At 38.1% G+C, this 55,044-nt stretch overlaps 3 protein-coding genes and 1 pseudogene across 3 annotated transcripts; 2 read left to right on the top strand and 2 right to left on the bottom strand.

The window, feature by feature from the left end:
• The first annotated feature begins 7,528 nt into the window (after nucleotides 1-7,528).
• Nucleotides 7,529-8,488, top strand: LOC100750745 (olfactory receptor 1444). Its single transcript, XM_027406802.1, has one exon. The coding sequence runs from the start codon at nucleotides 7,529-7,531 to the stop codon at nucleotides 8,486-8,488; it is 960 nt and encodes a 319-aa protein (XP_027262603.1).
• An 86-nt stretch (nucleotides 8,489-8,574) lies between these two features.
• On the bottom strand, nucleotides 8,575-14,061 carry LOC100750456 (annotated as a pseudogene).
• A 21,351-nt stretch (nucleotides 14,062-35,412) lies between these two features.
• LOC100755414 (olfactory receptor 5B12-like) lies at nucleotides 35,413-36,357 on the top strand. The gene has a single exon (XM_027406801.1). It carries the CDS (start codon nucleotides 35,413-35,415, stop codon nucleotides 36,355-36,357), a length of 945 nt encoding a protein of 314 aa, XP_027262602.1.
• A 10,393-nt stretch (nucleotides 36,358-46,750) lies between these two features.
• Nucleotides 46,751-47,686, bottom strand: LOC100758609 (olfactory receptor 5B2). Its single transcript, XM_027406830.1, has one exon. It carries the CDS (start codon nucleotides 47,684-47,686, stop codon nucleotides 46,751-46,753), a length of 936 nt encoding a protein of 311 aa, XP_027262631.1.
• Between the last annotated feature and the right edge of the window lie 7,358 nt (nucleotides 47,687-55,044).

Genomic DNA, 55,044 nt, shown 5'->3' with positions numbered 1-55,044 from the left:
AGGAGGACCCTAAGAGAGAGATACATGGTCCCCCTGTGAAGTAGAAAAGATAAGAGCCCATGAACAAATTGGGAGCATGGGGAGGGGGAGGGAGGTAGGAGAAAGAGGAGGGGAGAAGAGGAGGGGTAGAAAACATGAGGGATCAGGAAGATTGAGTGGGGAGAGGAATAGAGGAGAGCAAGAAAAGAGACACAACAATAGAGGGAGCCACTATAGGTTTAATGAGAAATCTGGCACTAGGGAGTTGTACAGAGATCAATAAGTTTGACCCCAACTAGAAACCTAAGCAATAGTGGAGATGCTACCTTAAATACCCTTCCCCTATAATGAGAATGATGATTACCTTAAACTTTTTCTTTTGTGATGAAATGGATCAAAGAAAAAAAAATCACCACAAACAAAAATTTTCCAGAAACTAAATGAAAATACAATAACAAAACCATTGGGACCCATCGGAAGCAGTCCTACATTTCAAAAGGAAAAAAAAAAACACAACAGAAAGAGAACAAGTAAATGACTTAATGATGCGACTTAAAAAGTTTAAAAAGAGAACAATCCAAAAGAAGGCCAGTCTTTGGAAAGAAAGAATAAATATCAAAGCAGAAATCAATAGAAAAGAAACAAAATAATTAGTGAATCTAAGAACTGGTTCTTTAAGAAGCTAAACAAGGTTGACAGACACTTGGCCCAAGTAAACAAAAGAGAGGACCCAATTAACAGAAGCAGAACAGGGGAAATTGCAACTGACACACACAATATAAAACTACAGTCCATTATTCATGATGAATATAGACTCAAAAACACTCAATAAAATATTTACAAACAGAACACAGCCATACATAAAAAACACCACACCCATGTTGCCTTCATCCCTGAAATGCTGGGATGGTTCAACATACACAAGCCAATAAATGTAATAACCCATATAAATGAATTTAAAGACAAAAGTCACATGATCTCTCAATAGATGCAAGACAAGGCTTTGAAAAAATTCAATATGCCTTCATGGTAAAATCCATAGAGAATGTAGACCTAGAAAGAATATGTTTCAACGAAGTAAAAGTTATATGTGAGAATTCCATAGTTAACATCCTTGTAAATGGGAAACAACTTGAAACAACCACACTGAAGTCAGAGTTGAGACAGGATGTCCATTATCTCCACTCCTTTTAGATATTATCTTTTAAATACTAATTGAATCAATAAGGAAAAAGAAGAAAATTAAAGAAATACAAATGGGTAACAAAAAGTCAAATTATCCCCATTTACAGATGATACGATAATGTGCATTAGAATTCCCTCAAATTGTACCAGAAAACTAATACATAAAGTCTGCAATGTGGTGTAATACAGAAGCAACTCACACAATTCAATAGCCCTTCTGTATGCCAACAGAGAAAGAGAACATGAATGCACTCCATTCACAATAGCCTCAAAACTTAAAATAATTAGAAATATACTTAACAAATAAAGTGAAAGACCTCTACAATGAAAGAGAAAGACACTGGAAAATGGAAAGACATTCCATGCAACAGATTGGCAGAATTAACTTGTGAAAATGACTGTTCTACCAAAAAATATCTATGCATTCATTGTAATTCCAATCTAAATACCCATCTCATTCCTCACAGAAAAAATTTATATGGAACCACAAAAGAGCCCAGATACCTAAACAATTCTGAGCAAAAAAGGAGGAATTTTGAAGGAATTCAGACCAAGATATCTTTTAGAGCCATGGCAATAAAAATAACATTGTGATGCCATGATAACAGACACATAGACCAATGGAACATATTGAAGACCCAAACATGAATATATGTAACTTGCTGGCACAGCTGAAATAGTTCCTGAGTGGGGAGTGAGGGTTAGCAAAGACAGAGAGAAAGACACAGACAGAAGATTAATTTGTCAGTGAATACAGCAAGATGTAGGACTCTCAGTTACTTCTCCAGCACCATGGCTGTCTATATGACACCATGTCCCACCATGGTGATAATGGACTGAAATTCTGAATGGTAAGTGAGCCACCCCAATTAAACATTTTTATTTACAAGAGTTGCAGTAGTCATGGTGTTTCTCCACAGAAATAAAACACTAACTAAAAGAGATTGCATACATATATGCTGAATAAAGACAATAAAAATAGACATGCCACACCAAAGTGGATAGAGAATAGCCCACGAGGCCTCAACCCTACACAAAGAACTACAGGCAACTGAAGAATACTAAAAGTGGGAGAAACTGACTTCCTTAGGGAAAAGCACACCAAATTGATTAACCAGTACCAAATGGTCAACACTGAAAGCATAGACTCGTGACAAACAGATTGAATAATTTATATATATTTGTTATTATATAATATATATTCCATTAAATGTATATCATTACAAAACACACACATTCACACACACATATATCTATATCTATATCTATATCTATATCTATCTATCTATCTATCTATCTATCTATCTATCTATCTATCTATCTCTATATATATATATGAGGCCACAGCTTGAAAGCATGAAAGCAGGAGTTTATGGGACTATTTGGAGGGAGGAAGGGAAGACGGAAATATATTAATATTATAATCTCAAAAAGAGAAATATTACAGTTCAAAATCAAAATGCAGATCTTAGACGGAGGTTTTCCTAAGATAACCCAAAACGTTTGAAAGTGAGAAAAAGCAGGAAGGGGTGTTGGTGGTTGTGGTAATAATTGGGTGTAATGGGATATGTAAGAATATGTGACTAGGAAACTTTCAGATATTTCTTTCTTTCTGTTTAAATTAGAAACAAGCTTATTTTACATGTCAATCCCAGTTCCCTCTCCCTTTCCTCCTCCCCTGCCCCCTCTGACTCCCTATCCCATTTCTCCTCCCCAGAGGGGTGAAGCCTTCCATGGAGGATCTTCAAAGTCTGTTATATCCTTTGGATCAGGGCCTACGCCCTTCCCAATGTCTAGACTGAGAGAGTATCCCTCTATGTGGAATGGGCTCCCAAAGTCCATTTGTATGCTAGGGATAAATACTGATCTACTACCAGAAGCCCCATAGATTGCCTAGACCTTCTCACTGACACCCACGTTCAGGGGGTTCCATGCTGGCCTCCCAGCCATCAGTCTAGGGTCCATAAGCTCCGCCTTGTTCAGGTCAGCTGTTTCTGTGGATTTCACCAGCTTTGTCCTGACCCCTTTGCTATTCACTCCTCCCTCTCTGCAATTGGATTGCAGTTCAGTTCAGTGTTTAGCTGTGAGTGTCTGCTTCTACTTCCACCAGCTACTGGATGAAGGTTCCAGGATGGCATGTAATGTAGTCACCAATCTCATTATCAGGGAAGGACATTTAAGGTAACTTCTCCACTATTGCTTAGATTGTTAGTTGGTGTCATCCTTGTAGATCTCTGGAAATTACCCTAGAACCAGATTTCTCTTTAAACTTATGATGGATGGCTCTATTATGGTAACTCTTTTTTTTATGTGTGTGGTTTTTTGAGACAGGGTTTCTCTGTGTAGCTTTGGAGCCTATCCTGGCACTCGATCTGGAGACCAGGCTGGCCTAGAACTCACAGAGATCCGCTTGCCTCTGCCTCCCGAGTGCTGGGATTAAAGGCGTGTGCCACCAACGCCCGGCTCTATTATGGTAACTCTTATCTTGCTCTCCTCTATTCATTCCCGACTCAACCTTCCGGCTTCCCCATGAGCTCCTCTGCCATATTCTTTCCCCCTTCTCTTTCTTCTAGATCCCTATCCACACCTCCTCCCCCCATGCTCCCAATTTGCTCAGGAGATCTTGTACCTTTCCCCTTTACTGGGGTACCATATATGTCTCTCTTAGGGTCCTCCTTCTTTCCAAGCTACTCTGGAAGTATGGATTGTAGGCAAGGAATCCTTTTCTCTATGTCTAAAGTCCATATAAGAGTGAGTACATACTATGTTTGTCTTTTTGTGACTGGGTTACCTCACTCAGGATGGTTTCTACTAGTTCCAGCCATTTGCCTGCAAATTTCAATATTCCATTTTTTTCCTGCTGAGTAGTACTCCATTGTATAAATGTACAACCTTTCTCTATCCATTCTTCCATTGAGAGGAATCTAGATTACTTCCAGATTCTGGCTGTTACAAATGCTGCTGCTATGAACATTGTTGAATAGATGTCCTTGTGGAATGAATGTGCATCCTTTGGATGTATGCCTAAGAGTGGAATTGCTGGATCTTGTGGAAGACTGATTCCCATTTTCCTGAGGAGTCACCACACTGATTTCCAAAGTGGCTGTATGAGCTGACACTCCCACCAGCAGTGAAGGAGTGTTCCCCTTTCTCCACATCCTCTCCAGCATAAACTGTCATTGGTGTTTTTGATTTTAGCCATTCTGACAGGTGTAAGATGGTATCATAGAGTTGTTTTGATTTGTGGTTGCCTGATGGCTAAGGATGCTGAACACTTCCTTATGCATCTTTCAGCCATTTTAGACTCCTTTATTGAGAATTCTCTGTTTAGTTTTGTACCCCACTTTTTAAGTTTGGTGTTTTGGAGACTAGCTACTTGAGTTCTTTGTAAATTTTGGAGATCAGCCCTCTGTCAGATGTGGGGTTGGTGAAGATCTTTTCCCATTCTGTGGGCTGCTGTTTTATCTTTTTGACTGTGTCCTTTGCCTTACAAAAGCTTCTCAGTTTCAGGAGGTCCCATTTATTAATTGTTGATATCAGTGTCTGTGCTACTGTGTTATGTTCAGGAAGCAGTCTCCTGTACCAATTAATTCAAGGGTACTTCCTACTTTCTCTGCTAAGAGGTTCAGTGTGGCTCGATTTATATTAAGGTCTTTGATCCATTTGGACTTAAGTTTTGTGCATGGCGATAGATATGGATCTATCTGCAATCTTCTACATGTCCACATCCAGTTACGCCAGCACCATTTGTTGAAGATGCTTTCTTTTTTTCCATTGCATAATTTTAGCTTCTTTGTCAAAAATCAGATGTCCATAGGTGTGTAGGTTAATATCAGCGTTTTCAATTCAATTCCATTGGTCAACCTATGTATTTTTGTGCCAATATCAAGCTGTTTTCAGGACTATGGCTCTGTAATTGAGCTTGAAGTCAGGGACGGTGATGCCTCCGGAAGTTCCTTTGTTGTGCAGGGTTGTTTTTGGCTATCCTGGTTCTTTTGTTTTTCCATATAAAGTTGGTTATTGTTCTCCCAAGGTCTGTGAAGAATTGTGCTGTTATTTTTGATGGGGATTGCATTGAATTTGTACATTGCTTTTGGCAAGATTGCCATTTTTACTATGTTGATCCTACCTATCCAAGAACATGGGAAATCTTTTCATTTTCTGCTATCTTCTTTGATTTCTTTCTTTAAAGACTCAAAATTCTTACTATTCAGGTGTTTTACTTGTTTAGTTAGCATTACCCCAATATATTTTATGTTGTCTGTGGCTATTGTAAAGGGTGATATTCCTCTGATTTCTTTCTTAGCCTATTTATTGTCTGTGTATAGTAGGGCTACTGATTTTTTTTTTTTTTTTTTTTTTTTAGTTAATCTTGTATCCTGATCAACTGTAGGAGTTCCTTGGTACAGTTTTTCTGGTCACTTATGTAAACTATCATATCATCTGCAAATAATGGAAGTTTGGCCTCTTCCTTTCTAATTTGTATCCCCTTGATCTCCTTTTGTTGTCTTATTGCTCTATCTAGGACTTCAAGTATAATATTGAAGAGCACAGAGAGACTGAACAGCCTTGTCTTGTTCCTGATTTTAGAGGAATACATTTAGTTTGATGTTGGCTGCTTGTTTACTGTTTATTGTCTTTCTTATTTTCTGGTATGTTCCTGTTATCCCTGATCTCTCCAGGACACTTATCATAAAGGGGGGTTGGATTTTGTCAAAGGCTTTTTCTTCATCTAGTGAGACGGTCATGTATAGTAGGAAATTACCAATACGGAGTCAGGTAGAAATATAAGGGTATTTAATAGGGAAAAGCCTTACTTACAGAGCGAACCAGCCAGCCGGTGGTAGTCTGTACAGCAAGAAGCAAAGAGAAACCGAAACCGAAAACGCAGTCCCCCTACTCACTCTGACCACGCCCTCACAAGCCCTCAGGTACTCCTGTAGCCAGCCCCTAAGAAGGCGTGGCTACAGCTTCCCCTACAATTCCCCTTTTAGTCTAAAAGAGGATTAAAACTTAACAGTATAAAGGTAAAATATAAGAAGATAACTATCTATTTTAACTAAACCCTAAAGTCATCTGAAAGAGGTGTCCAAGCCTGAACACCTCCTTCCAAACCGAACCATAAACAATAGGAAGCTATTCCTAGCAAGGTATATACACTATCCTAAGTGACAACAATGGGGAAAGGGGGCGTAGCATTTTCCAAGTTACTTCCTGCTGAAATGGGACGATGATAGTCATGTGGGGTCCTGTAGAAAGAAAATGTTAGTATAGATGGGATTCACTTGATTGAAGATCTCGCTTGAAATCCTCAACTTGATTGAAGTCAGTACCCGAACCTCTGGCCGGAGTGTCAGCTGAAATGGAGCAAGTTGGATCCAGTGCAGTCGAGGAGCTGTGGCCCATTTTCTTTCCAGGGTGTCCAGGGATTGCTGTCAGGCAGGTCTTCATTGGCTGTGTGGGACTCAAACATGAACAGTTAGCAGAGAAATGTTTGCTTGTGTATGTACACATGCTGAGGAATGCAACCATGAGAGCATAACAATTATGAAAGGGTGTACACCTTGAGAGAAAGATCCAAGAAAAGACAAAGACAGTCCCCAAATTCTTCTTTTATTCTGTATTACATCAATTGGCTTCTTGATACAACACAGAAACACTAAAGCTTAGTTAAATAATGTGCTTGGATTTTAGAGGAGGAAAGCCAAATCCACCTCTAAATCCAGCATTGGTTTAATTGAATAGGGACTAGGAAATAAAGAGAAATAGAGTTTTTTTGTTTGTTTGTTTGTTTTTTTGAGAGACAGCTGTAAAGTTTACCGTATGGCACGCTCCTTTGTTTGATGGTTATAGCTACCTTTTCTTCCCAAGTGTCTACCCATGCAGTGTCCTTTGCCTTCTGAAGATGAGTTTTCCTGTGAAGATAAAGGCAAAACACTTCCCTTTCCTTTGGGAGGCTTCTATTTAGTTTATAAGATATACCTTAGTAGAATACCTGTCATTTGTCCTTGTCGAGAGGTTTTTCCTTTTCCAGTCGAATCTTGATCAACTTTGATGGTATCCAAAGTGTTTCTTCTATTATATTATCTCTTATCTTGCTCTCTTCTGTTCTTCCCCCAACTCAGCCTCGCTGTCCCATCATGTCTTCCTCACCCCTGCTCTTCTACCCTTCTCATTTTCCTAGTTCCCTCCGAAAGGGACAAGATCTCCTGAGCAAATTGGGAGCATGGGGGGATGGGAGAGGGACCTATAACTTTCATGGTACATTTTTTCATATATGTTAGTTTTCCATTTTTATATCTTCAAAATATCCTCTTTTATAGCTTCATGGTTCATTCTCTTTAATCATCAGGTGAAATCCAAGATGACTTCAATGGAGAATAGCACAGAAGTGGCAGAATTCCTCTTGATGGGGTTGACAGATGACCCCAAACTTCAGGTTCCTCTACTCTTGATATTTTTGTTCATCTACCTTGTCACTCTAATTGGTAATGGGGGGATGATGGTCCTCATCTTCTCAGATCCCAAACTCCATAATCCCATGTACTTCTTCCTCAGTAACCTGTCCTTTGTAGATCTGGGATACTCATCGGCTGTTGCTCCTAAGATGGTGGCTGCACTGCATTCAGGGAACAAGGTCATCTCCTACAATGGCTGTGCAGCTCAGTCTTTCTTCTTTGTGGGTTTTGCTACTGTTGAGAGCTATCTTCTGGCCTCCATGGCTTATGATCGCCATGCAGCAGTGTGTAGGCCTCTTCATTACACCACCACCATGACAGCGGATGTGTGTGCCATCCTGACCATTGGCTCTTATGCCTGTGGCTTCCTCAATGCCTCCATCCACACAGCAAATACCTTCAGACTCTCCTTCTGTGGTCCTAACAAAATAAATCATTTTTTCTGTGACATGCCCCCACTCCTGGCCCTTGCATGCTCCAGTACACACATCAGTGAGCTTGTTGTCTTTTTTGTTGTGGGATTTAATGTCTTTTTTGCCCTTTTGGTAATTCTCATCTCTTACCTTTTCATATTCATTGCTATTCAAAGAATGCGGTCTTCTGAGGGACGGAAGAAAGCTTTCTCCACCTGTGCTTCCCACCTCACTGCTGTGTCTATCTTCTATGGCACAATCATCTTCATGTACTTGCAGCCCAGTTCTGGCCAGTCCATGGACACAGGCAAAATAGCATCTGTGTTCTACACTATAGTGATTCCCATGCTGAACCCTTTAATCTACAGCCTGAGGAACAAAGAAGTGAAAAGTGCCCTCTGGAAAATAGTCAACAGTCTTTACCCTCAGTCTTTTAGTGTGAGTTGGAAATAGGCAGGCAAGTAAAGGGTACATCTCCGGAGCCACTGATACTTTTGAAATTTGAAGAATTTCAGTTCCACCTTCTCCAGGAACAGTGGTCATTTCAGCTCCCAGGAAAAGGCATAAGAAGCATCATGTGGAAATGTTTCATTCTGGAGGATGATCTTCTGTAGAACAAATATTACCTGGGAAATATACAGTTTTCTTGAGGGGATCTCTTGATGTCCTTTAAAGCAGATCAAAGCACAAAGGTGAATGTGGTAAATTTCCATTGCTCTGTTTCTATCTGCAAGAAAAATTTACTATTAAATTTAGTATAAAGACCATGTCTTCAATTTTATTTGTTTGTGTTTTCTGTGTATATTTTAGCATGTATATGCACATGTGTGTGGGTGCATATGCCTGTGTATATTCATTTAGAGGCCAGATATCAAATGTGGGTACTGTTGTTCTCTGACATTTTAAAAATATTTTGAGGCAGTGTCTCTCACTGAATCCAGAACCCACCAAATTGGCTAGTGAGATCACCAGATCTGCCTATCTCTACTTCCTTAGGTGGGGCTATAGGCATATCCCACCTTTTATGTGGGTCCTGAAGATATGAACACATGTTCTCATGCTTGTATGGAAAACACTTTACCCACCAAGTCATTCCCTGTCCTATCATTTTAATTTACCAGTCAACTAGAATGTACAGTATTTATGTTTTGTAGTTTCTTGGGTTCATGGTTTAGAAAGCTAAAGTTTCTTTTGTTATTAGTGATTCTTTTAATTGTACATATTTATGGATTATGTGACATGATAAATCTATACAACCATCAAATCAGGGAAGTTAGCATTTCTGTCTCCTTATTCAACATTGTTTGATTAGTACTTGCTAATAGCAACAAAGTATCCTTCATTATTTTGAATGATGTATCAGAATGGTAGGGCTTGGGCTAAGGATCAAATCCTTAGGATCAAATCTTAATTCTTGTCTTCTCTCTCCATTCATTTTCCTAGCTTTGATTCACAGTTCTGTTTCTGGATTCTCCATCTGCTTTTATTGAAGTGTTGATATAACCTTGCTGACAAGTAAAAAGCTGCTTGGAACAATACAACAGTTTCAATATTTGAACTCCTTAAACTTTGCCTTGAATATACATTCTTTCTTTAGAGAGGCTGCCCTGCATTCTGTGCTTTTGTTTTCTGCCTGACAAATTTACTAAACATTCAGAAAATGTGGAGAAAGCAGGCAATTATTCCCAGGGTCATGAAAGAAGATATTTATCTTTTGAATCGAATTATAGCATTTCTCAGACCTATCAAGTTTGGAAAATCTAATACAAATACATATAATAGCTCTAGACTTTTGCTTTTTAATTTTTTCAATAACCCCATCACTCTGGCTAACTGTTGCATTCTGGTATTTTTTAATAGATAATGTAAGAATGGCAAAAAATCTTGGATTTATTTTTTAAGATAAGAGTGACTCAAAGATGCAAGTGCAAGCCCACCCTAATATCTTGTTCCATGAGCTAAATAGTGTGAGCAGATGTGTCTCCATGAGAAAATAGTGATTAATTCTTACATAATTAACTTCTTGATGGTATTTATAGATATAACTAATGTAAGTCACTATGTAGTCCAAAATTTCGAAATATAAACAGATTTTGCCTAAACAAGAGCCAGAGGCCCAGAATATTGACTTGTAGATAATGTCCCCTAGACATGACAGGGAAATGTCTCAATTAACTCTCAACAATATGGTTCTATGAAGAAGACCAACATAATGACACTACCAGTTGACATGACATATACATGTAACAATATTAATTAAAAAAGAGACCATAAGTTTGGGAGAAAGGGATATGGGAGGAGTTGAATGGGGTGAGGAAGTGGTGGCAGTGATATAGATAAAGGATTTATGTATAAAGTTCTCAATAAGTAAAATTATAAAAGGGGAAATAAGCAGGGGACATAAGCAAAAAGAAGTAGTTGAAAGTAGACCTAATGTAATCATATTATAAGTATATTATAAGTTAATAATGTATAGTCCAATTAAAATACAATGATGTCATTGCATTTTATTTTTTTGGAAAAGTGAAAAATAATCACAAAAAGAAAACTCTCAAATTAAATATATTAATTTATTTTTGTTTTTTGAGACAGGATTTCTCTGTAGCCTTGGAGGTTATCCTGGAACTTGTTTTGTAGACCAGGCTGGCCTGTAACTCACAGAGATCCGCCTGCCTCTGCCTACCAAATGCTGGGATTAAAGGCATGCACTACCATTGCCCTGGAAAATACATTAATTTTTGCTTCAAATACAAAACTGAGAAATCTTAGCTGTACATAGAGCTTAAAATTTAGTTTTATACTGCACACAGCAAAGCCTCTATGTAGGGATACCTCATAAGTCTTGTCAAGAACAATGCAAAGAGAGAGTTTTGGAATAGAAGGCCAAAATATAAGGAAGCCAACTTTCTTGTCACATGACTACTGCCACGTGGAGACATCGGGAGCTTCTGAATTGGAGACCTAGAGAACCTACATAGAGCTTGTCTATCCTCTTAAATTTTCTGTCCTTCAGCAGGAAGGTGCTTCCACCTTTCACAGGGATGTGTGGTGATACATTATTTATGATTTAGTTAAGCTTGCCTGAGGGTTCAGAATGCAAAGCTAGCCACAAGCCATAGAGCCAGACAGAGGGGGATGGATCTCTGTTAGTTCAAGGCCACACTGAGCTACACGAAATTGATCCAGTCTAAAAGAGAAACAGCTCAACAAAGGTGATTTCAGGACTTGGGATCACACACTTTGAATCCCAAAACTAGAGAGGTATTCAAGGAAGAAGCAAAGTCAGTCTTGGGCAATTAGTTTCCAGCCACTTTGAGGGAAGCATAGTAGTCTAGGATTCTGAGGATGGGTGCTGGGCAGTGCAGCTTGGAGATGTAATCAGAGGATACAATTGGCCCTTCTGTCTGAGCATGGGTAGAGGTGAGCAACCTCTAGAGATTGGCTGCTTTGCTTCTCTGACCTTCTAGCTTGAACGCCAATATATATCTCTGGGTTTTTATTATTTGTGTTACAGAAATAGACAACCATTAAAGCCAAGGATCTACTGCACAATGGATCCCTCCTCAGTGGCATATAGAGCAGAGGAATGCTGGATTGGGAATTGGGTCTGAAAAGCAGTTATTAAAACATTAAATGTATTCTATTCTTGACCTCTCTTCCTTCCTCTGCCCTCCACCAGTTTACACTTTCCTTTCTCTTCCTTCTCCCCATTTTCACTGTCTTCCTAAATTCTTTCTACTCTAAGCAAGAGCTTTTCTTATCTTTATGACATTAAAAGCTCTATGAGAAATTAAGGTTCAAAATTTAAATTCCAAAACTGTTAACAGTACATAGTAAATTGAGTTTCTGAGTATATTTCTTTACAGCTCTATACCACAGCAAAGAGAGAAAATGTGGGTCTTCTCAGACTTAACAGTCTAAAGGCTTCTATAATGCTTTTTTCAGTCAAACTCATATCAAACAAATAGAGTTTGAACCCAAGTGCTACACAAGAATGCTAATTCTACTGTCAATAGCTGGGGGGAAATCCTTATTCTCATCAGCTATGTCATCTCAAGGAAGTCATGTACTCTTTACATTCAACATTCAGGATAAATTGCAAAGATAATATGGAATCAAATGTGTGCATGTTCATCATATTGACAGTGTTTTCAGATACTGATACTGGCTGTTCAGTTAACTGTATTTGCATGTCTAACTTTGGCTTCTCTTCTTACCCTCTCCCTGCCATTTAAGCCCAGCTTTTCATTTTTACTTGCATTTAACTTTCTGGTCCAAATCTCTCAGATCCATGGCAGGCATATTTCAAGATGACATTATATAGATATTCATTTATAGAAGGTACTCAGAAGGCTGAGAGAGTATCCCTCTGTGGGCAATGGGATCCCAAAATCCATTTATACTCCAGGGATAAATACTGTTCCACTACCAGAAGCCCCATGGACTGCCCAGGCCTCCTAACTGACACTTACGTTCAGGGGGCCTAGTTTGGTCCTATATTGGTTTCCCAGATAACAGTCTGGGGTCCATGAGCTCCCCCTTGTTCAGGTCAGCTGTTTCTGTGGGTTTTCCCAGGCTAGTCTTGACCCCTTTGCTCACCACTCTTCCTCTCTACAACTGGATTCTAGGAGTTCGGCCAGAAGGCATCTTATTTCCAGCAAGAGAATGAACAGAGTTTGTATTAGTGTAGGGGAGCTTTGCCCTTGTAAGAAGGAAATCTGTCAAACAGAAGCTAGACGCCCATTTAGTTACTGACATCTAGTTTTTTCCTTAAGGAAGGGTCTAAGGGATGCGAAGCACTGTGGGGGATTCCTGCCACACAAAATTGCCTAAAAGGAGAAAGTGAGACTTCCTACTTGAAACTCCCCAAGCAGAATGTATATTACACAATCTAGGGAAATAATTTATTAGTTATTAACTTAAAGTTCAAAAACCAGTACTAAAACTGTTTTAGCACATAATAAATTCAGTTTCTAAGCATATTTAATTTTTTATTCTATTCCCCAGTAGAGGTAGTAAAGTGTGGGTCTTCCAGGCTGCATTATTCTTTTTTAAAAAATAACTACAGTTGAGTTCTTTAGAAATGAACTTTCCAGGGGTGGGAAATATGGGTTAGCAGTTAAAATCACTTGAGGCTCTTGCAGAAGACTCAGGTTTGGTCCCCAGCACCCACATCAGACAGCTCACAATCACCTGTAACTCCAGTTCCAGAGCCTCTGACATCCTCTTCTTGTCTCTGAAGGGACTTGCTTCCACATGATGCCCTCAGATGCCTGCTTCACCACCTTCTTGATATCTTCCTATGTGGCAGCTTTCTCCAGGTGACATGTCAGATCCATGACGGACACACTGGGGGTAGGAACATGGAAGGCCATGTCCATGAGCTTCCCGTTCAGCTCTGGGATGACTTTGCCCACAGCCTTGGCAGCACCAGTGGGTGCAGGGATGATGTTCTGGGTAGCCCCACGGCCATCATACCACAGTTTCCTGGGCAGTGATGGCATGAACTGTGGTCATGAGTCATTCTACAATGTCAAAGTTGTCATGGATGACCTTGACCAAGGGGGCTAAGCAGTTGGTGGTGCAGGACGAATTGCTGACTATCTTGAGGGAATTGTCATACTTGTCATGGTTCACACCCATCACAAATATGGGGGCATCAGCAGAAAGATCTGAGATGATGACCCTCTTGGCCACACCCTCCAAGTGGGCCCCAGACTTCTCCATAGTGGTGAATGGACACCAGTGGACTCTACAACATACATGGTGCTAGCATCACGCCATTTGATGTTGGTGGGATCTCGCTCCTGGAAGACGGTGATGACCTTCCTGTTGATGATAAGCTTCCCATTCTCAGTCTTGAAATGTGCCTTTGCACTTGCCATGGGTAGAGTCATACTGGAACACGTGACCATGTAGTTGAGGTCAATGAAGGGGTCATTGATGGCAACAATGTCCTCTTTGCCAGAATCAAAGGCAGCCCTAGCAACTAGGCATCCAAATCCATTCACTCCAACCTTCACCATTATTTCTCAGGAACAAGGCTGGCACTGCATGAAAAAATGCGCCTGTCTCTAGAACAGGAAGGAGCAGAGAGCCTAGTTGAATTTGTTTAAACTCATCAACATAAAAGACAGTTTGATTCTGCTCTGTTTTGTACTTGACATAGGTCTTGATGTGTCAAGAGATATCCTTAGATTTTTTTTTTTTTACGTACATTTGTTCATCATATGGTAGAATCTGGGGCTACTGAGGAAAAAAAAGCTTTGAGAAATTAACCAATCTTCTTGCCATTAAAAATAAAAACATAATATATATATGTATATATATATAATATAATATATATAATTGAAAAAAATCCATGATGATCTGTAACAGAACCTCTGCTTAGCATATTGAGGAAAGGACCAACTAGGGTATATTTTAGTAAGTTTCAAGTAGGCCTTAATCAGTCTTTGGTCTTCATGATGAGTCCCTATCAAAGAGAAGGTACTCTGCAGGATGTTAAGATGTTAAGAGGTAATTCTTATGTCAGCAAAGCGAAGACTGCATACATTTGACTGATATAAAATATTTTGAGACTAACAACTCAATGTTCAGTATCCTTGTCAACAGAAATATTTACTGTACTCCATCAAATGTGAACGAACCAGGGCATGTTTATTTTCAGTCTTGGTAGCTGGAGCTGACTGTTTGAACACAGCAGCTCACAGAGAAATCATGCACCAGTCAGTATTTACTGGCATGGACTAGAGGGAAGGCATAATGTGAGGTCTCTGAAGGAATCTGATGATACACAACAGTTTCTGCTTCAGGAACAACTTGCAAACAGTACAATAGGACAAAGCATACATGTCAGGACAGATGACAGCTAAGGGCATCTATGACACTGTCAAATTAGGAGTGTGGGAGAGGATATTAAAGCAAGGAGCTTTAAGGAAGAGAAAGAAACTTGTGTACAGGGAAGGGCCCTAGGAGAAGGTAGAAGTTGAGCCAGACTCTCAATGGATACCATTGACAGAGCCTGAGAGTCCCAGATAAGAGACATAACTTCTCTGTGAAACTAGTACAAACCAACCACTTATCTCTGAGTCAGCTTCCTCCTTGTCAAAGCAGAGATAGTATCACCTCCATGCCATCTTCAAGGTTGCTGTGAGGGTCAAATAGAATAATGAGTATTTTCAGAATTGCTCTCTGCTTTCCAGCGCTGGTACTGCTGTTAGTTTTAATATTAGCAAGAGAGATGAATGAGGAGGTCTGCTCCAGCCATCTAAACTCAGGTGTGGAGGTAGGATTTCTCAGTATCTATCAGGTGGATTTAGAACATTCCAATTAGAGTGAATCAACCATTAATTTCTCAGTTTATCATTTCTACAGGCAAATGAGACTAGTGCCCATCAACTTAGATCAACAACCCAGTAACAACTACATCCCTATGGACGAAGTTTTCTAAATAATCCCACCACTTAGCTGCCAGGTCAAAACCTAAGGATCCTATCTCCTGCCCACAACTGGATTTACAAACTGTTAATTTGTAGAACTTGACAAGGTCTGTGTGTATAGGTGTGTGTGTGTGTGTGTGTGTGTGTGTGTGTGTGTGTGAGAGAGAGAGAGAGAGAGAGAGAGAGAGAGAGACAGACAGACAGACAGACAGAATTTGTAGAATAATTATTAAAATATGTTAACATTATAAACATGCACATAGACAAGTGTGGAATTGAAGAAGATAAGATGAATATATATTATATTCATCTTATCTTAATTACAAATTGTAATTGGATACAAATCTATGTAATCTGTGTAAGTATTAGTTAATTAATTTTTATGTATTATGGAATGAATCTAGGACTTTGCACAAGTAAGTCAAGTAAGTGCTTTATGATAGAGCTACTTCTGCAGTCCATGTATTTTATGTATTTACTATATTTTTTAATTTTTAAAATGTGTTTTATTCGGTGACAAGCTAAAACATATTTCCTGTCAGTAAGTCTATCTGTGTAAACATCTTGGTGAACATATTAGACTGCAAAGTTGTTGAACTTTTCTTTTTTTTGCAGATTTTTTATTTGAATTAGAAACAAGATTGTTTTATATGACAATCCCAGTTACCTCTCCCTCCCCTCCACCCCTACCACCCCCATCCCCCAACTAAAACCCTACATATCATATATCGTTTCTGCTCTCCCTGGATGGTGAGGACTTCCATAGGGTGTTATCAGAGTCTATCATATCCTTTGGGATAGGGCCTAGGCCCACACATGTGTGTCTTGGCTCAGGGAGTATTCCTCTATGTGAAATGGACTCCCAAAGTCCACACCTATGCTAGGGATAAGTACTGAACTACTACAGGAGGTCCTGTAGATTTCTGAGGTTTCCTCACTGAAACCCATGTTCTTGGGGTCTGGATCAGTCCCCTGCTGGTATTCCAGCTATCAGTCTGGGGAGCAAGAGTTCCCTGATGTTCAGGTCAGGTGTTTCTGTAGGTTTCACCAGCCTGGTCCGGACCCTTTTGCTCTTCACTCATCCTTCTTTGGATTCCAGTTCAGTTCAGTGATTAGTTGTGGGTGTCTGCTTCTACTTCCAACAGCTGCTGGATGAGGGCTAACGGGTGGCATACAAGTCAGTCATCAATCTCATTATCAGGGGAGGGCATTTAAGGCAGCCTCTCCTCTGTTGCTTAGATTGTTAGCTTGTGTCATCTTTGTCGATCTCCAGACATTTCCCTAGTGACTGATTTCTCTGTAAACCTAAAATGTCTCCCTCTATTATGGTATCTCCATTTTTGTTATCTTCTATTCTTCCACTGATTCAAACTTTCTGCTCCTTCATGTCCTCATCCCTCCTCTTCTCCACTTCTCATTCTCCTAGCTCCCTCTCCCCTCTTCCTGTGCTACCAATTTGCTCAGTAGATTTTGACCCTTTCCCCTTCTCCAGGAGAACATGAATATCTCTCTTAGGGTCCTCCTTGTTTACTAGCTTCTCTGGCAGTATGGATTGTAGGCTGGTAATCCATTACTCTATGTAAAAAATCTACATATGAATGAGTACATACCATGTTTGTCTTTTTGTGATTGGGTTATCTTGCTCAGAATGGTTTCTTCTAGTTCCAAGCATTTTCCTGCAAATTTCAAGATTCCATTGTTTTTTTTCTGCTGAGTAATACTCCATTGTGTAAATGTACCACATTTTCTCTATCCATTCTTCAGTTGAGGGGCATCTAGGATGTTTCCAGTTTCTGGCTACTACGAATAGTGCTGCTATGAACATCATTGAATAGATGTCCTTGTTGTATGAATGTGCTTTTTTGGGTATATGCCTAATAGTGGGGTTACTTGATCTTGTGGTAGACTGATTCCCATTTTCTTGAGGAGGCGCCATACTGATTTCCAAAGTGGCTGTACGTGTTGGCACACCCACCAGCAGTGGAGGAGTGTTCCCCTTTCTCCACATCCTCTCCAGCATAAACTGTTATTGGTATTTTTGATTTTAGCCATTCTGACAGGAGTAAGATGGTATCTCAGAGTTGTTTTGATTTGCATTTCCCTGATGGCTAAGGATGTTGAACATTTTCTTATGTGTGTTTCAGCCATTTTAGATTCCTCTATTGAGAATTGTCTATTTACTTCTGTATCCCACTTTTTATTTGGATTGTTTGGTGTTTTGGAGGCTAGCTTCTTGAGTTCTTTGTATATGTTGGATATCAGCTCTCAGTCAGATGTGGAGTTGGTGAATATCTTTTCCCAGTGTGTGGGCTGCTCTTTTTTCTTGCTGACTGTGTCCTTTTCCTTACAGAAGCTTCTCAGTTTCAGGAGGTCCCATTTATCAATTGTTGATCTCAGTGTCTGTGCTATTGGTGTAATGTTCAGGAACCACTCTCCTGTACCAAATAATTCAAGGGTATTTCCCACTTTGTCTTCTAATAGGTTCAGTGTGGTTGGATTTATGTTGAGGTCTTTCATCCATTTGGAATTAAGTTTTGTGCATGGCGATAGACTTGGATCTATCTGCAGTCTTCAACATGCCTGCATCCAGTTATGCCAAAACCATTTGTTAAAGAAGTTCTCTTTATTCCATTGTATAAATTTAAATTGTTTGTCAAAAATAAGTTGTTTGTAGGTGTGGGGATTAATAACAGAGTTTTCAACTCTATTCCATTGGTCTACCTGTCTATTTTTATGCCAACACCAAGCTGTTTTCAGGACTATAGCTCTGTAATAGAGCTTAAAGTCAGGGATGGTGATGCCTCCAGAAGTTCCTTTATTGTACAGGGTTGTGTTGTCTATCCTGGGTCTTTTGTTTCTCCATGAAAAGTTGAGAATTGTTCTTTCAAGGCCTGTGAAGGATTGCATTGGATCTGTAGATTGATTTTTGGCAAGATTGCCATTTTTACTATGTTGATCCTACCTATCCAAGATCATGGGAAATCTTTCCATTTTCTGGTATCTTCTTTAATTTCTTTCTTTAGAGACTCAAAATTCTTACGATACATGTTTTTCACTTTTTTTGTGAAAAAAAGTATTTTATGTTGTTTGTGGCAATTGTAAAGGGTGATGGTTCTCTGATTTCTTTCTCCACCAAAGTGTCATTAGTATATAGTAGGGCTACAGATTTTTTTGAGTTAAACTTGTATCCTGCCACTTTGCTGATGGTATTTATCAGCTGTAGGAGTTCCCTGGTAGAAATTTTCGGGTCACTCCTATAGACTATCATATCATCTGCAAATAATGGAAGTTTGACTTCTTCCTTTCCTATTTTATTCCCTTAATCTCCTTTTGTTGTCTTATTGCTCTAGCAAGAACTTCAAGGACAATATTGAATAGGTATGAAGAGAGTGGACAGCCTTGCCTTGTCCCCGATTTTAGAGGAATTGCATTGAGTTTCTCTCCATTTAATTTGATGTTGGCTGTCGGCTTGCTGTATATTGCTTTTATTATGTTAAGGTATGTTCCTGTTATTGCTGATTTCTCCAAGACCTTTGTCATGAAGGGGTACTGGATTTTGTCAAAGGCTTTTTCGGCATCTAGTGAGATGATCATTTTTTTTTTCCTTCAGTCTGTTTATATGGTGGTTTACATTGATGGATTTTCATGTGTTGAACTATCCTTGCATCCCTGGGATGAAGCCTACTTGATCATGGTGGATGATTTCTCTGATGTGTTCTTGGATTTGATTTGCCAGTGTTTTATTGAGTATTTTTGCATCAATATTCGTGAGGGATATTGGCCTGTAGTTCTCTTTCTTAGTTGTGTCTTTGTGTGGCTTGGGTATCAAGGTTATTGAAGCCTCATAAAAAGAGTTTGGCAATTACTATTCTGCTTCTATTGTGTGGAATACTTTGAGGAGAATTGGTATTAGCTGTTCTTTGAATTCCTGGTCGAATTCTGCACAGAAGCCATCTGGCCCTCGGCTTTGTTTTTTTTGGAGAATTTGATGACTGCTTCTATTTCATTAGGGGTTATAGTTCTATTTAAGTTGCTTATCTGTTCTTGATTTTATTTTGGTACGTGAAATTTATCCAGTAAATTGTCCATTTCCTTTAGATTTTCTAATTTTGAAGAATATATGTTTTCGAAGTATGGCCTTTTGATTCTCTGGATTTCCTCTGTGTCTGTTGTTATGTCCCCCATTTCATTCCTGATTTTATTGATTTGCATATTCACTCTCTGCTGTTTGGTAAGTTTGGATAAAGGTTTGTCTATCTTGTTTATTTTCTCAAAGAACCAACTCTTTGTTATATTGATTGTATTGTTCTCCTAGTTTCCATTTTTATTGATTTCAGCCTTCAATTTGATTATTTCTTGGCATCTGCTCCTCTGGGGTGTATTGGCTTCTTTGTGTTCTAAAGCTTTCAGTTGTGTTGTTAATTCTCTAGTGTGAGTATTTCCTGTTTTGTCATGTGGGCACTTAGCACTACGAACTTTCCTCTTAGCACTGCTTTCGAAGTGTCCCATAAGTTTGGGTATGTTGTGTCAACCTTCTCATTGAATTCTAGGAAATCTTTAATTTCTTTTTTTTAAAATTTTTCCTCGACCCAGGAATTGTGCAATTGGGTGTTACTTAAATTCCATGAGTTTGTAGGTTTTCTGCAATTCCTGTGGTTGTTGAATTCTAACTTTAAAGCATAGTGGTTTGATAAGATACAGGGGGGTTTGTCAAATAATTTGTACTTGTTGAGGTTTGCTATGTTGCCAAGTATGTGGTCGATTTTAGAGAAGGTTCCATGTGGCACTAAGAAGAAGGTATACTGTTTTGTATTTGGCTGGAATGTTCTATAGATATCTGTTAAGTCCAATTGCGCCATAACTTCTATTAGTTCCTTTGCTTGTTTGTTAAGTTTCTGTCTGGTGTTCTGTCTAGTGGTAAGAATGGGGTGTTGAAGTCTCCCACTATAAGTGTGTGCAGTTTCATGTGTGATTTGAGTTTTAGTAATTTTTGTTTTACAAAAGTGGATGTCTTTGTATTTGGGGCATAAATGTTCAGAACTGAGACTTCATCCTGATGGATTTCCCCTGTGCTGAGTAGGAAGTGACCTTCTTCATCTCTTTTGATTGATTTTAGTTTAAACTCTAATTTATTAGATATTAGGATTGCTACCCCCACTTGTTTCTTTGGTCCATTTGATTGGAAAAATCCTTTTCCAACCATTTACTCTGAGATATCGCCTGTCTTTGAAGTTGAGGTGTGCTTCTTGTATGCAGCAGAAGGATGGATGCTGTCTTCTTATCAATTCTGCTAACCTGTGTCTTTTTATAGGTGAGTTAAGACCATTAATGTTGAGGGATATTAATGACCATTGATTGTTTATTCTTGTTTGTTTTGGATTTGGTCATGCTGGTGAAATTATGTATGGGATTCTATCCCTTTTTTCCTTTTGGCTGTTGGTAAAGTGGGATTATCTATTGCCTATATTTTTCTGGGTTAACTTCCTTGGGTTGCAGTTTTCCTTTCAGAACTTTCTGTAGGGCTGGATTGGTGGATGTGTATTGTTTGAATCTGGTTTTGTTATGGAATATCTTGTTTTCTCCATCTATGTTGACTGAAAGCCTTGCTGGGTATAGTAGTCTGGGCTGGCATCTGTGGTCTCCTTTTGTAGGTAGAATGTCTATCCAGGACTTTCTGGCTTTCAGAGTTTCCATGGAAAAGTCAGGTGTAATTCTGATAGGTTTGCCTTTAATGTTACTTGACTTTTTTCCTTTGCTGCTCTTAATATTTTCTCGTTATTCTGTATGTTTGTGGTTTTGATTATTATGTGTCAAGGAGACTTTTTTTTTTTGGTTCAGTTTATTTGGTGTTTTGTAGGGTTTTGTACTGTCATTGGCATGTCTTTCTTTAAGTTGGGAAAGTTTCTTCTATGATTTTGCTGAATATGTTTTCTGTGTCTTTGATTTGTATTTCTTCCCCTTCTTCTATACCTATTATTCTTAGGTTTGGTCTTTTCATGGTTTCCCATATTTTCTGGATATTTTGTGTTAGGGATTTGTTGGACATAAGATTTTCTTTGGTTGATGAGTCTATTTCACCTCTTCTATGTCTTGTATTCTGTTGGTTATGCTTGCATCTGTAGTTCCTGATTGTTTACCTAGCTTTCCTATTTTCAGCATTCCCTCAGATTGTGCTTTCTTTATTGTCTCTATTTCAGTTTTTAGGTCTTGAACAGTTTCCTTGAGAGATTTGTTGATATCTTGTATTTTTTGGTTTGTTTTTTCTTCCATTTCTTTAAGGGATTTTCTCATGTCCTCTTTGAGGTCCTCTGTCATTTTCATGATGATGTTTTTAACATCATTCTTTTCTGCTTCATGTGCATTGTGATGTTCAGGTCTTGCTGGTGTATGGTTCCTAGTCTCCGGTGCTGTCATATTGGGTTTTCTGTTGGTGACTGTGCTTTTACATTGCCCTCTTCTAAGCCTTTCTTCTGGTGGGTGTAGCAGGAATCTCTTCCTCTCCTGGTGGGTATGGGACCAAGGTTCCCTTCTGGTAGATGCAAACAGTTCCAATACTCTGATGTCTGTCCTCTTCTCATGGATGGAGGCAGGACTGTTACCGGGTCCTTGGCAGTGTCTGGGTGTGTTGGATCCCACTGCCGAGTTTGGATCCAGTGAGCAGAGCCCTGGTGTCAGATGTCCAGTATTTACTATAAATTAGTAAGAACATTGTAAGTAACCTAATAGGGAAACATAAAATATAAGTATCCAATATATTGTTAATGGTTATTTATTTGATTTATTTCTAGTGTGGTGTAACAATTAACATTATTGACATGAGTATTTTGGCTATGTATCATAGTATATATTTAGTTTTTTAGAATATATACATACATATATATGCATACATATATACATACAAATATATGCATATATATATATATATATATATATATATATATATATGTGAAAGTGGAACTTCACTACATAGTGGTGTGAGAATTCTATCAGTACTTGTTTTCACTAAACATTTTTTGTGCCAGTTCAGTAAGAATACAATGCGTTATTTTGGCTTTGATTGCTAATGATGGTCAACATACTTTTACTTTGATTTCCAAATTGTACCTATTTTTGTATTGTGTAAATATGATGAATCCAATCAGTATAAATGGGAGTACGTTTATGGAAGCATTTCATTTGTTCCGTTAAGTTGGTATTTGTTTGGTAACTTATTAAACTGAACCTAGATATTTTATGCATCTTGTATCCTGTGTATTTTTATATGAATATATGTCTATTTCAAATGTATATATCTATATCTATATCTATCTATCTATATATATACTATATCTATATCTATCTATCTATCTATCTATCTATCTATCTATATATATATATCCCAAAATTGTGTATTATAGCAAAGGTGTTAATTAGAAAAGTCAAACATAACTCCCACATTTAAATATCTTACATAAAGTTTGGCTAAATACCTTTCTATATTCACAGTTCAAATGTTTAGAAAGGTATATCGAGCAGAGTACCTATATTAAGAAAGTTTACAGTTCAATAAAATAAGTTATGTACAAGTAGCATGAAGCAAACTGAAAGTGTTTCTTACAAGGGAACAATGGGGATTAAAAAGATGGGAGAGAAATGAGAGAGGGTAGTATGGCATTATGGGAAGGGTGCTCAAAGTAAATTATGTAATTTCATAAAAAGATGTAAGAGCTGGAAGATGGGAAGGAGGGCAAAAAATGTTTTCTGCATACAAAATGACTGTTGTGGTAGTTTGAATATAATTGGCTCCCATAAGCTTATAGGGAGTGGAGTTATTAGGAGGTGTGGCCTTATTTGAGGTCTCCTATGCCCAATCTATTCCCAGTGTCTCAATTTACTTCTTGTTGCCTATGAATCTAGATGTAGGAATCTCAGCTTCTTCTCCCTCAACACGTCTACTTGCATACCATCATGTCTGCCACTCTGATGATAATGGACCAAACTTCTAAACTGTAGGACATTCCAATTAAATGTTTTTTTAAAATAAGAATTGCCATGTTTATTGTGTCTTTTAATCACAGTAGAAACCCCAACTAAGACAAAAGTTGTTTACAGGGATTGGGGTATCACTCTGGTAGGCCTGACCTTACTTTTGTATGAAGGATTATGGACCTTGGGACTGTGTATTAGTAAAACAGTTGAATGCTATAAGTGGTGCATAATAAGCCATACTAGTAGGAGCATGGAAGGCAGTGATGTTGAATGTGGTTTAATGAACTATGGGGGTCTGTCTCAAGAGGTTTCAGAGGAGAAGAATTTTAGTGCATTGCCTAGAGATCATTTTTGTGATACTTTAGTGAAGAATGCAGCTCTCTTTTGCCCTTGTCAATGAGTCTTCATGAGGATACAGAAATTTCAAAACAGCCTAGTAAAGACTCTGTCATGTGGTTATTAATGGTAACTCTAATGGAGATTGATAAAGAAAAGGAGCAAGCTGAGAAAGGAAAAATATAAAATGTACAATTTGAGGAGAAAAGGAACACCAGGAAGTGGATTGGAGCTGTGTTCAGGAGATAAACAGATTAAGAAGTATAATAAAGGGTGTGGTGACCTCACTGCAAGATACCACCCAGCTAAGTTTCAACTTGTGGAAAGGAATTAAAGAAAATCTTAGAGCAGGTATGGTATTATACACCTTTAGTCACAGCACTCCAGAGGCAGAGGCTGGTGGATCTCTGAGTTTGAGGCCAGCCTTGTCTACAGATACAGTTTCAGGATAGGCAAACTTAGGCAGTGAAGGAAACCATCTAAACAGAAAGCTGGTAAAGATGTAATTGAATGAGAGGGCCATGTTCCAGGCCCAGTAAGCAGCAGAACTTTGCAGCTTTTGCCATGTCATTCTAGGTTTAAGGAAAGAAGAAATGGGTTATAGAATTTGCCTTCACTCCTAAGGAAAGCTGATTTGGCCAGGCACATGGCAGGGGTATTCCTGAAAGGATACCTATAGATACCTCCATTCTGTGAAGCTATGAATTTGAAGCCCAGATTTTTGGAAACCCCAAGAAGTAGCAGATGCCAGAGTCATGGGGTTGCCTGCAGAGGTAAACTTCTAACAGGGAGTGGAACAAGCCAAAGAGAAAGAAGTATGTTGCAGTCAACAAACAAAGCTGAAAGAAATTAGAGATATGAAGAACATTTCCACATCAGACATGGGATGCACAAAGTTAGGACTTTGCCCAGCTGGGTTTTGGTCTTGCTTTGGTCCAATACTTCCTCACTATGCTCTCTTTCCTACATTTTGGAATGGCAATGTGTACCCTATGCCACTATATGTTGGAAGTATGTGATCTGATTTTTGATTTTGATTTTATAGGGAATTATAGCTATAACATTGCATGAATTTCAGAAGAGACTTTGAACTTTAGACTTTTAAACATTGTTGACCCTGTGATAGACTATAGGAACTTTTGAAGTTGGACTAAATTTATTTTGCATTATGATATTGTTACAAGCTTATGGGATGAGGGACTGGAATGTGGTAGTTTTATGCTATTGCCCCCGCCCATAAGCTCATAGGCAGTGGCATTATTAAGAGGTGTGGTCTTGTTGGAAGAAGTGTGTCACTGTAGAGACAGGCTTTGAGCTCTCTTATCTCAGTCTAGACCCAGTGTCTCTGTTCACTTCCTCTTGCCTGTGGATCAAGATGTAGGACCCTCGGCTCCCTTTCCAGCATCATGTCTGTTTTCACATCATTATGCCCTGCCATGATGATAACAGACTAAACCTCTGAACTGTAAACCAACACAATGAAATGTTTTCATATAAAACAGTTGCAGTGGTCATGGCATCTCATCACAGCATTAGAAATCTATGACAGCTGTTTAACACATAACCTCAGACCAGAACAGATGGTGTTACCTACACAAGACTGGTACAAGAATAAGTAAAATTCTAGCATAGAAGAGTAGGGGCTCCCATAGTTTCACTCCTAGCTGAAGCAGTATTGGCAGTTGATAACTGCTGGGGGAGGGATAGTTATTTTTCTTTAGGCGTCTGACTGCTAGTGTGTTCTCCATGACCCAGTAGATGACTCTACATGCAAGAGCATAACAGCAATGCAAGTTGGACTCAGTGGGATAAAGATAAAATTTATAAAAGGAAGATTTGAAGGTAGCATGATATGATTAGGTGTTCTGGAAGAAGTAAGCATGGTGGGGGTAAACATAGATATGATTAAGATACAATATATACAAGTCTGCAATATGGAAAGAATAGAACATTCATAGTATAAGTGTAACACCTATTCAGAAGTAACCAACTTGAATAATATGTAAGAATGATAACTAAAATAGCTAGATATAAACTGGTAAATAGATGAATTATTGCTCTCAGGGTGAGAATTATAAAAGATAACTTTTCTGAACAAAAAAGAGACAATAAAACAGGAAGAAAACTATGCAGACAAAATCTAAAATAGATACACAATATTTTTGAAGGCAAATAATGGAAAATAGAAGTTTGAAATGTCATACACACTGCTGTCCTAGTACAATGGGCTTTGTCTTACAGATTAAGGTTTTCAATACAAACTATATATTCACACTAAGGATGTTAGTGCTTTGTAAATAGTTGCTGCACTGGAAGCTGTGCCTATATCTTTCAGGGGTAGGGATGAGACACAAGATTGGCATGCATGAGGCTCTAGGTTAAATTTCCAGTATCCCCAAATTTTTTAAAGGAATTATGCTGTATCAATTAGGAATAATATATGCATGCAAATATGAAACAAAAAGACTATACATGTTCACTACAGATATAATTTTAGGTTGGTAACTTTTTCTAGTCTTAATTTGGTCATTTGGCAGAATCTAGAAGGTCATACATGACTTTTAGAATGTTCAGATTAATGGGGTATATTTTAAAACTACACCCTTAAAATAATCTCATGAATTTTGTGTCTTTTGATATGTGTTCCTGTTGATTCATGAATCTGTTAATTTAGGTCCTCTCTTTCTTCATTTTGGTTAGTTGGGTCAGGGCCTGTACATTTTATTTATATTCTCAAAAAAACAACTCTTAGATTTATTGATTTTTTCCTGTTTCTATGTCATTGATTTCTCTTCTGATTTTTATCATATATTGCCATGGACTGTGTTCTGATTTGGTTCATTCTTGTTTTTCCAACAGTTTTGAATTGATAATTAAGTAATTTATTTATATTCTTTCTGATTTTTAAATGTAGGCACTTAGAGCTATAGATTTTCCTCATGGCACTGTCCTCAATGTGTGAGAGTGGTGTTATTGTGTTGTTTTCATTTACATTTACACTTAGTTTCTGGAATTGCTTTTATTTCTTTCTTGATTTCTTCATTGACCCATTCATCATTCAGTAACAAGTTACTTAATCTCCACCAGTCTGTGTAAATCTAGAGATTTGTTTGCGGTCAATTATACGTTTTGTTGCACAGTGATCATATAAGATACAAACTGTGATTTCATCCTCTTTGAATTTGTAATGATTTGTTTTATTTTTCAGGGTGTGGTCTATTTATAAAACTTTTCACCTACTTCTGAGTAGAATGTGTATTGTGAAGGTGTTTTGGTGGAATATTCTGTAGATATCTGTTAAGTTCATTTGCTGCATAATGCCAATTAATTTTGATATTTTTTGTTCTGATTATCTGTTTATTTGGAGAAAGTGTGCTTGTTGAAATAACTGACTATTAATAGATTGTTGTTAATCTGTTTCTTTAAATCCAATAATAGATTTCTCCTGAAATTGGGCATGCCAGAGTTTGTTGCACACTCATTTAGAATATCTTCTTGGTTAACTATTCCCTTGCTTAGAACGAAGTTTATCTCTTTTTCATTAGTGTTTTGATTATTGTCTATATTTTCTAGCATTAGGATCATGATGCCTCATTGTTTTCTGGTCTTATTTGATTCAAGTAGTTTTGTTCATCCTTTTACCCTAAAGTGGTACCTATCTTTAAAGCTAGGAAGTGTTTCTGGAAGACAGCAGATAGATCAATTTTGTTTCTTAATCCATCCAGTTGGCCTCTGGCCTTTGATTGGAGGACTGAGGTCACTGATATTTAAAATTATTATTGAAATGTATGCATAAATTTTTATGTTTGAATTGTTGATTTTTGTTGTTACTATTTGTGTTCACAGTGCACTGTATGTGAGATCCTGTGTGTGTCTGGTGGGTTGTAGAGAAAGCATGTATGGGATAGTCAGGGAGACTCACAGGACTAAATCCTGGAGAAGGATGTTGAAAATCTGGTTAGTAAGTAGGGTGGTTGAAAGCAGTACAGACATGACCTGTAGATGGCTGCAGGTAGGGTGAATCCTGGAAGAAACCTAAAGGTTGGATCTAGTTCTGGCAGGGTTGGTGAGAGTAGGCTAGGGCATGGATATGGGACCTGGAAAAAGCCTAGAGGTTGGCTTTCATGCAGGCTGAAATGATTAGAGTAGCCAGGAGCACTGGATTTTTGACCCAGCCTAGATCTGGAGGGTTTTGATGAGGCTATGGTTAGGGAGGCCAGGGAGATTCACCAGCCTAGATCTTGGAGAAGGATATAGGAAGAACATACATTTATCGATTCTAAGGAAATATTGTAGCCTTTTCCATTGGTGTCTTCTTCCAGTTTTCAGTGAACTGTTATCCTTTCAAAGGCACAGTAAAGAAGACTCTCCAAATAAGGATGTACTCTTTCTTTTAAGGACTGATTTTCTGACTTGAGAGCTGATCTTATTCAAAGGTACTAGACTTTGACATTCTAAACTCATCTTTTCTGATAATCATGCCATTCCTTATAGCCTTAACAATTGACAACTTCCACTATAAGAAGATAAGAGAATCCTTACAAATCTTATGCTTGGTAAGGAATGAAAATCATGCCAGGTACTCATTTTTAATCGCAGTACTCTGGAGGCAGAGGCAGACAGATCTTTGTGAGTTCAGGGCCAGCCTGAATGGAGATAGTTCTAGGTCAGCCAAAGCTACACAAAGAAACCTTGTCTTGAAAAAAAAATAACAGAATGAAAATCATGGTATTAATCCGTGTAATTGTTTCAGGTTTTACCTCATGGCCATTGTGTAGGTTTATAAGTAATTTGTTAGTTTGAGAGAATATCATTGTTGTTGCTAAGCAACTATTAACATGTAGGTGAAAAAATTAATGGTCAAAGCAATGCTATTCCTTGGACTACTCCCTTTAACATGAAGACAACTGCTGTTAGGCCAAGGCTTCCCATCTACCATGATATTCCCTGAGCCTTAGTAGGGCAGTACTTTTTACAGTGAACGGTGGTGAAGTCAGAGATTCATGGCTGTATAAGATGTAGAGAATAAGTGATGGGTAATGACTCAGCTCTAACAGAGACATTTATACTATGCTCTCTATAGACATGTATTTTTTATAGTTCTCTAGGCTTCAGAGTCCAAGAGTGAAGGACCATATCTGGTAAGAAGGCATCTCCCAAAGACAAAGCCTATATACCAGCCCGAAGAATAAGATTAGGCTACTTTTATATAATTTTTGTAGGGCAGTAGCAACAACAAAGACCTGGTATCTCAATACTGTTTCAATAGCATATAAATCTGCATGGGTTTTGGAAAAGTCATTCAAATTATAGTAGGGTACAAGCCTTGAAACTCAGATCCTTTACCACGTGTCTTTCATTTTTTCAATTTGTTTGGTACTATCTTTCATATAATTTTCAGGGGACCACATTTAGGCTTTACTGGAATATCTTTCCATAGAGAAATTTCAGATGGATCAATTTGAGTAACACTGGTTTTTTCTCTATCATTTTCCTATGTATGCACTTTATTCTAAATAAGTTGTATTTTTGTGTTCCTTAGTTTCTGTTTGTATGTAATATTTAAATATTATAAATGAAGCTGGTATTTGTTTTTTTGTGTGTCTAGTTTGGTTTGTTTTGCCATTATGTATGTAGTCCACTTGGATAAACTGATATTTCTTCTCAATGTTTCAGACTTTTAAGAAAACATGAGTGGATGAAGTTCTGAGACCCTCTTGATTTAGTAACAGACTCTGTGTCTCTGTGTCTTAATAGTCACATTGAGCCATTGTCCTGAACGTAATGCTGAAGCTTAGTTTGTGCATTTTTGAAGGAAATCATCACATGTAATGCAAATACACCCATGTTCTTCCACAGAAGCAGGGCTAGATACCCATAGTTCCTGTAATCACCTCATCACCAGTCAGTTGAGATAATGTGTTTGTAACCCTCATGGGATATTTTTCTTCCTCAGAGCTCCATAGCTATATAATTACCTCTTCATTCCTGATGTTTAACCTTTTAAATCATCACCTAACTACAGTTGTCTTCTTGTTATAGGGAACATCCCAAGGACTAGAGTCACTTTGACTACTCATTTATTCAGATTAATGTTAGTAGATACTTATAGCAACAATGATTGTCTCTCAAGATGATATGTTATTTAGAGCCTACAACAATGGCAATAGGGTAAAATAATCACATAGATTGAGGTCATGACTCTTTATCAGGTATAGGGATTGTAAGTATTCTCTTATCTTCTTATGGAAAAAGTCTTCAGACTGGATATTGTTCAAGGTATAAGTGGATGAAGTGATTATCAGGAAAGACAAGATCACATCATATATTTGCTGAATCCAAGGAAATTAGCAGCCTTTTTCTTCAATGTCTTTTGGCAACTTCCAGTTAACTCTTAGCCTTAAAATGCACTAAGACGACTCACCAAATAAAAATGTATTCTTTCTTTCAAGGCTTGAGACTTGATCCTACACAAAGGTGCTGGACTTGATTGTTGTGTTGTTCAGGGAGAAAGGTAAGTCTCTATGTCCTTTCCACTGTCTCCATAAAGTTGCAGGGAGTTGAATCATGGCAGCTAAAAGGCTGATCTTTACATTTTTGTATATTTGACTTACATATCTTTAATTTGACTGGTCAGTTTCACAAGATAGAATTAATATATCTAAACAATGAGATTTTATTAGAACATATATGTTTAATGTGATGTATAGAGGAAAATAAAAGACTTTGGTTCTTGTTTTTAAAACATAGGCTTCTACAGTTTTGAGCAAGTTAATTAACCCTTTAACCTAGTTCTTTTAAATCAGAAAATATGTTAATATTAGTCACCAAGACTAATTCTAGCATTGTTAATGGAATGGGAGCAATATAAAATGTCATAATAATCTGTAAGCTCATTATCATCAAAAAAAGAGAAACAGAAGGAATAGAAATCACTAAACAGGATAGAAATCAGGCCTAAAAGCCAGTTTTATACATTATAGTACAATAAAGTAGATAAAAAGTTATGCAAGTCATAACTAATTATGAGAATCCTAACTCCTGATCTTAGGTTCTAGTTCTTCTAGCAGAAGCTTTTCTTAGGTTATGAACTAGTGATTGATGCACTAAAGTGTATATGACTTTAACCACCATCATGTATCACTGAGGCAGTGGGAAGATAATGATTTCTTTTTGGGAGTGAGAATGAAAATAGCAAATAATATCCATTGCTTTAGATAACACAATCCATGAAGCCCCTGGAGGTTAAGGGATATGCAACATATATCAGTAGAGCTGTATAGGTCTGGAAATGAGCCTGTAGCCTGGTGAACCACGGGGAACAGCCTAGTGTCTTTGGGAGAGTGGAGGCAGCATCCAGCACAAAATGTAGCTTATGGATGTTACTAAAAATACTGTTTCATTTTTAATATTGATTTCTTTTCAGTATTTTGAGAATGCTATAAAGCATTGCAGATCAATCTCTTGACACTAAACTGAATTTCAGAAATGAAGATTATTTTCATAAAGACATACAAACTGGCATTCAGATTTGATTCCCACATTCATGGTTTTCAGCTATCCATACTGACTTTTGGCCATATGTTTAACACTAAGACAAACAATCAGTCAGTCAAATGAATTACTTTCTTATACTCAGTTTAGGTTAGATGTAAAACATTTAAAGTTTCACATATTATTCAATGAGCATACATTTCAGTTTCCATATTTGTGAACTGGTACTAATAATTCCTATGACTCATAAAGTATCAGTTTCTAAATTGGTGATAGGAACACAGCAAATATTAAATAAATGACTTGTACAGAAAGTCATAATCAATTGTGACATCAGTGTACATAAAATATCTGTATATATGTTACAGTTGTGTGGCTTGGTCTTCTTGTGGGACTCTTAACCGTAGGAACATGGGTTGGGTTGTCTCTGACTCTTCTGCTGGCTTTTAAGACTTTCATTCTTATACTGGGTTGCCTTGTCCAGTTTTGACATGCCATGTTTGATCCATGGGAGGCTGCCTGTCTCTAAATAGAAACAGAAGAGGAGTAGATGGGATGGGGAGCAGATGGGAGGTAGGTGGCTATGGGAGGAGATAAATAAAATTAATAAATTAAGGTAAAATTAAACATTTTACAGTAACAAAATAGTAGAATTTTACCAACATAGTAATGTCGGAAGATGAGATACTGGGGAAGACTGAAAGAAAGCTTTGTACCTTGTGCTATTCTTTAAAAAATGCATTGATATAGCATTTTGTAAGGATTTTTTGCAGTTTTTAACATTTTTTCCCCCGAGAAGTAAAGTACATAATACTTTAATCTGTAGGTAGTTTCCAAATAACACTTGTTGGAGCATGCTGAAAACCTGGCATTCTGGAATCAGGAGTCAGTGGGACTGGTGCAAATTCAAGGCCAGTCTGGTTAATGTGTCTCAAAAAAAGCAAAACCAAGTGTTGCTGACCATGGGGTCCACCCCCCCAGTGAGTACCAGAGTAATAAAAGAAAGCCTCAGAGTAGTGGAACTTAGAAAAATATCTTATCTGAGGGTAGCTAGACTTTTCTATCTGAGGTGAAGAGCAAACAAGCACATGTTTTCTGCTGGTAACCTAATTAAAAAGGAACAAGCATATGCTTTCCTGATGGTAACCTCCTTTACTTCAACTTCAGTTGACTTCCTTTCTTGACAATCTCTCTCTACATACAAACATCTCTTTCCTGTCTGGTTACATATTTCTATATTCAGTTACAAATCCCCACACGACTTCTCTATGTAGCAGCATCTCTTTCATCTCTCTCTGTCTCTCTCTCTCTCTGTCTCTCTTTCTCTCTCTCTCTCTTTCTCTCTCTCTCTCACACACACATTTATAGATCATTCATTCTTTACTCACTCTCAGTCACTCATCCTCTCCCACTTCCCTCTCTCACAGCAGGCTTCTCTCAACACTACCACTCCTCTGCCTCCTTACATTGCTCCCTGCCTTGCTGCCCTCTGTGTCCTGCCCCTCTCACAGCTCAACTCTTGACAATGGTAAGTCATTTTTCAGGGCCTGACCCACACTCATAACACATGTTAAGTCACATAGTTTCTCTCAGGATAGCAGTAGCACAATGTGCAGCCAGTGAGCAAGTGGCCTGGCACATAGCTCTAAGTTGGTGAGGGTTCCCAGAAGTAAACAGTTGGCTGAACCTTCAGGTTGGAGAGTAAGTGCAGACTAAAGTTGCTTCAAACTCTGAGCTTGAATCAGTTAAACAAAACCTGGGAGAATGACCTCATGTGTTTGTCTCTAGGGGCAACCAGATATTGTCTCCAGGGAAAACCAGAATGCTCTGAATTTGCTCTGAAGTCTAATGTTAGCTGACTGTTGACTGAGAATCCTGTCAGTCTGATTAATGTAAAATGTCCTAGTATTTCTTTTTTTATATAAAAATTTATCTTTCATTTTACAAAACAATCCCAGTTCTCCTTTTCTCCCCTTCTCCCACTCCCCCACCTCTCTCTTCCCAACCCCCATATACTCCTCAGCGGGGGTAAGGCCTTCCTTGGGAAATCAACAGTCTAGCATATCAAGTTGAGGCAGGACTAAGCTGAGCAAGGTATCTCACCATAGGCAATGGGTTCCAAAAAGCCAGTTCATGCACTCAGGTTACATCCTGGTCCCACTGCCAGGGTCCTTCCCAACAGATCAAGCCACACAACTGTCACCCACATTTAGAGGGTCTAGTTCTGTCCCATGTTCCCCAGATGTCAGTCCATAGTTCATGAACTCCCACTAACTCAGGTTAGTTGTCTCTGTGGTTTTCCCCATCATGCTCTTGACCAACATTGTAGTTAGGAATAATTAGTTGCTTTATTAAAGCGGCAGTAAATGATACTCCCCTAAGATTAATTATTTTACTAGCTTCTGGTAGTTGGCTAGGTTTTCATCACCACGTATGAATTCCTTACTGTAGAGCAGGCCTTGTGTCCAATTAGAGAGTCAATGACTACATGACTGGTATGTTGTTGTTGTTTTTATATAGTCCATGCTTCTTGGGATAGGTATTGTCAGCTCAAGTGGAATACTTTTATTTACACTTCATATGTATATGTATATGTAGATATATAGATAATATGTATTATATGTAACCTAGGTAAATGAATAATAATATGATTCATTAGGGCCTTTACAGATATCCTTAGTGTTATTTTACCTTCCTACCTCCACCCTGTCCAAGTTTAAGTCCATTCTCATTTTTTACACTTACCCATTCAAATCATGTGTATTCTTTTATCTCCCATTTTCACAAAAGACTAAAATAAGCTATTTTATTGAGATATTTGTAAAACTTGATTTTAGATGTAGTAAATAAAGTTGGTAAAAGATTTTTGAGATAATTCCTATTTTTTTCAAAAACTGAAAAGTATCTATCTGCAATATTTGTTCAAGTGAGCAATATTTAACAAAGGGTATCTTTTTAATTTTAATTTAATTCAATTTTTTATATATTTGAATTTAAAACAAGGTTGAATTACATGATGATCTCAGCTCCCTTCTCCCTCCCTTCTTCCTCTACCATCCCGCAACTAAAATCCTACCTATCACATACCCTTTCTTCTAATATATACCTGATTCAAAATTTCTGCTTCCTCATGTATCTTAATCACTCTGGTCCAGATAAATGTCCTCCATATTAAAAGCATCTGTTTGTAAAAGCTAAAACCTCTAGTAAAGAAGTAAATGTTAAGCACCATTATTTTCTAGATGCCTTTATTACTTATATATGGTTTTATTCCATTTTTTATTGTGATAAATTGCTTATCTTGTGGATTACATAAAACCAAGATTATTTTTGGCAAATGACATTCTATTTAAGCATCTTTAGTTATCATATGACAGTTCTTGACACAATGGGAATGATGAAAAACTAAAAGTGAAATTAATTTGTTTCACCACATTTTTATATAGTGTCGGGGCCTGATTACTTTCATCACCAAATTCATATGTTGTATTGGTTACTTACAAGGTGAGATTCAGGATGTTGAGTCTTAGTTGTTGGCTAGTATATAAGGAAAGAACTCTTATGAATGAGACTAATGTTTAATTAAAGAGAGGCTGGGTACATGGTAGAGAGACAACAAACAATGTAATCTATGAACTGAGAAACATCAGCAGCATACAATTACCAAGGCCTTAGTCTTGGACTTTCTAGCTGTTAGAATAGTACACGATGAGTTTCTGTTACTTACACTCTGTAAAATTTATGGTATTTTGTCACAACATAAAGAAGGCATCAAAATATTAGACTATTCTGGTGTAGAATAAGGGATGCCTTTCTTTTTTACAGAGATAGAAGTGATTTTGATATTTTCCAGTAATTTATCTGATAATCTTTTAGCAGACATTTTTCTGGCCTCAATTCTGTCATCTGTGGAATTACTAGATTGAGATACATTATCTCTTCTGAGAAACAGTATGATCTACTATTAATTAAACTTAAAACTTGCTGCCAAGACTTGCTTAGATCAGGATGCTGGAAAGGAACATATGCACAGCGAGAGAAGGCATGGAGAAGACAAGCTGAGTGCATCATCAGTCTCCCTCCAGGTCTCATCCTGATCTCCTCTCTCTTTGCTGCAGGAAAGCCACACAGTCCCCAATGGAGAACAGTACAGAGGTGACTAAGTTCATTCTTGCAGGGTTAACAGATGACCCAGAGCTCCAGGTCCCACTCTTCCTTGTCTTCCTTCTCATCTATCTCAGCACTGTGCTTGGCAACCTGGGCATGATAGGACTGATTCTGCTGGACTCACGTCTCCACACTCCCATGTACCTTTTCCTCAGTCACCTCTCTCTGGTGGACTTTGGTTATTCTTCAGCTGTCACACCCAAAGTGATAGCAGGTCTCCTTTCAACAGATAAAGTCATATCCCACGACGCTTGTGGCACCCAATTCTTCTTCTTTGTGGGCTTTATAACCACAGAAAGTTTCCTCCTGGCTGTCATGGCTTATGACCGCTATGCAGCAGTGTGTCAGCCCCTGCATTATACTACTACCATGACCACAAACACATGTGTTTGCCTGACTATAAGCTCCTATGTCTGTGGCTTCCTGAATTCCTCCATCCACACTGGGAACATTTTCAGGCTGTCCTTTTGCAAGTCCAATGTGATAGACCACTTCTTCTGTGATGCCCCTCCTCTCCTGGCCCTCTCATGCTCAGACACCTCTGTCACTGAGATGGTGATTTTCTTTGTGGTGGGTTTCAATGATATCTTCTCTATTGTAGTCATTTTGATCTCCTACCTATTTATATTCATCACTATTTTGAAGATGCGCTCATCTGAAGGACGGCAGAAGGCCTTTTCTACCTGTGCTTCCCACCTCAGTGCAGTCTCCATCTTCTATGGGTCAGGCATCTTCATGTATTTACAGCCTAGCTCCAGCCACACCATGGGCACTGACAAGATGGCATCTGTATTCTACACCATGGTCATCCCCATGTTGAACCCTCTGGTCTATAGCCTGAGGAACAAAGAGGTCAAGAGTGCATTACAAAAGGCTGTGGAGAAAGCAAAATTTTCTATAGCTTTCACATTTTAATTATATAGAATCTACACAAAGTCAGTTTTATCTACCTCAGACTAATCTTGGCTCAGATCAGCAAATGAATTTACTTAGTAGCATTCTCTCATAACCACTTTAGAACTATGAAGTTTTCCTTATTTCATCTTGTTTCATACTGGTAGTAATGGGGATTAAACCTAGTGCCTGGCACATGGTAAGCAAGTTCCTTCCCAGTGAACTAGAACAGAAGTCCATATTTGGGCATTTTAATTAATAGTATTTTATATGCTCTGGAAGTACTCTCTTTCCTCATATATAGCATATTGTTGCTCTTGGTGATTACTTAATTTGTATTCCTTATTTTATGAGATTTAATATAATTATATAATTTCTCTCTTTCCTTTCTTCCCTCAAAATCCTCCACATACGTATTTGACCTTCATATTCATAGCCTCTTTTCTTTAATTGTTGATACACTCCCCCCCACACACATATTAGAGCCTGATTTTTCTGTGTAATTCTACTTGTACGTATATTTTCAGACGTGATGATTTGGTATTGGACAACAGTTGGTGTTCCGTCTCTTGGGGGAAGACTGTTTCCTTTATTATCAGCACTTCTTAGCTTTTAAAAAAAATTCTTTTATTTTTTGAGATTGTAATATATAATACATCATTTACATTTATCCCTCTGTACCTCCCATAGACTTGCTCTTTTTCAAATTCATTCTCTATCTTTCAGTTATTCTTATTCCGTCTATCATCTATATGTCTGTCTATCCATATATCTATATAATTTATTATCTCATCGGCTTTCTCATATCCATATTATGTAAAATGTTTTGATCCATTAATTTTCTCATTTTCTTCTATATTTATGCATTTGCATATATTCAATATGCCAATTATTTAGTGTCTTAATTTTTATATATAGCTGCATTTTACCCCAAAGTTGGCCTAAGATGAAAGATGAAGATTTGTATGGTCTTGGTTCATGACTGCAATTCCATCAACTGAGTGGTGGAGGAGGGAGGGTATGGAGTTAAAGGTCAGCCTCAACTGCTTTGTGAGCTCAATGCGATATTGTCTAAAAAAAGGTCAAGTTCTTCCCAGACTTTCTATAGACACACATAAGTCTTGGGCATATGTAAAATTTTCATGATCCCTGGGCATGCCATGGAGATGTTTCAGTTTTCCCCATGAAATTCCTTAAGAGTTAGACTAGGGCGCACAGTCTCTACTCTAGTGACTAGCGTTCTTCAGTTGTTCTGATTAAAGAACAATCCTGCTCGGGTAGAGTCTGGTCTATGCTTTCTTTAATTTCCAAATCACCTCCATCAATTCCAAACTAATACTTGGTGCCAAAACTTGAAGGATTTTTAGGATCATGTACCCCAGCCTTTCTTTCTGGGCAATTTTTCATATCTCCCCTTAACTATCTCCCTCCTTTTTTGGATAACCATTTCACCAAGAGTGTGGTTGCTTTCTGAACTTAAAGGAGGCTGAAGGGCTGCTAATTGTGTCCTGAAAGCCCCTGGCTTTTTGCAGCTTTTGTCTATATTAGCAATGTAAGCCACTTTCTAGGTTTTATTGGTGTGTCACAAAAACTCAGCTTGGGTTTGTTTTCTCATCTTCTTTGCTCTCTTGCACTTTCACTATCTTCCAACCTCTAGAGCAGATGCCTTTTACTCTTTGACTACAGTACATTAAATACACAAATGAAGGCAAGTTCTGGATTCAATTACAGACATCCTAGACGACACCCTTGTTCAGACTCCAGGGATTGTCCAGTCTTCTGACTTTGGCTTTCAGCATTGGGTTTTGCCTGAAGCCAGATCACTAGAATTTGGGACCTTAAGGGGCTAATTTCAGCTCCCAGAAATTGGCTTTCCAGTTGTCAGCTGCCCATTCTAGACCTTGGTCAACTGATTCTCAACCATTTTCTGGTTGTCTGTGATGACTTATTGCCAGAAACTAGCCCCATTCTTACTCGGCCCAAATTGGGGTTTAATACCTCTATTTGTATACACTCTTTGATTGCCCTAAAACAAACCTCAAAGCATTAGTTTGCCTGTTGACTGGGGCCTTAATCCCCCTCCACATTCTCTCAGATGTTAATCTGGCTAACAAGTCCCCTCACTATCTAAATTTAGCATATTAAGTTATGTTAGCAAATTGTCCTGCATTGTTTCAGCCCATGTAATTGAGAAAAAAAGAGAACAAAACAGTCCAACCCTTTCCACATCCTGGAATAGGGCTGGTCAGTCCTTAGGAAGTTATCCAGAGCTCCTTTTTCTCTTGCTCCTCATCTTTTCTCTAACTCTGAGAGAAACTGAGTGCCAAGATTCTAGCTCTTCTATAAGTTACCTATGGGCTCAGCTTCCTTGAGCTGAGACAATGAAATTCCTTTTTCTGTTTTATTATTTTTTCTATTTTGTTCCTACCTGCTCAGGCCATAAGTACTATTTCTTTCTATATCCATACTAACCTATCTAACAAAAGTGTCTTTTTTTAAAAAAGAAGAATGTAGCAATCCATATTTAACCCATGAAATGGTGGCTCTCCTAGGGACTCATGCCCTGATTGGGGGTGGGCTCACTTTACCATGGAACTGAGTTTACATTGAACAGAAAGCACCCATGTAGTTTGCTATTTTCTCTGGTGGCTTCTTGAAAATGGAACCAACAATGTAAATTGGCTGCCACATATATTAATGATATCATAAAGAAGGCAAATGTCATGTGACCTCACCACCATCTTGGTTAATGTCACCTCATGGCAGAAACTAATAAGGTTCCATCCATAAAACTTTATGGTCCCATTGAGTCCTCTGGCGATCACTGCATCCTTTTTGTATTTGACTAGGGAGAAAATATCCTTCAAAGAGTTTATTTTGTAATTTTAATGTTTTAATTTTGATATAGTTTTCTTTTTTATGATATGTGATGATTACTTTTTAATTGTCAACTTGCCACAATTTAAAATCACCTTGAAAGAGAGTCTTGGTTGAGGAATTATCTAAGAATTACTAGGATCCTTTCTTCCCAAGCATATAGAAGCCACAAGGGTGGCTGAAAGATCCCCTCAGACAGGCTGAGCTGCCAGAAGCCACTCAGATCAACTGAGTTACCTGGAAAGGCCACTCTCCAACATGCTGAGCTGCAATAAAACCCAGGTTTCCATCTTTTAGTAAATGTCCCCAATACCAAGGTGGGCTGTTTTTTGATGCAGCTGACTTTGAGTCACTTCTGCTCCTGGAGTAACCCCAAGTAACCCAAGAAATACTCTCTAGCTCACCAAGCTGGACTTTCGTGGTATCTTCATTTTTGGTCTATCATTGTTTTCCTGTCTGGTATTATTGGATGTTTGTTTCCATCTCCCCAGGAATAGTACTACACAATGATGACAAAGACAGAAATAGAAGTAGAGAATATAAGTATGATAGAGACAGATCAAGAAATGATGGAGATCAGAGATAGATATGACAGAGACACACAGAAAGAATAGAGACAGAGATATAGAGGTAGGGATGAGAGATACAAAATAAAGAAGAGATGGATATTACAGATAGAGATAATGGAGATATGAAAAAGATATATGATAGAGATAGAGAGATGGCAGGTATAGATGATAGAGGCAAAAATAGAGATAACTATGCAGAGATACAAATGAAAGAGATGTGATAGAGACAGAGATAACAATGGAGGCACTATATAGAGACAGAAATAAAAAGAGCTCATATCAACTACTTAAAAACATGGATGTTATTTTATTTTACTTAAAAACAAACAATGTCTATAATGGGATTTGGGGATATGGTGCTATTGAGACACTATTATTGATTTCCCTTTAAGATATGAGAATCCATTCTGGTTATGTAAAAGTTTCTTCCCTTTTAAAAATGTATATGAACAAAATAATACACTGTGTGATATGTGACATAATACAATACTGCCAGGGAGATCTGGGTGGTGGTATAGAATTATCATTAAACCTGTGGTTGATGTACCGTGATGATACACACTTCTCTACATGTTTGAGAGATTGCAACAATAAAGCTAACAATAAAATAAAAACAATAATAAAGCAAAAGAGGATAGGGCAGGGACCTGGCAAGGAGAAATGCCAGGCCTATCTGAATGGGCTGCCAGGAAGCTGGGCCTGGCAGAGGTCCTGGTTGGGGAGGAACTCGGGTCTTACAATTCTTAGCTGTTTATCTTCTCCTGCATTGGCTCTGGCTTCCCATTGTTTCAATTCACTTGTCTCTTTTTGTAAACCTTCACACCCATATGATATATTTCCTTGTAGCTTAAGAAAGGAAGCTAATATTTTGAGATCCACATGTCCCAAAAGAGACTCCAAGTATAACTTGCCAAGTGCTAGACAAGATGTTGCCAGTGAGGAGCTGTTACCTCTGATGGACCTTAATTTGTACTATTTCTCCTTGGTATCTCTAGGCCGGTTTCCCTCTAACTTGGATAAAATGTTATGTGTCTTCTCACTACTCCTTTTGTTCCACATATGTTTGCTTTGTTTCTGTCCAGTCTAACAATGTATTTGCTAAAATATCTATCCTTTTCTGTCTTCTGAAATCCCCAAGCACACTGTACTGTGTCCCCAGTTTCCACTATGTCTTCTGGGGGATTGGGGTGGGGAAGCAACACAGACTATTTGTGATCTTAAGTTGTTCTGATTAAAAAGCAATTCTCATATTAAAGACAAAAGAATTTGGCTAGACACTTATTTGCCTCTACTAATTTTATACCCTAGAAAGTTGCAATGTTAAATAGTTTGCTGCTTTGAACATGTGCTCTAAGTACAGAGTTTTCCCTCACTCAGTTAACTGTGTTTAATGAAACCATAAACTGTGAATGGGGCTCTTCTAGGGAACTGTTAGAGGAATAGTAGCTCTTTTCATCATTGCAGTGGTTGTGAGGCTAACATTTTCCTGAGATATTATGGTTTTCATTCTGGTACTTTTCAAAGCACCTACAGAGCTAAGTTATATGGCATGTGTAGGTGAAGAAACACTATGCTATTTTTAAAATAACAACAGGGAAGACACTATTATCTCAGGAAAGAGAAATCATTGAGGGAAAGTCTTAGTCTTAAAATTAGTACTGGAATCTCTACAGTAAAACTTGTTGTTGTACACAGTCTCATATCCTCTGTCTCCATATCAGTCACAACGATCATATTGCCTAGGGAGTAAAAGGAACTTTCTATCCCACTGCCATAACATTAGCACTTCACTGATAAAGACTATTTGTTGGGTAATAAGATGGAGAAGTAAGCAAATGTTACCTTGAAAATTAGAGATGGATTTGTGTTAATCTAATATTCAATGAATATTGATGGCTCCAGTGGCTAGGGTGTTGCCAGTTCATGAACTAGTGACTAAGTTCATTGTGCTATGAAATTGGTGACACAGTGAGACTTGGCCCCAGTCAGATAGCCTTTTATCTGGCCAGCATTACTTGTCTTTTGTAGAAAAAGTACTAGGGCGAATCCTCTATCCATGCTGGTCAGGGAAGCAGAAAGACTACCTGCAAATCTGTAACAGACCACCAGTGTATTGATAGAGATTTTATGCACAAGAACAAATCAAGAAATTGGAGACCTTGTTAGATGTTATCAATCAGAATTTGGACGAGACCTTGAGAAGGACATTAAGTCAGATACCTCAGGACATTTTGAACGTCTCCTCATACCCATGTGCCAGGGAAACCGTGATGAGAACCAGAGTGCAAACCACCAGATGACTCTGGATGAATCCCAGCACCTCTATCAGGCTGGTGAGGGAAAGCTAGGGACAGATGAGTCCTGCTTCAACATGATCCTTGCCACCAGAAACTTCCCTTAGCTGAAAGCCACCATGGAGGCTTATTCCAGCCTGGGTAATTGAGATTTCTTAAGCCGTGTAAGTCGAGAGTTCTCTGGATATATTGAAAGTGGTTTGGAGAACATCTTGCAGTGCACCCTAAACTGCCCTGCCTTCTTTGCTGAGCGACTCTACTACTCCATGAAAGGTGCTGGCACAGATGACTCCATGCTGGTCAGGATTGTGGTCACTCGAAGTGAGATTGACCTTGATCAGATAAAACAGATATTCACCCAGATGCATCAGAAGACCCTGAGCACAATGATTGCTAGTGACAAGAATGGAGACTACAGAAAGCTGCTTCTGGCCATTGTTGGCCTGTGAGAGGGATCTTTGTTTTGTTTTGTTTATTTTAATGAATGAAGCTCTTCAGAGCCCTTGCAAGCAACAAGACCTGCATGCAGCAATGTCAAGACCACCTAACCAGAATAGCTTTTTACTAAGGACCATGTCGGGGTAATGTGTCGGGGTAATTTGCACCATTTGTAAAGCTTCATTCTCACTGCTTTTATTTTAATCAGGACTTCAAATTGAATAAAAATCACAGCAATTTCTAAAAAAAATGACAATCTTACCAAAATCAATGTACAGATCCAATGCAATCCCCATCAAATCCAGCACAATTATTCACAGTCCCTGAAAAAAAAACTAATATTCAACTTCATATGGAAAAACAAACAAACAAAAAAACCCAGGATATCCAAAACAATTCTGTACTATTAAGGAACTTCAAGAGGCATTACCATGCCTCTTTTAGCTCTACTATAGAGCTATAGTGATGAAAATTGGTTGGTATTGGCACAAAAACAGACAAGTGAACCAATAGAGATGAATCAAAAACCTTGTTATTAATCAACCCATGTGTGAACACTTGTTATTTTGACAAGGAGGATAAAATTATACAATGGTAAAAGAACATCTCTTAAACAAATTGTACTGACATAATTGGATGCTGACATGTATAAGATTTCAGATAGATCCATATCTACTGCCATGCACAAAACTTAAGTCCAAATGGATCAAAAAATAAACATAAATCCAGTCACACTGAACCTCTCAGAAGAGAAAATGGGAAGTACCCTTGAATGCATTGGCACAGGACACTACTTCTAAACATAACACCAGTAGTATAGACCCTGAGATCAACAATTAATACATGAGACCTCCTGAAACTGAAAAGCTTCCCTAAGGCAAATGAAACAGTCAAAAAGACAAAATGGCAGCCTACACAATGGGAAAATATCTTCACCAATACCACATCTGGCAGAGGGCTGATTGCCAAAATATACAAAGAACTCAAGAAGCTAGACACCAAGACACCACATAATCCAATTTAAAAATGGGATACAGATCTAAATAAAGAATTCTTAACAGAGGAATCTCAAATGGCTGAAAGAGACTTAAGAAATTGCTCAACATCCTTAGTCATCAGGGAAATGCAAATCAAAATAACTCCGAGACACCATCTAGTACAAACTTGCACAGCCACTTTGGAAATCAGTAGGGCAGTTTCTCTGAAAATTGGGAATCTATCTACCTCAAGATGGAGCAGTACCACTTTTGGGTATATATCCAAGGGATGTACACTCACACCACAAGACATCTGTTCAACCATGTTCATAGCAGCATTACTTGTAATAGCCAAAAACCGGAAGCAACCTAGATGCCCCTCAACCAAAGAACGGATAAAGAAATTGTGGTATATATACACTTTAGAATACTACTCAGTGGTAAGAAAAAAAAAACCGACATGTTGAAATTTGTAGGCAAATGGATGGAACTAAAAGAAACAATCCTGAGTGAGGTATCCCAGACACAGAGGGACAAACATGGTATGTACTCACTCATATATGGATATTAGACATAGAGCCAAGGATAACCAGCTTACATTTCACAACCCCCGAGGAGCTGGAAAACAAAGAGGACCCTAAGAGAGACACACATGACCGTGTCCCCCCAAGGGGAAAGTGACAAGATCTGCTGAGTAAATTGGGAGTATGAGGAGAGTGAGGTAGGCGAAAGAGGAGGGGAGAAGGGGGTAGGGGTAGGAGAACATGAGGGATCAGGAAGGTCAAGTTGGGAGTAGGACAGAGAAGGAGAGCAAGGAAAGAGGTACCTTAATAGATGGAGCCATTATGGGGTTAAGGAGAAACCTGGGATGAGGGAAATTCCCAAGAATCTACAGGGCTGACCCCAACTAAGAATCTAAGCAATAGTGGAGAGGCTACCTTAAATGCTCTTCCCCTATAATGAGATTGCTGACTACCTTAAATGCCATCATGGATCTTTCATCCTTTACCTGATTGAAACAGAAGCAGAGATTCACAGCTAAGCACTGAGCTGAGCTCCTGGAATTCAGTTGTAGAGAGGGAAGAGTGGTGATCTAAAGGGTCAATACCATGTTGGGGGGAACCCAGACAAACTGCTGTCCTGAGCAAGTGGGAGCTCTTGAACCATTGTAAGAAGAACTAGGCCCCCTGAACATGGGTGTCAGTTGGGAAGCTTGTCTATGTGGCCACTGGTGGTGGAACCAGCATTTATGCCTCATGCATGAACTGACTTTTTTAAAGCGCATTCCCTATGGAGGGATACCTTGCTTATCCTAGATACAGGGAAAGGGCCTCAGTCCTGCCCCATATGATGTGACAGAGTTTGATGATCCCCCATGGGAGGCCTCATCCTCTCTGAGGAGTTGATGGGGTGTGGATGGGGAGGTGGGGGGAATGTGAATATGAGAGAGAGAGGGAACTAGGATTGTATGTAAAATGAGATTGTTTTTTAATTTAAATAAAAAGAAATAAAAATAATAAATAAATAAATGGCCATTATGAAAGTTTTCAAAGCACCTTTTTAAAGAAAATTACACCTCTTAATTTCTCAGAATTTCTCAGCTTGATTCAAATACCAGTTGATGATGGTTAACTATATATGAATACATTACAATATTTCAATTAGACCTCTACTCTTTTGTGTTTTTATTGCACCTTTTGAAATTTCAAGTATAAACCTGTATGGTTATAGAAATTGACTTAATCCCGCAGAAATATTAATTCATAGGAAATTTCAGAATTCTTTATCTGTGAATGTCAAATAAAACACATGTGATTTCATTTAATTATTTATCATGTTTTCACTCAAGCCTCATATTCCATCATAGAAATAAATATTCTACAAATATTATGTTCAAAAGAGCAAATGATAGATTAAATTATAACCACTGTATTGATTACTTTTCTGTCATGTGATATAATACAAATCACCAGAAGCAATTTATGGAAGAAAATTTTATTTAAGATTATGGTTTCAAAGGGATAAGTATTCATCATAACAGTAGGCATGGCAGCAAGAGGCAGGAGAGTTGGAAGGAGCTGGAGGTCAAGGGATCACATCTTCAATCACAAATATTAAGTAGAGAGAAAACTGGAAATGGGGAAAGGCTACACTCAAAAGCCTGTCCTAAGTAATGTACTTTATCTAGCAAGGCTCTACTATTTAAACCTCCTCAAGCAGGAGCACCAACTAGGACCAAGTGTTCAAACAGGTAAGCCCTTAGAAGACATTTCTCATTCAAAACATTACACTCACTAAATGCTTTTGTAGTTTCCATAGTTATCATAAGAAACAGAATCAATAGGATATGATATACAAGGACAAATAAAAGGATATGTATTGTGGGTATTGACTCATGTGATATGGAGTTTGGGAAGTACCTTGATATTCTCCCTTCAAGCTTCAGAAGAACAGAAGATGGGAGTGAATGCAATCTGAGTTCAGAAGCCTGAGAAAAGGGAGGTGACATGTGGCTGCTGTAAGTCTTGAAGATCAAAGTCGAGATAGTCAGGACTGGATCATTGGTTCTGCTGGCTAAGAGTGAGAAAAGATGAATGTTCAGGGCAAAGGGGGAGGAGGAAAGGTTAGAGGAGAAGAGGGAGAGAGGGGCATAAAATAAGAGGGGGAGAGAGGGAGGTTTGTACTTTTTTGAGCTCTAACTGGTGAGATCATGCCCAGCCACATAGATGAGAGGCTGTATTAGTTTAAAATTTAACTGCTTCTAATGCTAGACTCTTGAACTCTTACAAATATGGTCACATATACATCATTAATCCAGGCAGATGAACACATTAAATTAAGCACCACAGATAACCACATCACATATGCAGTTCCATAAGATTTACCACATTCATGTGCATATCATGGAACACCATCAGGCATTCTTTCAGTCTATGGTATTTATCTTTAAATTGCTTTATGTGTATTTGCATTGAGATGTAGTAAGAAAATACATATAATTAAGTGATACAATAGTGTTATTATTTGAAAACCCTAAGCTATCTCACATCATTCAAGTATAGAATTCTGTTTAAAATATTTTTCTAAGAGTTTTGAAGAAGTAAGGAAATTATTTCATCTACTTTAATTTGGTGTGGACATCAACTCTAATTCAGTACATGGAGGAGGTCTGAGAAGGAGATCTAAGCTAGGGACAGTGCATCTCACAAAGTTAAATTAAAATCCTAAATTTTTTGCCTTCAGCAAATGAGTACATTCTTTACCTGTAAGAATGTAGTATTGACTTTAAGAATGCATTCTTGACCTCTTTATTCCTCAGACTATAGATCAGAGGGTTCAGCATAGGAATGACCATTGTGTAAAACACAGATGTAACTTTGTCTGTGTCCATGGTATGATTAGAGCTGGGCTGTAAATACATGAAGATGACAGTCCCATAGAAAATAGACACTGCTGTGAAGTGGGAGGCACAGGTGGCCATAGCCTTGTGATGTCCTGTAGCTGAGTGCATTTTTAAGATGGTAACAAAAATTAACATGTAAGATGTCAAGATAACTATGAGAGCAAAAAGGATATTTAAACTCTCAATGTAAAGAAGAGCTAGTTCCCTAAACTTGTTATCAAAACAAGTGAGAGCCATGATTGCTGGAATATCACAGAAAAAATGATGGATCACATTGGACTTACAGAAGGAGAGAGTGAATATGTCTGCAATATGGATGGAGGCATTCATGAAACTGATGACATAAGAGCCAATTATCATCCATGTACACACACTTTTAGTCATGGTGGTGGCATAGTGTAGAGGCTTACACACTGCAGCATAGCGATCATAGGCCATTGAGGCCAACAGATAATTTTCCACAGTAGCAAAGCCTCCAAAGAAGAACATCTGAGCAGCACAGTCATTGTAGGAAATGACCTTGTCTCCTCTAAGAAGCTCAGTCATGACTGTGGGGGTGACAGCTGAGGAGTAACAGAAATCCACCAGAGAAAGATTACCAAGGAAAAAGTACATGGGAGTGTGGAGCCGAGAGTTCAAGAGAATCAGTAGGATCATCCCCAGATTCCCTACGAGGGTGATGGTATAAATGAGGAGGAAGGTGGTGAACAGTGGAAGCTGCAGTTTTGGGTCATCAGTGAGTCCCAACAAGAGGAACTGTGTCACTTCTGTCCTGTTCTCCATCACTGTCATTTTATAATCATTAGATTCTCTGTAGCAATAGGAAAAGAGGATAATGATGATTTGAAAATCCCATTAAACTTGAAAAATATAAACTATAATTTAAAAAAGTTTTTTACAGTTTTTCACACAATGTATATTGATCATATCCTTTCCCCCTTTCTCACCTCCTCCCAGATGCTTCCCACCTCTCTACCTATATCAACTTATACTTCTACATTCTATAAAAACATCATAGGATTTAGAATTAGCTTGGGTGAATCAATTACACACATGCCATGTTGAAGGACTCTTAATGGAATGCAAAATTCCAAAATTTTATGTATTTGTTAATAGATATGTAAACAAATTAATAAATTGATAACTATGACTTTTATGGATGATTCTGTATGCTATCTTTACCTTATTTCAGCAAAACATAACATTTCCTTGCCACCACCTGTCAAGAACTATTGACTCTTTGGATATATCATTTTTCTCTCACTAATATGTTTTGCTTTGTTTTTCAAGTCACAAAAATTATGAAACTAAATATGCTGACTAATTTGTATTTATACAAGCATTAAATGGGACTCTCAGTTATAAATTATGACAAGTTGTAATCCTATGTTTTTGAGATACTAGCTCTGAATTTTCTTAGGTAAAATTGAATTTAACTGAACTCACTGACTCCTTTAGCTCAAATGCAGCAACATTTTGTGGGGGTTAATAATGAACAACAAAGTAATTGATCATACAGTAATTTCATCTCATTTGACACATATTTCCTCATCTTTGGAGGTAAAAGAAAGGAAAAAACAAAATCTGGAAAATAAATTATTCCCTTTCCAATACTAGCACTGTCCAAAAAGAATTAACAAAATCTGAATTTCTTTTCAGTCTTTTACACACACACACACACACACACACACACACACACACACACACACACACACACACGTATATGCACATGTTCACATGGATACTACCCAAACCCTAAACATTCAAGTAGGTTGAAGACAAGTTTATGTAATATATATATTCTGAGTAGCCAATGTTATGGATAACTAGGGTGGGAGAATGCTGAACCTGCAGAGCAGTTCTGAACAATATTATACCATCAGATTTAACAGACTTAGAGCTAAGGTTCTTGAGAGAGATAGATGCCTATCAAATCTGGTCCAACCTAACTTCCACAAACATCTTATTTCATTCGACTTGAAGACAGCGATAATAGCTACTTTCATTTTATTTTCTATTTATTTTTTTTCATTTTATATATCAACCCCAGCTTCCTTTATTCTCTTGCTCCCACTCCACCTTCCTTTTCAACCCCCATCCAATCCTTAGAGGGGTAAGGCATCCCATGGGGAGTCAACAAAGTCTGGCATAACAAGTTGAGGCAAGACCAAACACCCCCCCCCCACACACACACCCTGATCAAGGCTGAGGTATCCCACCATAGGAATGGGTTCCAAAAAGCCAGTTCATGCACCTGGGATAAATCATGGTTCCACTGCCAGGGACCTGCCCAAAGATCAAGATACTGTCACCCACATTCAGAGGGCCTAGTTCCATCCCATGCAGGTTCTCCTGCTGTCAGTCCAGACTCCGAGCTCCCACTACCTCCTGTCAGCTGTTTCTATGCTTTTCTCAGTCATGATCTTGACCCTCTGCTTGCTCATATAATCCCTCCTACCTCTTTTCAACTGTACTCCAGGAGCTCTGCCCAGTGTTGGCTGTGGATCACTGCATCTGCTTCCATCAATTACTGGATGTAGGTTCTATGATGACAATTAGGGTAGTCACCAATCTGATTATCGGGTTCAGGTACCCTATCTAGTGTTGCTAAGAGTCTTAGCTGGGGTCATCCTTGCGGATTCCTGGGAATTTTCTAGTACAAGGTTTTTCCCTAACTCCATAATGGCTTTATCTATCAAAGTATCTTTTCATTGGTCTCCTTCTTAGCCAAATTGGTCATCTTGAACCCTCATGTTCCCATCCCCCACTCCCTCCTATCTTCCCCCAATCCAGTTACTTTCAGGTACTATTGGGATAAATAAACACACATCAAAGATAATAAATTATGGCTGTTAACCCCAGCCTATCCAGTTATTGTCAGTATGGGATGATGGTCTTTATGTTTGATTAATGAAGTTTTATGCCATATTCAGGATTCTAGCTATAGGAATTCTGGAAGCTTCTCTCCCTAACTTTCCCTTTGTTCTATACTGGGTCACTGAGATGAAATGGGTTCTCCTTTGCTCTTTAGAGCATACTTACTCCTTAGCCATGACTGTTGTCCCTATACCCTATAATTTCAGGTAATTTTATTCTGTAATTAAAAAGTTTAAACTACTGCATTTATTTTAGCTTTTTCTGAAACAGTAGGTCAAAGTATTTTGCAAATTAAAAACAGAGGTCAGCATAATTGTATATCTAGAAATAGTGCTTTTCAATTTCAGTGATGTCTCTGCTCTCTTCTCTTAGAATGACCATTACACTTTCTCCACATCATGCTTCTGCTTGAAAAAAGAGGTCACAAATTTAAAAGAGAGCAAGGGAGGTATATGGGAGGATTTAATAGAAAGGGAAGGAGAAAACCATGTGATTTTATTTTAATCTAAAAAAATAGCGTAAGTAATAAAAAGGAAAAGCAGCCTGGCTTTGGGACATCATTTTCCTTATGCAATATGAATGTCAATATATAACTTGTAGCAGACCCTTTATTGAAATGAGACCCTTTAGTGAAGATTAGTATCAGTGTTCTAGAAGTAACCTTGGCTTTAGGTATGTTTTGATTGGGGATGTTGATCACGTTTCTGGGTTCCATCCTAGTTGTCAGCATTTCCCCAAAGTCTGCTTCATCTCAGGCCTGGTGCCTTTTGCTACAGAAGGCAATGAATAGCCAGGACATTAAAAAATAAAAAAAAATTCCTTAGAAACATTTCTTGGTTGGGATAAGAGAATCCATTTTATTAAATCTCCTATTTTCTCATATTACTTTCCTGGCAAAACCAAATCACAGAGAGCAAGCTTTGACCTAGTTTATGTGTCACTTGTAACTTCACAGATTTCTTTTGGTGTCAACTACATGTTTGAGAATATTGTATTTGAATTTTTTTGTGTGTGAAATAACATTTCAAAATAACATTTATCCATTTTTCTTTTTATTTATCTTCTCACATACAATACATTCCAATTGCATCCCCCCAACTCCTCCCCATGCCCCACCCTACCTACCCTCTCTCCTAGATCCACTGCTCCTCTGTTTCCCCTCAGAAAAGGCAGGCCTCCTAGGGATAGCAACCGAACATGTCATAACAAGTTACAATAAGTCTAGGTGCAAACCCTCTTAAAACATTAGGTGTAACCCAATATTAAAATATTATTACCTTAGCTGCTTAAGGTAATAAAATAAGGCTTAGCAAATATCACAAGAGATTTATATATGAACATGTCTGTGATCATTGGAGTATGTAAGAGACTTGTTATACTTTATCAACAAGAAAACAGTATTTGAGAAATGTGATACTCTAAAATTACACAAGCTCCTTGAGGAAAAACTGTTCTAGATTCAGGCGTTGAATATGTTTCTTGAGAATCAGCAAGAGATAGAGAGAATAAGGATTGAATTGCAAGTTAAAACATAATTCATTTTTAGGAGCAATTTCACATTTCAAGACGTATCATTTCACTCTTTTGGGTATTTGTGTTTTGTAACTTCCACCAAGATGCAAATATATACAGAATGTGATAAAGTCGCCAGTTAACTTATTCTTTATCATTTTTGGGGATAGAATCACCCTGGCTAACAAATCACCAAGTCTCTCTAGTGAACACTGACATTTACAAATACTTCAGGCTCACCTTTGTTGGATCATCCACTTAGAGTGGTTTTAAAACAACTTTCTATCTTCAAGGAACTCAGAGCAGATACAGAAGCCCTCTGCTTCTACACAGGTTAAATGTTTTTGTAGTATAGATACTTACCAGATTTCTATACAAGAAAGAACATTCATCACAGAGTAGTCAGCCCAAAATCATGAAACCATCCATGGGATATTGCATAAGTACCTTCTCAACTAGTGGTCAAAGGTTCTAACATCAGTAAGGCCAGGAAAACAATCAGTAAAATCATCTTTACACTAACCAAGTTCCAAATATATCAATAATTTTTGTCTGATCTCTTGCAGGAGTCATCTATCTACTTCTTTCATATTTGTAAAATAAACATAGTAAAATCACATCTCAGATCTAATTCCCTGGTTGTGTCTATAAATGACAAATCACTGAGATATATGTCTTGGAGAGGTTATTATTTGAAGATCATTAAATGTGACTTTTATCTTTGGCTATTTACCTTAATTATGATTGAATGTGTATAGCAAATCCTCAGGTAAGAGACTACCATTCAAAGAACTAAATGATATTCAGTGAGCATAGCGGGTCCTTTCTAAATGAGATGCTGTGGAGTTAGGTTGGTAGTTCTGGGAAGAGATACGGAGGGAATTTTTTAGACTTGGAGATCTCTAGAGAGGTTCCCTCTGTGAATACCCGACTTTCTTCATTCTGCTTTCCTAGGGAAGAAACAATTATTAGTCTGTAGGGATCAAGCTGGTAACAACCTTTTACAATGTAATTCATTTTCACTGACAAATGTTAAAAATATGAATTATGTGTATTACTGTGGTGTGGTAACTGGACATGTTTCTGTATACACTGCATTGTGTAAGGTCAAAATTCATGCTAAACATGTATGTCTCCTGAAATTTTTGTCATTTCTTCATGGTGAGGACTTTCGGCCATTTTAGGTTTTCAAATATAAAGTTTGAGCAGAAATCAAACATTTTAAAAATGAACCTTGATTAGACACATATTTAAGCCAGCATCTATAATTGAGCATATCATATGAAAACTACATCAACTTAAGGTTTGGCATTAGGTTTCCAGGGACTGGGGAGATGGATCAGGCAGTAAAGTGCATGTGTCACAAGTATTATGTCCTGAGTTTGAATCACTGGCATCTCCATAAAAAAGGATGCACATATAGTGACCCACACCGGGACGATATGCAGAGGGTGAGAAACTTCATAGCACTCAGTCTAAATGAGATGGCTTCACCAAACCTCTCTGCCTCAGGGCTCAGGGATCTATGTGAAAGAGGAGGTAGGAAGACTGTCAGACCCAGAATGTCTTCCATACACAATAGAACTGATACACATATGAACTAACTCACAGAGATTGGCAGTAAATAAGGGTCTAAACAGGTTCAAGCCAGATGGAGTCCCATCTTCCAGAACTGAAGGGAAGAAGTGGACCTCGCGAGGGTCCTACTCCTAACCAAGAAGCTATTTGTGATGGATACCCACTGGAAAAGGGAAAATTAGTTTTTTTTCCTATGGATTTTCACTGGGTATATCAACTATACTCCAGGTCAAGCGCATGCTCAAGAGTAGTTTGCCAACACAAAATGAACGTGATTATTATTTTTTGTGTGTGCACTTTTTTTCAAAGAGAGGACATGAATTTGGATCAGTAGGTTGGTGAGTAGGATCTGCAAGAAGTTGGGGTAGGAAAAATGCATTGCATAAAAAACTTTTAAATTTAGAAAAACATTTTTAGTTTTTTCCAGTTTTTAATTTAATTTTATATTCCAACCACAGTTCTCCCTCCCACTTCTCCCACCCCCTCACCTCCTGCCACCCCTTTGACTCCTCCCACCCCCATTCACCTCCCCCTTAGCCTCCTTCAGTCCACTCCTCCTCACAGGTAAGTGCTCCCATGAGGAGTCAACATAGTCTGGCATAATAAGTTGAGGCAGGGGCCAGGCCTCTCTTCCGTGCAAAAAGACTGAGCATGTTATCCCACCATAGGGAATAGGCTCCAAGAAGCTAGATCATGTACTGAGTTTGTATTGTAGTCCTACTGCCTGAGTCTCTTCTGATAGTCCAAACTTCACAACTGTCTCCCACATATGGAGGGCCTAGCTTGGCTCCCTGGAATGTCCATAGTTAAGTCTAGAGTTCATGAGTTTTCACAAGCTCGGTTCAGCTGTCTCTGAAGATTTCTCCATCATGATCGTGGCCTCCCTTGCTCATATGTTCTCTCCTCCCTCTAGTTGCCTGGATTCTTGGAGCTCAGCCTGGATCTTAGTTGTGAATCTCTGTGTGTGGTTCCATCAATTACTGGATGAAGGCTCTATGATGATAGTTGGGGTATTCATCAATCTGCTTATAGGGGTAGGCCAGATCAGATATCCTGTCTACTACTGCTAGGAGTCTTAGAAAAATGATTAAGTCTCTTCCTTAAAGCATTTCAAACCTGAGATTGAAATAATATATATTCCAAATTTTAAACATGTGACTCAAAGCTTTTTAATATTTGCATATTTATTAACTTATAGCATTAATATATTATTAAGAACAATAAAATTCTTGGTAATTAATAATTATAATTGAATGTTTTATTTTGATTTATATTACTCAAATATAACTAATTTTGCTCATTCCCATATATTTTTCTATTAAAATTATCATATAAGCCTATTGATTTTATGTAATGCCTCAGCAATATGGGGGTTTATCTTAAAAACAAAGACATTTAGTTAAACATTTTATTGAGAATCCATGAATGAAGAATATTATTTGATCCAATGCATCATGATTCCCTCCTCTCCAATTCTTTCCCCATCCTCTACCACTTTTTTCCCTAAATTTAATATAAGCCCCCCCTTTAAACCAACTGATCCTACTTAGTGCTGGCTGGTATGTGTGTAAGCATATGGCTGTCTCCTTGAAATTTATGAGTACTCTTTCAAGGGTTGCATTCCTTAAAGAAACGCAGTTTTTCTCCCTGAGCAGTCATATTGCCAAAAGCTATTTAGCTATGGGTGGGATTTCATGATCACTTCCTCCATCCATGCTGAGGTTTTGGTTGTTTAATCTTGTGTATGAAGTCACATTACTATAAGTTTATATGTGTATCAGACCTGTCATATCCAGTAAATAATATTTTGCTGCAGACTTCCACTGATTCTGGCTCTTATAGTCTTTCTTCCCCCTTTTTCTGATTGCACTTGTGGTTTAGATGTAGTGTCTATGATATAGATGTTGTATCCAGAGCTAAGCATTCCACAGTCTCTCATTTTTGGAATATTGATCAGTTATGTGACCCTAAATTCATTATCATCTACTGTCAAAGAGGCTCTAATGAAGGTTGAAATATGCACCAATTTGTGGTTATAAAGATAGTATCTTAGTGGGAAGATTAGTACTTGTTCATTAAGCACAATAGTAAAATTAGGTTTCCCCCTAGAAGTTATGACCTAGCCATTCATGTTTCCTTGGCTCAGTTAGTGGTATCAGGCACAAATTATGTCTTGTAAAGTG

This window comes from Cricetulus griseus, chromosome 3 (assembly GCF_003668045.3).
Source record: "Cricetulus griseus strain 17A/GY chromosome 3, alternate assembly CriGri-PICRH-1.0, whole genome shotgun sequence".
NCBI classification, from domain to species: Eukaryota; Metazoa; Chordata; class Mammalia; order Rodentia; family Cricetidae; genus Cricetulus; species Cricetulus griseus.
The sequence above is the reverse complement of the archived record's forward strand: the minus strand, read 5'-3'. Positions and strand labels throughout refer to the sequence as shown.

Coding starts and splice junctions, on each gene's coding strand:
- LOC100758609 (XM_027406830.1), bottom strand. CDS start 47,686: ATGACAGTGATGGAGAACAGGACAGAAGTGACACAGTTCCTCTTGTTG.
- LOC100755414 (XM_027406801.1), top strand. CDS start 35,413: ATGGAGAACAGTACAGAGGTGACTAAGTTCATTCTTGCAGGGTTAACA.
- LOC100750745 (XM_027406802.1), top strand. CDS start 7,529: ATGACTTCAATGGAGAATAGCACAGAAGTGGCAGAATTCCTCTTGATG.